The 70,130-nt window shown below is 46.7% G+C and overlaps 3 protein-coding genes across 3 annotated transcripts; all 3 read left to right on the forward strand.

The window, feature by feature from the left end:
• The first annotated feature begins 15,305 nt into the window (after positions 1-15,305).
• KRT77 (keratin 77, type II) lies at positions 15,306-28,702 on the forward strand. Its single transcript, XM_014542096.1, has 9 exons — positions 15,306-15,997; positions 20,785-20,999; positions 22,407-22,467; positions 22,979-23,074; positions 23,996-24,160; positions 25,593-25,718; positions 25,837-26,057; positions 26,616-26,650; positions 27,079-28,702. Exons 1-9 carry the CDS (start codon positions 15,383-15,385, stop codon positions 27,387-27,389), a joined length of 1,845 nt encoding a protein of 614 aa, XP_014397582.1. The 5' UTR covers positions 15,306-15,382; the 3' UTR covers positions 27,390-28,702.
• Positions 28,703-36,785: 8,083 nt separating this feature from the next.
• On the forward strand, positions 36,786-42,188 carry KRT1 (keratin 1, type II). The gene is made up of 9 exons (XM_005869214.2): positions 36,786-37,406; positions 38,500-38,714; positions 39,034-39,094; positions 39,512-39,607; positions 39,775-39,939; positions 40,074-40,199; positions 40,532-40,752; positions 41,235-41,269; positions 41,354-42,188. Exons 1-9 carry the CDS (start codon positions 36,855-36,857, stop codon positions 41,707-41,709), a joined length of 1,827 nt encoding a protein of 608 aa, XP_005869276.1. The 5' UTR covers positions 36,786-36,854; the 3' UTR covers positions 41,710-42,188.
• A 19,826-nt stretch (positions 42,189-62,014) lies between these two features.
• On the forward strand, positions 62,015-69,578 carry KRT2 (keratin 2, type II). Its single transcript, XM_005869279.2, has 9 exons — positions 62,015-62,643; positions 63,603-63,817; positions 64,186-64,246; positions 65,061-65,156; positions 65,782-65,946; positions 66,251-66,376; positions 67,251-67,471; positions 68,551-68,585; positions 68,677-69,578. The coding sequence occupies exons 1-9, from the start codon at positions 62,062-62,064 to the stop codon at positions 69,129-69,131; spliced, it is 1,956 nt and encodes a 651-aa protein (XP_005869341.1). The 5' UTR covers positions 62,015-62,061; the 3' UTR covers positions 69,132-69,578.
• Positions 69,579-70,130: the final 552 nt, after the last annotated feature.

Raw genomic sequence — 70,130 nt, forward strand, 5'->3', positions numbered from 1 at the left:
ATGTCCAAAAAAAGTCATTGTTCAGCTTGATGACTCTTCATAAACTGAACCCACCCATGTAACCAGCACCCTGAGCAAGAAACAAATATTCTCATGATCCAGGCTCCCCCACCCTGGCTCCCTTCCAACCACTCCCCAAACCCACCTCACCCCAGGAAACTGCCAATCTAACAGCAAAGGTAAGTTTTAAATGATTTTGTACTTTATATACATAAGATCATACAGTTTGTATTTGTACTATTTTTTCTTAATACAATATAGCAAGCTTCGTCCAAAACCAGTTGTGCAGGTGTACACTATTCATTCTCATTAGTCTGCTATCGTGTGACTAAGTCCCAGTTTATTTACATATTCTATTACTGATGTACAGACATGGTTGATTCCTGTTTTCAGCTATTATGAACAATGCTGCATTGAATAATCTAGCACATGTCTGGTGAACACGGGCATGCACTCATTGCTTTGTGTCTACCTAGGAATGGGATTGCTATGTCCATAGCCTTTGGGTATGTTCAGGTATAGTAGATGTTCCAAACAGTTTGCCAAGGCGGTCATCCTACAATGTAGGAATGTTCTGATTGCTTCACATTCTTGTCAACACTTGGTATTTTCTTTCTTTTGTATTTTAGCCTTTTTGGAGTGGGTACTATTATATATCTTTGTGGTTTTAATTTGCATGTTCCATAGTGGCTAATGATGTTGAGCTCCTTTCATATATTTATTGACCACTTGAATATCCTCTTTTGTGCCTGTCTTATGCCCATTTTTTTTAATTGGGTGGGTTTTCTATATTTTTCTTGCTATTTTACAGATTTAAAAAATATATTTTTATTGATTTCAGAGAGGGAGAGAGAGATAGAACATCAATGATGAGAAAGGATCATAGATCTGCTGCCTCCCACTTGCTCCTCCTCCCCCCTCCCCACCCACTGGGGATCAAGCCTGCAAACCGGGCATGTGTCCTTGACCAGAATAGAACCTGAGACCCTTCAGTCCACAGGCCAACACTCTATCCACTCAGCCAAACCAGCCAGGAGTTTATATGCGTTTTATAGATATGAGTTCTTTGTCGATATATGAATATTTTCTCCCACTCTGTGGGTTACCTTTTCACTCTTTTTTTGTTTGTTTGTTAATCCTCACCCGAAGATATTTTTTCCACTGATTTTTAGAGAGAGTGGAAAGGAGGGGGAGAGACACTCAGAGAGAAACATTGATGGGAGAGAGACAAATCGATTGGTTGCCTCCCACACACGCCCCGACCAGGGCCAGGGATTGAGCCTGCAACCAAGGTAGGTGCCCTTAACCAGAATCGAACCTGTGACCCTTCAGTCTGTGAGCTGATGCTCTATCCATTGAGTCAAACTGGCTAGGGTGCCTTTTTACTCTCTAGTGGAGCTTTTAGATAAATGGAGTTACTTAATTTTACTTAGTCAAATTAATCAGATTCTTTTTCTTTTGTTTGGTACTTTTTGTGTCTTGTACTCTGCTCTATACTTTAATGTTATGAAGACATTCTCTGATGTCTGCTAAAGGGTTTACTGTTTATCTTTCACATTTAGATCTGCAGTTGACTTATGTGTATGGTGTTTTTCCACATGGATCTCAAATTGGGGATTCTATAATACTGTGATTATTAAAAGAGAGATGGCCAGCTGGTTGCTTAACCTTGGTTGTGAGCACATAGGTGTTTGTTATGTTATTTTATATATGGATGAAATATTTTATAATGAAAAATAACATAAAAACTATTTAAGCATTGATGTTCCCTTGGGTTCCTTCTTTGATCTATTGTTCTTTTCATGCTACGCATTATTCCTGGGTGAGTTTGCCTACTTCCATTCTATTCATCCATTTATTTAAATTTCATTTAGCACTAATTTAGTCCATGTATCAATAGCCTGCTGACTACAGAGATGAATATAACATGGCTGTCCCCTTAAGGGACTTATGGTCTGGTATATATAGGGACGAATAAATATAACAAAGATCCTAGGAATAGCTATTCCAAAGAACAGCTTAGAGCTCGTATTATCTTTAATGTGAATATTCTGTCCTAGCTGTCTCCTCTTCCTGTCCTCTCCCTTTTTTTTTGCTTTCTTTTTTCCTGCCCCCTTTTAAAAATAAACCTACGTGAGGTATAATTTGCATACAATAACAATGCACCCATTTTCAGAGTACATTTCAATGAGTTCTGACAAATGTATGCACTCTTATAATTGCAACCACTTTCAAAATACAGGGTATCTTCCAGAATGCTCTCCCACACCCCTTTGCAGTCAATCACCCACCAGCCCTGAGGCCCAGGCTGGGGCTTGCTTCCTGTCACTTTTGCCTCTTGTAGAATTTCACATAGATGGAATTTCACATAGATGGAATTTCACACAGAATATATTATTTTTGTATCAAGCTTCTTTCACTCATCATGATGTTTCTGAGATCCACCAGTTACATGCATTGCAAATATTTTGCCTCTGGGACTAGATAAAACTCTACATCTGGTTTGAAGACAGGACTAGTGACTCTTATTGTTCCCCCAGTCTTTCACAAAAATGTGGAATTTTCCTCTTTAAATTAAGTTACTTACATTATAGGAATTAGTTCATCTGAATTAATTATAGGAATTCGTTCATCTGAATTAAAATGTAGCTTTAAAAAATACAGATACCTGGGCCACATTCCCTAACATTCTGATTCAGAAAGTCAGGAGTGGGGCTTGAGGATATGAAGTTTCCTCAAAAAATTAAAAATGAACTGCCTTTTGACACAGTGATCCCTCTCCTGGGAATATATCCTAAGAATCCCAACACATCAATCAGAAAGAATATATGTATCCCTATGTTCATACTGGCATTGTTTACAATAACCAAGATCTGGAAACAGCCCAAGTGCCCATTGGTAGATGAGTGGATAAAAAAGCTGTGGTGCATTTACACATGGAATACCACATGGAATGGAATATTACATGGCTGTAAAAAAAGAAAGAACTCCTATCTTTTGCAACAGCATGGATGGACCTGGAGATTATTATGCTAAGCAAAATACGCCAGTCAGAGAAAGACAAATACCATGTTATCTCACTTTTATGTGAAATCTAATGAATAAAATAAACTGATGAACAAAATAGAACCAGAGGCATGGATACATGAAACAGAGGTCAGAGGGGAGGGGGAATGGGGGACTGGATGAAAGAAGGTGAAGAGATTACCCCCAAAATATATATGCATAACTCATGGACACAGATAACAGTGTGATGAAGGCCAGAAGGAGAAGGAGCAGGGCCTGGGTGGAGGTGGATAAAGGGAAGGGAAATGGGGGATGTCTGCAAGTGTAAACAATAAAAAAGAAAATACTACAATAATTAACGAATATTAATACAAGAATTTTAAAAAGCTGCCCAGTGGTCCCGATGTGCAGCTAGCATGGAGTCCCAATTCTGCAGCATAGCACAGAGAGAACATCATAATCAGTTTCAACCTACACCTTCAGTTCCTTTCCCATCACCTGTCCTCCTCTTTCTTGCCCCCTAGTCTGCAGGCATGTGGGATCTCTCACAAACACCCACCCCCCCATCCATATTTGAAGTGTTTTCCTCTCCACCCAGTGGGCCCACTCCTACTCATCTCTCAATACCCCACTCAGAATTACTTCCTTTATGATGCTTTCAATAGCTGTTCTTCTTCTTATGACCATAGTACTTTGTTTGATCTGCTATCAAAAACACTGACTTGAATGGGATGTAAGAAGTTGTTCACATGACTAACTCCTCCCAACAACGGTGAGCTCCTCCAGACCATGGACTCTGTCTTGTGTATCATCGTGTTTCTATTGGCTAGCCCGGTGCCTGACACAAGTTGGCGCTTAACAAATGATTGCATGGATGTTTGGAGAGATGACTGAATAAATTGTGGTCCATGCTGTGTCCCTTGGGGGAATGAAGTCCTAGGAGAAACAAGGGCTGAACACTCCTGCCTGAGTTCTCTGAACATTGTGCTTGACCCTCACTCCCTGCTCTAGTTTTCATGCCTTTTGGCAAAAAGCAGAGTCATTGGTTAGGTTGGGGCAGCATCTACCTTCTGGCTGCATTAGATCTTAAACCAGTTCATGCTTAATGCTTTTGTCATTTTCATTTGCGGTCACAGGTTGTGTGAAGTATTTTGTCTATGAGTCATAAGAGGGTGTGTGTCTGTGTGTGGAGTGTTTGCCCATTTGTTTGTTGGCTTAGAAAAGTGAAAGGGTTTTAAAAAGTTGACACTCCACAAATGTCAGATATGATTAAATGTTGGCACCTATGCTTGTGAGGCTGTGGCTTGGCTTTTTTGGGGAGCCAAGAATTTCCCAAGTTTACAAGGCAGGCTGGGTGCTGGTGCATGGAGGGCTGTCCCAGGCCTGAGGCCTGCTCTCCAAGGGCTTCCACACTGGTTGAAGGGAAGAAAGACATTCCCATTTGACTAATGGGCATGGTAGGGGCAATGGGTGTCCCAGAAATTGTAGGACAGAAGAGCTCAAGGGGCCAGGATGGTCACATAAGCATCATGGTAGGGCTGGGCTGCTTGTTGGTTCCTAAATGATGGTTGGTTTGGGGTGTAAGGAAAAGGGGAGAAGGGTTTTAAGTCAGAGGACTCTTCCTGATCATTAGGACAGAGGGAGAGCCAGTCAGAGAGGTCAGTGCAATGCCCAGCACAGATTGGTGCTCAGGAAGTGGTGGCTGGGGGATGGAAAGGGGTAGGAAGGAGTAGCTTCGTAGTAGGGCCTCATTTACAGGCTGGGAGGAGGCAAAGGTCACGAGCAATGAACTGCTTAGTGTCATGGTTGTTCGTAGCGCTGTGGTTCCTCAGCTTGTAAAATCAAACCCACGACCCTGACAGGAAAGCAGTGAGATGGTGCAGCACAAACTCTCCTGTCTGCTCGAGAAATAGTGCAAAGTACTCTCCTGGGGACCATGCTTGGACAGGTGAGGGTCCTATTTGTGCCTCTTCCTCCTATTCAGCATTCTGTTTTCAACTGCCATTTCCCAAACATGATCCAATTGGAGTCAACTGTCCTGAGTCAGGGCTCTGGAGAGGAACAAGCATGGGATCCTCTGTGGGGCCACACAGGGGGCCTTTTCCAGACGCCTGAGTCTTGCATATCTGCCCCACAAGCTTGGGCTCCTGATTGGGGCAGAACTGAGCAGAGGACCTGGTCTGGCTTTTACGCGAGTACCAGGATCTGATGAATGTCAAGCTGGCCCTGGACATTGAGTTTGCCACCTACCAAACCCTACTAGAGGATGAGGGGTGCAGGTTAGTGGGAGTCCCTCTGGTTCCTAGGAGGCCCAGATACCTGATGGCTTTCCTGCCTGAGCCTGCTGTCAGACACTGTGTGTGTGCATGTGAGTGCTGCTGGAGGTGGTGGTAGCCCTTGGCAGGCCCAGCTCCTCATTTTAAGGGCTTCAAGATGCTGCTAGACATCCAGGAAAGTTGTTTTCTGTGCAATAGTGACCCCTTCAGAATCTTATCTTGGATAGATTTCCCTACCTTCATGACTTATGTTTTAGCTGTAAAACATGTCTGCAAAGAGAAGTCATAGGCATAAATATTATTCTCAGGTCACTTCTTTTTTTTTCATTGAAATAAAAAACTTTATTTGATAAAGATGATTCACCCCTACAGTAGTTGCTTCATGCTAGATAATGCCAGTCCTCTACAATACTCTGAGAATTGCATCATTAGCTGTTGTTTTCCTTCGTTGCTATTTTGAATCTTAAAGGGCAGAGAAGGAGGGTACTTAGACAAACACGAGACAAAATGCAATCCAAGGAAGCCTGACAGAGTTATTACCAATAGTTATAAATGCAGTCTGACTGAACTATCCAGCCACGTAGCCCAGGCATAGCTGCAGGTATTGCTCCAGGGTTGGTGAGAGGTTGTTTTTACAGCTCAGTGAAAGATCTACACTAGATGAGAAGTCACAGTTTTAAGGATGCATGTTTTATAAATCATTACTGCACATACATATGTAGTGTCTGCAAACACTAGAAATACACATTAGACAGAGTCCCCTCAAAAGTCGGGCACAGTTAAAACAAAAACAAAGAGGAGGTAACGTGAATCTCGAACTCCACAGGAATTTTGCCTAAAGAGTTCAAACACCTCCAAGGATTCACTTTCCTTGGGAGGCGGAAAGGTGTCTCCAGGACCCTGCGGGTTGCCCAAACTGGACTTGCTGGCTTTCCGACAGCACCTGCCTTTTCCACAGCGCAGCAGGTGACACTCTTCATCTGTCGTCATTGTCCCGGTCGGTGTGGGTCTCTAGCAGATAACAGAACTCCTGAGTAAGCCAGGCCCTTGTTTAACATGCTCTGGAGATACCAAATCTGCAGCTTCTTTGACAATGGAATTGCTGTTGTGAGAAATGCCACGTCTCAGGAACTAATAGCCCAGCTTTGAACTCCATGCTCTTGATGAAGACGCTTCCTTGTTGATCAGGATAAATGCCAGTTCTGATCATCCTATTGGTGATCAGAGCTGGCATTTATCCTGATCACCAGGCCACTTGTTTATTATTGGTTTGATTGTAGGTTTCTGAAGAGTGGGTTTCTGTAGGCTGGCACTTGAGTATAGGCTCTGGCACATGTGGGTTTAAGTAATGTTTGTTGAATGAAGAGGATCCTGACGAGTGAGGAGAGGTTGGGTTGACCCAGAAATAATCTTCTGGAAGAGTGTTAGGGGAAAAGAATAATCATGTAAGTCCAACCTTACCCAATAGAAAGAGGGATACGTGTCATGATTATTTGAACACCCATCCAGTGTATTTCTTTTTAAAAAATTATTATTATTATTTTGTTAGTCCTCACCTGAGGATATGTTTTTATTGATTTTTATCGATGTGAGAAACATCCATCTGTTGCCTCCCCTACATGCCCTGATATGGGATGGAACCTGCAACCGAGGTATGTGCCCTGACCGGAATTGAACCTACAACCTTTTGGTGTAGGAAGAAGCTCCAACCAACTGAGCCACCTGGCCAGGGCCCAGGTAAAGTAGGAAAGAGTTGGGGGACCAAGGCTTTCACTGCTGTTGACCTAATCAAGGTGATTTAGGGAAAGGGAGGACCTGGTGCAGATTGCTAACACTGAGGTCTGGTTTTCCACCAGGATGTCTGGGAAGGCCAGAGTTCTGTGAGCCTCTGTGAGTACTGGGCTCTTTCTCTGGGAAGGAGTTGCTCCTCTTGGAATAATGTGGGTCACTGTTGGTGTTAGATCAGACACCTGCAAGGTGGGAGGAGCTGTTGAGTAGTGTCCAGAGTGTAACTCAGTGGCTCTGGGTCCCAAAGGACCAACCTCCCTCCCCCTCTGGAGGCCTGCTCTATCCACCCTCTGTGGAATCTCAGTGGGCAGTGCCCAGGGATGGTAGGGAGCAGAGGGGGAGGCTCCCCGAAGTGGGTGGGGATGAGGCCTGCTGGGCAGACCTCCCACGGGTTCCCTGACCTCAAATACTCTTTGCAGAGGTGGTCCGCAACACCAAGGTGGTGGAGGCAGCGGCATCCTGGGAGGAGGAGTTGGGGACCGAGGAAGCCTGGGCAGCAGGGCCCTGGGCAGCGGGGGCCACAGTGGCCGGGTCAGGAACAGGGGCCTGGGCTCAGGTGGAAGCTCTATGTGGCGCAGTGGCTTCTCCAGTTCCGGGGCTCGTGCACTGTCAGCTGGTACAGCAGCAGCAGCAACTCGGTCAGGGTCTGGTCAGGGTCTCACAAAACTCCTCCCAGAGAGAGCGATCCCACACAAATTCTGAAAGTGGTGTCCACGGTGTCTCCAGGCCTCCAGTCCCCTTCCCCGCCTGCACATCCAGCTCTGTGCGCTATTCCACAGACCCGTGGGACCCTTTCCCAATTCTTTTGACCTGGGCCCTGAACACACCTTCACAGAAGGCTCGGCACAACCCAAAGGCTGAAATCCACCTACCCCCACACAGTCAGGAGCTTGGCCCTGTCACCACCCCAACCACATGCCCCACTGACTTATGGGAAAACCTCAGGTCTCCCTGGCTCCCACCTTTTGCTTGTGCTTTGATTTCCCACTAGCACTACTTGCCCCTTCTTGGCTTCAAGAAAAGAATTCTCTGTTCTATATCTTCAGTAAATGGCATTGTGTTTCAAACGCAATGGTAGAATTTTCATTCTGGATCCCAAGGTCATTGGGCCTGACTCCACCACTAGTCCCTGTCACACACAGCTCTGGCCTGAGGTGGGATGGCACCCGGGGGAGGAAGTTCTGAGTTCCCAGGCAGGAGGGGAAGGGCCTTTTCATCCCCTGGACATTGTGGATGGCATAGCTCAACTTCCTTGATAAGTAAGATTTTCAATTCATAAACGTTTCATTATAGTTGAAAAAAGTTGTAGGTTTTGCCCTAACCGGTTTGGCTCAGCGGATAGAGTGTCGGCCTGTGGACTCAAGGGTCCCAGGTTCGATTCCAGTCAAGGGCATGTACCTTGGTTGTGGGCATATCCCTGGTGAGGAGTGTGCTGGAGGCAGCCGATCGATGTTTCTCTCTCATTGATGTTTCTAACTCTCTATCCCTCTCCCTTCCTCTCTGTAAAAATTCAATAAAATATATTTAAAAAGAAGTTGTAGGGTTTTTTTTTTTTGCTTTTTAGTAATTCTAAATATTTCTGAAATTGTCCATTAACTGCAGTTAATCATAATAAAATGAGTTGCTGCTAGGCGAATATTTTCAAAAGAAATGATAAAAATTCAAAAATCATTTTAGAGCAAAAATGATTTTTGCAGAGGGTATATTTGAACATGTTTGATATGATGTGGGATGGTGCCTTCACATATGAAGAGTTATGAGAGCTTACAAGGAACTCAGGATGACCCATGACAGGTCACTCCCACCCCTACCCGGGGCACAGCACAGAATCAAGGCAGAGCCAGGAGGACTGGATAGAGCGTGGGTTCAGAGCAGGGCCAGGAGGCCCCTCTCAAACAAGGGACACACAGGTTGGGGAAGCAAAATAAAAGGTGGAGGAACATATGAGTACGTGCATGAGTACCTTTTTTACATATCATGGCCCTCATTAGCATCAAAGACTGACAAAGGATGTCAGATAAACAGAGAGGACACACCTGGTGATCACATAAACACATAGCTGAGAGATAGCCAAATGCTCACCCCCTAGAAAAACACGACATACAATTGCAGCTTCCACAGAGAATGTTCTAGTTCTAGAGCAGGGGTGGGGAAACTTTGTTTTTGTGGCTATTTGTGTATTCATAACATCATTCTCAGGCCATACAAAATTATTTTAAAAATTTGCCTACTGTATTTGGTCAAACATTTAATTAACTCACTCCTAATGCCTTGTGGGACCAGACCAAATGATTTCTTGGGCCTCCCGCATGCTGGATGTTCCCCACCCCTGCTCTAGAGTGAAAAGCTTACCTGAAATAGTCTAATTCAGAGAGAGGGGAGCCTGGGGCTGTACGCTGCAGCCTGTACTGCATTGGGGCTACAGCCTCGCCTGTCAGAATCAAACCCACTGTTGTGCACACATCCCCCTTGGGCAGTGGAGGGCCTTTAGCCTAGTGAGATGCTTTTGATTTGTTTCAAACTTATCAAGACATTGCCGTGTTCCTTTGAGTAGATGATTATGAAAAAGCTTTTCTGCATCTTTTGTGTGACTTACAGTATCGTACAGGGCCATGTTTTCCTGCTCACAATGACTTACTGATTTGTTAAGGGAAGTTGGGTGAAAAATACAGTTTGGTTAATGGAAACTGGCATATACTGTGCAGCAATATAATAGTCACTAAAACTGATGCTCTCTTGTGATTTGCCTGGCACTGTGCTAGCAGCTTTTTGTTCATCAGCTCTTTTAATCTTAGGTAGGCAGTGTTGTTACCTCCACTTTACAAATGAGTCACAGAGAGATCCATGACCTTTAGGGTCACAGGACTAGTAAGTGGTAGAGCCAGGATTCACACTCCAGCAGCCTCATTCCAAAGCCTCCCTAAACTGCCTCAGAAAGCAGGAAGTGACACAGTATATAAATGGCTTTGGAACTAGGCTGCCTGGGTATGATCCCGGCCTGCCACTTACAAGCTGTGCAACTGTCAGCAAACTGCTTGACAACCCCCACCTGTCTTACCCCCCCACCCCCAAATCTCATCAGTAAAATGAGGTTGTGTGAGTTGAATGATGTCAGCTGTTTAACTTCTGGCACATTGTAAGAGCTCAATAAGGGTCATTACTATTTATGGCCAACATTTCAGGAAACTACCTATTCTTTAAATGGAGGGAATAATAATAAATTGTTAATGCCTCATTTGTAAAGTGGAGGTATAGCATTTGAATCTCTCCCACCATGGGCAGGGTGAGACTTGATCTGAATATTTCTCACAGGTCTTATTTCTCCCACATCCCCCGTCCCACACAATTAATTTCCAATTCTGGTCCCCACCCCACCACATATAGCCTTGTAACCTTGAGTTTGTCCTGTCTCCCTTTTGATCCAACATAAAAGATGAGTCCTGTCCCCTGCTGGGGCCTTGCACTTTCTCTTGGAATTCAATCCAAGTCTACCTGCAGTCTTATTTTCCTTTGGATCCTTACCTGCGCAGCTGCTCCCCTTGCCTCAGAGACTAGAGTGAGCTACCTGCTCTGTAAGTGGTTGTATAAATAGTCATGACTTCCAGTATGCTGGATGGAAGAGCCTAATATGCCTGGAACAATATTACCCTGGACGTTGGCCATGAGAACATGCAGGGCTGCTCTGACACCTTGCGAGGCCTTCTCACCCAAGAGCACCTATTAGATTTAATGTCTGATCCTTAGTTTCCAGGTGGATACTAGAATTCTAGTCAAAAGGATATCCAAGGTGTGGGCCTGGCTGGTTTGGGGCCTGAGGAGGAGCTCAAAGGCTTAGTTGTTGCATCAAACACCCACCCTATCCCAGAAATGAGAAGGATTTACCAGGGTGTTCCTGTGTGCCCAGCACCTTCCTACCCTGCAGGCAGGGCATGTTAGGAATTAGAGGGGGTGCTCCCCATACACCGTCTCTCCCAAGCTGCAGGAGCACAGAGGCTCCACATTGTAAGAGCTCAGTAATGGTCATTACTATTTATGGCCAACATTTCATAGGCCCCACTCTGTTTTGGATTGGGAGGGAGGATACCTAACTAGTCCTAGCTGCTCCACCTTGGCCAAGTCCTTTCCTCTTATTTATTTCCTTTTCATAAAATGAAGGTGCCAGGCAGATGGTCTCTGTCACTTGTCCAGGTCTGACACTCTTCTGTGGGGAGAACAGTGGTCTGAAGGTGTGGGAAGCAGGGCTAGGAGCTTTCATTCAGTTCCAGGAGGCTGCTCTCCCTGATCCCTGTCACATTACTGCCTTCCTCTGATGCCCAGGGGTCCACAAGCTCCCATTTCAAGGAGCTTAAAGGCCCCCATACCTACCAGGGCTGCAGCTCTTCCCTCCTCCACAGGCAGGGGATGGTGAGTGAAATTCTTGTTCTCCTTCTTGTTCTCTGCCCAAGGGGCCCTGCCTCGGCCCCACACCCCTGCCACACTTCTGTGCTGCCCACTGATATCCTCCTCCAGACCCGGGTGATGCAGGGTGAGATGGGGAGCAGCGGCTGACCCTGCCAGTCACACCAGCAACTCCTCTCCAACCCTGCCTCCCACCACTGTGATCTGGTGGCTGATAACTGCCCTGGGCCTCACCCTCTTGGCAGCTCTGGTTTCAGGACCTGGGAGACAAGCAGGGCAAGCTGGAGCCCTCAATTGACCTCCCCTTTTCTTTTAAAGGAGAGCAAGTGGGGAGAGATGAGAGGAGAAAAGGGGCACCTCTCTCTCCATAGACCCACCTCTTCTGTAATACACGTGGGTTCTGGAGGAGGGGGTGCCTGGGCTCAGATCTCATTCCACCACTTTCATCTGTGTGTTCTTTTTTAAATAATATATTTTTATTGATTTCAGAGAGGAAGGGAGAGGGAGAGAGAGATAGAAACATCAATGATGAGAGAGAATCATTGATTGGCTGCCTCCTGCACACCACCCCCTCCCCCCCCAACCCCCCCACTAGGGATTGAGCACACAACCCCAGCATGTGCCCTGACCAGGAATTGAACCGTGACTTCCTGGTTTATAGGTCGATAATCAACCACTGAGCCATGCTGGCCGGGCATCTGTGTGTTCTTCAACAAATTACTTTATTTTTCCAAGTCTCTTTCCATCATTTGTAAGATGAGGATAATAATAAGAATGCCTTCCTTATAATTCTGGTTTTCAGATTGAATGAGACTGTTCGTGTAGACCTAGTGCAGTGCACAGCTCACTGAAAGCACTCAGAAGAGGCTAGCTTTTATTATGATGATAATTATTATTCTTTTGTCCTCAGACCCAATGGAATCTCAAAAGACCATTTCATTCATCTTTCTACCTCCTCCAGGCCACTAGTGTTCAAACTTGTCTGCCCATTAAAACCATCTGCCACCTTTCAAAAATCCCAAAGCTCAGACTATGCCCCAGACCAGTCTCTAGGGCAGTGATGGCGAACCTTTTGAGCTTGGCGTGTCAGCATTTTGAAAAACCCTAACTTAACTCTGGTGCCGTGTCACATATAGAAACTTTTTGATATTTGCAACCATAGTAAAACAAAGATATATATTTTTGATATTTATTTTATGTATTTAAATGCCATTTAACAAAGAAAAATCAACCAAAAAAATGAGTTCGCGTGTCACCTCTGACACGCGTGTCATAAGTTCGCCATCACTGGTCTAGAGTCTTCAGGGAGAGCTGCGGGAGGTGGACGGGGAAGGAACCTCACTTGTCTGACCTTTGGATGTGCTCTTTCATATTTGATCTCAGCTACTCATTCTAGTCACCACGTGAAGCTGGTATTATTATCCTTATGTTATAGGCCAGGCAACTCAGGCTCAGGGAGTTAAGCATCTGTCTAAGCCAATGGGTCAGGAAGGGGCAGAGTCAGGATTCAAACCAGGTTTCCAAAGCTGAACCAAGGATCTTTCATCACCCTCTGTTTTCTCTGCCTCTTCTCTCAACTCTGCCTGGCTCAGAATCTTTGACTTCAGGCAACTCTCTTACATGGGCCCATCCCAATCCCTAGCTCTACTTCCCTTCCCTTCCTCTCTCTTTACTGGTTTTCTCCTATTGTCTCCTGTACCTGGGAGTTTCCCTCTCCTACTAGAAGCTCCCTGAAGGGATTAGGGTCAGGACTAGGGCTGTGCAGACCTGAGGTGCCAGGACTGGGTAGCAACTGTCTTGACTTTCCTGGTTTAAGTATTGAAAATTCAGGCAAAGTGAGACAGTTGGTCATCCTACCAGGATCTGAAAGTAGCTGTATTCATGATTGTTTAGTGTTCTGTGCTTTTTCACATGGTTTATAGCATTGACTCCTTGAGAAATAGATGCTCTAATTTCTTTAACTATCTGAGGCTCTGGAGTAGGCGACTTGCCCAAGATCACATGTGGGTAGAAGTAGGGCTGGGAGTTGAAACCAGCTCTTGTGACAGTAAATTTCAGGTTCACTCTCCTGGAGATGGTCCACTAAACAGTTAATGAGCAGACAGGAAGGCGTGGAGGCTCGAGGCTGCCCACAGAGCCCCTCCCAGCCCTGGGATGCCTTCTCCTCACCGCTGCTCCCCCACACCTCTCTTGTTCTCTCTCCTCACCCATCTTTTCCCACCTCTATAGTTGTTGGCAGCTGTGATTTCAGCCCCAACTTTTGCAAAAATATTTACTTATTGCTCAATTATAAAGGCAAAGGACATTTAAAATATTAGGAAAAAATCCCTCTATAATCTTTAATAAATCAATTTACTTTCTATTCTACTTTTAAAGCCTGGCTTATCTGCATTATTAATTTTTATGAGTTCATTGTATACTTAGCTTTATTTAACATTGTATCACAAGCATTTCCAATGCTGCTATATGGTTTCCATGGTGATGATTTTATTTTATTTATGTATTTATTTTTCAATATACTTTATTTTTTCTTTTTCAGTGAATTTATTTGGGTGACATTGATTAACAAAAATTATATAGGTTTCAGGTGTACAATTTATATTGTGTGTTCACCATCCCAAGTTCCAGGATGATAATTTAAAATAATTGTATCCAAGTGAGCAAGCGATCATTTTTCTGAGTGTGGACATTTAGGCCTTCCCCCCTAGATTATTTGTTATTTATCATCATCATGATTAAGTTTCTGATGATAGTTACCATCTGTTTGAGTCCAAAGCACAAGCACACATTTTCACTGGCTGAAACGGATGATTCTTGAATGAACTTCACCCTCTGCTTGCTGTCTGGGTTAGTGCTTCCAAGAACATGGGACACACACCAGCACTGGTCCAGGGAACTTTGTTACTGGTTTGAGAGGAGATAAATACAGAATTTGAGAATAAGTATTTAGGAATTTAATATTTTTTCCTTTTTACAGCAGAATAACTTTATGTCTGTTGAATCTAAAATAAAAAATTGGGGCTTGTATTTTGTATACTTAAAAAATCTCCTTTTAAAGATAGTTTGTTTTTATTCTGCTTTACAAAAGCATTGGGAATGAAAAGAAAAAGAGATTTAGGGATAGTTTGTCTTTTGGTCTAGAAGACACTATTAGATCCTGGTAGATGTTTAGTAAATCTACAATCACAGGCGTTTAGTGCTACAGGATCTCATCTATTTGTATTTGAGGAGCCTGAGGTATAGAGAGAAGCAGTAATGCATCCAGCACAATGTGGGCAGTCCTGGACAGGGTCCCCTGGCTTTCACTTGCACTCAGTGACCACAATGCCATGTTTCCATATGATTAAAATGTGAGGTGTGCATGGTGATGATAACAATGGGGAGCAAAAGCAGGGGGTAGGGACAAAAATTTTGTCCCATCATAACTCCACCCTTGTCCTAGCTGTGGTCCCTAGGCATCTAGACAAGCCCTAGCTTTGCCTCAGATCTCCCTGGCACCCCTCCCCCACAAACAAACATCTCAATGGTGGAGTTTCTTAGGAAGACATGAACTAATAATTTGGGGGAAACTTGTAGAGGAGTTGCCAGCAACTTGATTGTGAGAGATTACTGTAGTCCGATCTCAAATGGCAAGAGATGAATGATAAATGATCAAGTTGGGGAAGTTTGTCTACAGTGAAATTTCTGCAACTCATAGGTATGAGGTTTGAAACAGATGGTGCTGGCAGGCAAACTGAACATAAATATTCTCCTCCCAGGATTTGAAAAGTGCCCCACCCAGTCCATGCCTGTGTGTATATATAGAGAGTGAGCCAGATCTCTTGCAAAGGAGTTACACTCCTTTCCACCCTGGTCTCTGCCTCCTTCCAGCTGGGCCTTTGCTCTTGCCTGCTTACCTGGATGCTCCAGCAACCATGAGCCGCCAGTTTAGCTCTCAGTCGGCATTTAGCTCAAGGAGCAAGCGGGTTTACAGCCTTGGCTCTTCTGCAGGCTCTGGTGGTGGCAGGTTGGCTGTGGGCTCTGTGTGTCAGGCCCGAGGGAGGTGTGGCGGTGGTGGTGGGCATGGAAGCCATGCAAGAGGGTTTGGTTCTCAGAGCCTCTACAATCTGGGTGGCAGTAAAAGCATCTCGGTTAACCTAGTGGAGAGAAGCTCCAGTGGTTTCCGCCAGGGTGGGGGAGTGGGCGGGGGATTTGGAGGGGCCAGGAGCTTTGGCGGTGGTGGCTCCGGAGGTGGCGCTTTTGGTGGTTTTGGGGGTCGTGGTTCTGGAGGTGGTGGCTTTGGAGGTGGTGCCTTTGGGGGTGGTGGCTTTGGAGGTGGTGGCTATGGAGGTGGTTTTGGGGGTAGCAATTTTGGGCTTGGGGGCTTTGGTGCCTCTTGTCCCCTGGGGGGCATCCAACCGGTGAGCATTAACCAGAGCCTGCTACAGCCTCTTGACCTGGAGGTGGACCCTGAAATTCATAGGGTCAAGACCCAGGAGCGGGAGCAGATCAAGGTTCTCAACAACAAGTTTGCCTCCTTCATTGACAAGGTGAGTGCCTCAGGGGCAGGCAGAGCCTCTGGGCCCCGACCATATGACTAAGAGGGCCTTGTGTCCTGCTGTCCCTCACCACATTGTGCTGTCTTGGTTTGGTGGTGACAACCACTTCCAGATGTGTATGTCTTGGGACCTTAAGAAAGCAGTTACCTCATTTAGGCCTCAGTTTGACTTAATGAGGGAATTTGTCTCTATCTTTCTTTTTGGCAGAAAAGCAGATAAGAGGTGTGAAAATTCCTAATAGACAAAATACATGGTATAGTTATCGCATTCTCATTCATGATTATTCACTTTCCATCCATCCATCCATCTATTCATCCATCCTTCCACTCATCCATCCCATAAACATTTACAAAGCATCTATTATATCCCAGACAATGTGCCACAGGGTGACTACTTGTCCTCAAGGAGCCATGACAGAGCCTAGGTGAATGCCTTGGCAGGTATCACTGGGGGCTAAAGTCAACAGGATACTAAATAGAATTCTGTCTGAGTTCCTCATTTTAGGTCATCAAGGGCCAATAATGAGCCAGATGAAGCTTTTGAAGACCTCCCCCTCCCCAGTTTCCTGATTAAACCCATGGTGAACACCTTGCTCCAGCATTTCCGTTTGTCTAGAGGTGGAGGCACGTTGGCTACTGTAGGATCCCCAGAAGGTTTTTTGCCCTTGTGGATGTAGTGGAAAGCACCTTGGAGTACAAAAGATTCTGGATTCTCAGGGTCTTTCCTTCAGTTCCCACAGGAATTCTGTGTTGAGGCCAGAGCTTGACCTGTGATCTGACAGCAGAGGTGCCATGGCCAAAGTCCAGCTTTGGGTTGCGTACCTGGCCTCTAATATCTGGGTAAATTCTGGGGGTGGGACAGAGTGTGTGAGCCAGGCGAGGTGGGGTAAGAGTGTTGAGGCCTAGAGATAGCCTCAACAGAGTGCTATCAAAGTGCTTCTGGCTACTTCTGATCACCTTGGATGGGAAATTTGGTTGAATATCATCACACCTCAGGCATAGGCAGGGACTGGAGGGCTTGACTGGAGCAAGGAGGTGACAAGTGAAGGAGACACTACTGGGAGGTCAAGGCTAGACCAAGGGAGGGGCAGGAACAAGAGCAGGTTGGGGAAGAGGGTCAGTGAAATGACCACGGGCTGCTGGCAGCTGATCTCCTGAGACTCATTTAATTGTGGTTCCTGCCACTAATAGGACATCTGTTCAGTTTTGCAGTGTGGGGCTGTGCCCACAGGCCAAGATTCAGGAAAGTATGGCTTCTTGTCCTTCCCTAAGGGCATGGCCTATGATGACCATGAAGAGAGAGTTCTCATCCAGGAAGGCTCTGACCTTGCAGGAAGGGAAAAGGCTTCTACTACAGTGACTTCTGACACTAGTTTCCTGCTTTCACCCTTAACCCTTTCCAGCCTATTCTTTTTTAAAAAAATACATTTTTATTGATTTCAGAGAGGAAGGGAGAGGGAGAAAGAGATAGAAACATGAATGATGAGAGAGAATCATTGATTGGCTGCCTCCTGCACCCTGCCCACTGGAGATTGAGCCCTCAACTCAGGCATGTGCCCTGACAGAGAATTAAATGGTGACCTCCTGGTTCATGGGTTAACACTCAACCACTGAGCCATGCCAGCCGGGCGATCCAGTCTATTCTTAGCACCACAGGAGACCTATTCTTAAAAATATCACATCACTCCTCCACTTAAACCCTCTATTGGCTTCTTGCCTCATTTAGAATAAAAGCCAAGATCATATAAGATCCTGTATAATCTGGCCCTCCAACCCACAGCTGCTGCTAACCTCTGGCTTGCATTTGTGAGAATTAGGCAACTTTGCCACCACCAAATGGAATAGCTCTCAAGCTGCAAAGTTTAGTAACAGAGCGAGGCCTGGAATTTAGCTCCCCAGGGTACAAACTCACTGTCTGCAGTGGCCCTGCACCCCTTCCCTGCCTCTTCTCCAGCTTTCCTCTTGCTTACCAGCACACTATTGCTTCTTGCAGTCTCCAGTGCCCCAAGCATGGTCCTACCTTAGGGCCTTACCCCTTGCCATTTTCTCTGCTTGCAACTCTTTCCACAAAAGAGTGGGCTGGCCTCTCCCCTCACCTCCTTCAGGTTTTAGCTCAGATGCCACTGTCTCAGTGAGGCCTTCCCCGATCTCCATATTTAAAGTAGCACCCTCATTCCAGCATCCCTATCCACCATCTCTGTAGTCCTTTGACACACTGTATATTTTGCACTTAGTTACACTTGTCTCTCTGAATAGAATATAAACTCCCCCCTATCCACCATCTCTGTAGTCCTTGTAGTCATTTGACACACTGTATATTTTGCATTTAGTTACACTTGTCTCTCTGAATAGAATATAAACTCCTGGAAAACAGGGGTTTTGTCTGTTTTGTTTATTATTGAATCTCCAGAATCCAGAATAGTGCCTGGTACATAGTAATTGCTCAATAAATCTGTGCTGAATGAAAAATTGAATCAGCCCTTCATGTGTCAGTCTTGACTATAAGAGAGTAGGAACAGAGACAAAGGTATTTTTTTGTGTGTGTGTGTTTTTTTTAGAACCAATGACTGAAAGGGGTCTCTTTGTTCAGCTGACCTTGAATCCTCTATGCCAGGCAGTTTCAAAGCCCTTAGCATTTCATTAGCAGGTGATACTTATAAACCGTCTTCTCTGTTGGGCACTGTGTGTCCATGGTCTCAGCACCTGTGTCCACTGGCGAACAAAGCAAACCTGGGCCTGCCTTCCTGGGACTCACACCTAGCAGAGTGCTAACACAACCCCAAAAGACTGCAAATCATGATAGATGTCATGGGGGAGAAACAGGCTGATGAGGGGGAAAGCAGAGAGGAGAGAGAGACCACTTTAGTTGGGATCTAAAGGGTGGATAGGAGTCAGCCAGGCAAAGAGTTGGGGAGATCTGGGCTGCTGAGGCGCCAGGAGGTCTCTGTGGCTGGGGTGCCATGAACAGGAGGGAGAGGGGCATGAGAGGTTGAGTGGGATGTGTTTTTTCCAGAAAGAAGTTTAGCTCAGCATGATGCTAAATTTTATCTGTGTTAGCTGAGCTTTCTGTCAGTATTGCTGATGGGGGACACAGCCAGGAGTGTTTTGGGGAGCCTGGGGAAAATTCACAATGGCTTTCACTGATTTTTCTAGTTAAATTCCATTAAAATTGCCTGGCACTCCCTGAAGTCAGCCTCTGCCTTTGCAGTTGTGTGGCCTAACGAGAACCATAGTTTCTTTGACCCAGGGAGACTCAGGCTAATCCCAAAGCACTCAGAGTTGTCTGACTGCACCCTCATTGGTTGATGTGGAGATTTTCTGTGGGACCACAGGATTCTTTCTTTTGGTCCCCACAATACAACATGGGGCTATGAACAAGTGTTCAGTAGATTTCTCCACCCCCTGGGAGTGCCGCCCGAGTGAAAATAGGCCAGGTGGCAGAAATTTCTCACGTGTTTTGAGCTGTGCTGACAAACCTGTGAGAGCTAGTTTGCCTTATCTCTTGCTTTCATAAGTCAAAAATAAATGAGCCACGAGAAACAGTGTTCTCTGTGTACATTTTCCGGCCTAGAGTCAGAACCCAAAGGGAGTTAACAAGGGCTGGACCCTCCGAAGGGCAGTCTCCGGGTGGGGAATGCTGGGCACCCTGCTTAGTGCAATATTGTGGGGTGGGGGTGTCTTCAGGGTTCTGACAGCACAAGCAATGGGATCCAGGAGAGAGTCTCTAATGGGCAGTCTCCGAGTGGGGAATGCTGGGCACCCTCCTTAGTGCAATATTGTGGTGGTGGGGGGGATGTCTTCGGGGTTCTGACAGCACAAGCAATGGGATCCAGGAGAGAGAGTGTGTGTGCTCCTGATCAAAGCATAGCGGCATCCATGGTCTTCACCTAAGATACGGGAGGGGAGGCTCCATCTGTGGGCAGCAGAAAGAGGTAAGGTGAGGGTTGATTATTATCATGCAAAGGATGGCCCATGTACTTGGTCTGTACAGCCAGCCAGCTCTCTGGACCCTATACCTGACCTTAGTGTCCACAGTTTTGGGAAGAGGTGCTGAGAGTATTGGACAATGTCCACTTTTGATTCTCTGTGTGAATGAAGGAAATAGCAATCTGGGTGGTTTCCAAACACTAGACAGCCTCCAAGTCCTGACTTTGGGGCTCTGGAATGCATCTCACAACATGAAAAAAAAAGAGAACATTTACTTTTACATTCTGTCTGGGTTATGAAAGCATTTCAATGAGGTGACCTTCCTGAAAACCATACCGGCAGATAGCGGAGGTGGTGGGGACACCTAGGCATGTTGGCTCAGGAATCAGGTAATATTCTAAACCAAATTTTTCCTTCCCTCTTCTTATTTCCCTTTCTCTCAGTCACTTAAAGCGTTAACCACAATGATTAATGTGCCTGGGATGTACCATTGTTTCAGGTGCCAGATCACTATTTCCTCATGTTGGTACAGATCAACTGAGTGGGGCAGTGACTGCTGTAAATGGAGGTAGTTAAAGGAAATAAGGGCTCAGTTGGAGGGATTTACCTTCAACACCAGAGTTAGCTTAGAGTTCATTTTAGGCTCATTGATTTTACAGCCATGGGCCAACCATCAGCAACCACACTGTGCTCATGTGTCCTGGTCCCAAAGAAAGGGAAGCTCTCTATCCCTGGAGGGGCCATCCTGATTCTCCGAGTTCTGGGTATGCTGTGAGACTGCCCAGCCTCCTCTCCATGGGGGTGTTTCTCACACCCACGACCTGGGGTGAACTCGGAGCTCTCTTGTTTTAGGTGCGATTCCTGGAGCAGCAGAATCAGGTGCTACAAACAAAATGGGAGCTGCTGCAGCAGTTAAACACATCGACTCAGCCCTTCAGCCTGGAGCCTGCCTTGGAGAACTACATCAGCGAGCTGCGGAGGCAGGTGGACTTCCTCAATGCAGAGCAGATGCGCCAGAACTCGGAGGTCATGAACATGCAGGATGTGGTGGAGACCTACAAGAACAAGTGAGGCGCTAGGCGGGCGGAACGCTCAGGGGGAAGCACGGCAGGGAACTGATTCATGGGGCAACACATTCTGCTTCAGTGTTACTGTGGAAGGGGTGGGAGCAGGGCCACTCTGCACAGCCACACAGGCTCTGCATTGCACAGCTGCTGGGCACTGTTTGCATATGGTAACCCTGACACTGCCAGTCAGCCCTCAATTGTATTGCGTGGGAACGGGGAAGACTAGCTCATGGATGTTGGAGCCCGATAAGCTTAGTTCTGGTGTGGGATTTGCCACTTTCTGGTTGCCTGCAAGCTCATCTATCCATACCTATAGTTTTCACATTAGTAAAGTGGGGATAGTAAGTACCCTGCTTGTTAGATTGTTGTGAGGGGTAGATCGTGGCTCTCAAACTTTAGTGTGCATCAGCTTGTTAAAATCAGATCCATCAGGTAGGTCTGGAATGGGGCTGAAGTGTTTGATTCCTAATATTTCCAAGGGATGATGATGCTGGGAGACTGGAGGCCACACTTTAAGATCCACTAGTTTGGTTGAAGTTATTCTTTTTTTTAAAAATATTTTTTATTGATTTTTTACAGAGAGGAAGGGAGAGAGATAGAGAGTTAGAAACATCGATCAGCTGCTTCCTGCACACCCCCCACTGGGGATGTCCTCGCAACCAAGGTACATGCCCTTGACCGGAATCGAACCTGGGACCTTTCAGTCCGCAGGCCGACGCTCTATCCACTGAGCCAAACCAGTTTCGGCGGTTGAAGTTATTCTTAACAAGTTCGTAGGATGTCCTTGCACCTACTGAACATGCAGTTAGCATTAGTTATTATTAATAATAATGGTAGGGGTGACAGGACTTGTCTAATTCTACATCAGCTGCTCCTGCACCCTGCAGATAACTGAGAGGCCTTACCCTCCCATGCTGTGGTGCAGGGTGCTGCTCTTAGCATCACCTTGACATGCTTACTGCATGGGGCCAATAGAGCATCAAGTGTGTGTGTGAATTGAAAAGGGAGAAATGATCCCATTCCCACTGAAGGGGGTCAGGGGTGGGGGTGGGAGTCGGAATCATAGGTGAAATCTTTTTCTCTTTAAAAATTTAGTAAAATTGGTTACTTTAAGTTCTCAATTAAAAAATGATTGAGATTGACAAGCTTACAAATAAAATGTGGACACGCTGGGAGTGTTCTCTGTGGCTCTGGGTTTTCCACCTTAGGTCATTATTTCCTTTGTTAACCTGGAGAACCAGGAGCCGGCTCCAGCTGCTTGCCAGTGAGAGTTTGCAGGCCCTGGAGGGGAAAGTCAGAGTCCAGGACAGTACAAATTTAAGGAATTCCAAACCTCTCCCTGCAAGGAGAACCCTCAAGGAGCCGTCAGCCCCTGTAGCCTGTGTGTTTTTTACCTTCCCCCCACAGATATGAAGAGGAAATCAACAGGAGGACCAACAATGAGAATGACTTTGTCATCCTAAAGAAGGTGAGGGATGGGAGTGCCCAGAGGGGGACTGAGGGCCCAGGAGCCTGAGCAGGGTGAAGAATTCCTGTGGATGCTGTATGACCGAGGGATGGACAGGGTGACGTTGGGGTTCAGCTTGTTGCCCAAATGCTGGGGCCCTTACACTGAAGGGCCAAGTCTGAAAGTGATGCTAATATGGATCTTTAGAAATCCTTGGGTTTTTAACCTCTCCAGAGTCCAGAAAGTGAAATTAAATTAACTGACAGCTTTGAGTGTTAGTTATGTATGGCCCTGGCACCTGTGGAGGGACCTAGGGTGTTGTGTGTGACTGAGTAAGATGAAGAGCTTGGTGTCACACTTCCTTCTGGACAGGAAAGCCAGAGTTTGCAGGTCCCTTATTTGAGTGGGGTGAGGACATTTGTAGGCAAGGAAATATACCCAGAGAAACTCTGCCACTTGCCCAGGCCACCCAACCAGGTGGTGGCAGGCAACATCTGGGCAAAAAGTCAGACTGTCTTTGCTTGCTGTTCAGGACGTGGATGCTGCTTATGTAAACAAAGTAGACCTACAGTCCAAGGTGGACCTTCTGGTTGCGGAGGCCAATTTCCTGAAACATATATTCGAGATGGTGAGTTCATAAGAAACCTTTGTCTTTTCTCACATCTTACAAGACGTATGGGCTGTAAAGTGGGGAGGCCTGAAACCAAACGTTGTCCACTAGGGAACAGTTACCTCAACTCCTTAAACCTAGTGCTCAGGATTCCTGGGTGGGCGCCCTGGAGATGGGAGGCAGGGAGAGTCCCGAGGAAGGAGAAGGTGAAGTTGGCACTACTTCTGTCTGGGAAATAAGGTTAACACCTGGGACGGTCAGGGGCAAAATCCACCATAATCTTTATCAGTCCTGGAAGTCAATGGGGCTGTTAAGGAACTCCATAGGAGAGGACATGTGGATCTTAAAGGGAATGAAGATGAAGACAGCAGTGGTGAGGGATAATATGCTCTCACCACCCTTGGTCCCACGGTCGCCCATGTCTAACTTGGGGGCACTGCTCTGGGCCCGATGCTGGCATATTTCCGTTATACAAATGAGACAACTGAGGCACTGAGAGAGTAAATCACCTGCTCGGTTACCCAGCTAGTCATGGTAGAGTCCAGACTCAAAAGTTAGTGTGAGTGGCTGCACAAGTGGAGTTCTTTCTACTGCCTCTGAGAGTCCCAGTGCTTTCATGGAGCAAGTCTGCCTGTCAGAGGGCCCAGCTCAAGGTGGTGGCCAAGCCAGAGTAAGGCAAAGATACAGGGCACAGGAGTGGCATGATGGGCAGGTGGGAACTGCAAGCCTCTGAGTTCAGGCTCTTTCTTCTCCCTGGTCTGGGTGCCTTTACCTTTAGTAAGGTACTTTTCAGTGCACAACAATTTAAAGAACTTCCTCCCAAATGTCCCATCTGGCCCAGGCTTCTGGCTTTCCCAGAAAGCCTTGAGGGGGCAGAAAAGGGAAAATGAGCCCCCAGGCAGACAACAGAAGGAGTCAGCCTGTGGTCCATGCCTTCAGGAGCTGTCCCAGATGCAGACCTACATCAGTGAAACCAATGTCATTGTGTCCATGGACAATAACCGCTCCCTGGATCTGGACAGCATCATCGAAGCCGTGCAGATCCAGTACGAGATGATCGCACAGAAGAGCAAGGAGGAGGCTGAGGCACTGTACCAGACCAAGGTGAGTCCTGCTGCCCCACTACTGGGCTCGGGACTAAAAACTAAACATACCTCCCGGAACCTGTATTGTCTTTCTCTTATTTCTAACATCAAACATGTTTGTTATAGAAAACTTAAAAATTACAGATAAAGATTACTCATCTCCCTCTATCACTATTAATATGTCAGTATATTTTCTACCAGTTCTTCGTAGCTAATATTTATTGAAAACTCATGTGTGCTAGACACTGCACTATGTACTTTGTATATGTTATTTCATTTACTCCTTACAACAACCCCATGAAGTGTGGGTTTTATTATCCCTATTTTACATATAATAGAATAGGAGATTTACCTAATTTCTCTAAAGTCTTGTGGCTGATAAGTGGCAGAGGGAGGACTTAATTAAACTCAGATATGCTTTATAGCAGCCCATGCTCTCAATCATTATAATATTTTATTTTTTCATAATGAGGTCTTTTAAAATATAGTTTTGTGCTTTTCTCTCTTATCACTTTGCATGCCTTTCGGTGATATTACATATTCTACATCATCTTTAATAACAGTGTGGTATCCATGTTAAGAATAGACCTTCCCTTTCAGATAAACATCTCTGTATTGAAGTCTTTGGGCACATCTTTGGTTACTTCTTTAACATAAATATTACCTGGGCCTTTCTGGAGGGTGAAGACTCTGTAGGTAAGGGTCAAAGGCTAGTCACTAAATTCTAAACAACTGGCACTTGAGATCCGCTTTGTGGATGGATTACCTGTGGCCAACTCCAATCTCACTGATCTCTGTCCCACTGTCCTGCAGGCAGATGTTCTGACTGGCATGAGTTTCAGCAACAGACTGGGGAGATAGATAGCCAACAGTGAAAACATCAGAATGTAGAGATTCTGGGAGAATGTAGAGATTGTTGACAGCCAAGCTGTCAACCCTCCTCATTGCTTCCTTCAGAGTCATGGCCTGTGGGTAGAGTTACTATTGTTGGGACCATGTAGACATGGAAAAGGAGATAGGGAGGAAAATGCAAACAAACATGGAGCATGCTGAGGGCCCCTGAGGAAATGAGGGCCTGGCTGCTAGGGAAATCATTCTGGAAAAGGGTAGGAAGAAATATGGGAGGGTAGAAAAAGTGACGTGGGTTCCAGTGTGGGTAAGGACCAGTGCAAAGGCTTAGATGTGGGGAAAAGGAGGTAAAAAGGGTATCAGGAACTATCATTGCCTGTCTGGGATGTAGGGCTGGCCCAGACACTGGTGGGAATGAGGGAGGCTTGGTGTGTGTGTGTGTGTGTGTGTGTGTGTGTGTGTGTGTGTATGTGTGAGAGAGATCTGGGAACTTTCCCAGGGAAGAGCATATTTAGGTAGGGGCTGGGAAAGCAGATCCACTCTCCCCTGGAGGGACTCATGGTAAGCAGCAGGCTGAGTGTGATGCCGCCTTTGACCCTCAGTACCAGGAGCTCCAGATGACAGCGGGAAGACATGGAGACGATCTGAAGAACAGCAGGATGGAGATTGCAGACCTTAACCGCACCATCCAGCGGTTGCAAGCTGAGATCAGCAGCCTCAAGAAGCAGGTGAGATGGGAGTTCAGGGTCGGCTGACCAGACACGCCACTTCCCATGATGCCCTGCTGATGAGGCTTCTGAAATTCAACCTTTGCTTGCTTCATCTCTGTGACCATCTCCCGAGCAGAATGATCAGATGCGCTCGCTCATTTCGGATGCAGAGGAGAAAGGAGATCAGGCCCTCCAGGACGCAGCGCAGAAGCTGCAGGGCATGGAGGAGGCCCTGCAGCAGTCCAGGGAGCATATGGCCCGGCTGCTACGTGACTACCAGGCACTGCTAGGAGCCAAGCTGTCCCTGGATGTGGAGATAGCCACCTACCGCAGGCTGCTGGAGTGCGAGGAGAGCAGGTGGGCCATCTTTTGGGGCCAAAGCATAGGTTGCACTGCTGGAGTAGTGGGACTGACATCCATTTATGATAAAATCATACTCGATTGGGAAAAAACTGAAAGCTTTTCCTCTAAGATCAGGAGCAAGATAAGGGTGCCCATTCTTACCACTGTTATTAAATATAGTACTGGAAGTCCTAGCCAGAGCAATTTCCAGCTTTTCTGGAAAGGTTGGTAGCCTGGGGTGAACAGAAACATTCAAGGCAGAAACAGGGGATGTGTGATTTGGCCGGTCATTGTCATTCTCCTGCCTCTAAGCAGAATGTTTCTGTATCCCAAGCCAAGTCACGGCAGCCAGGTGGTGACCCCGCAATGCTAAAAGCCTTCAAGAAAATGTTTAAAATCCTCCTGGCCCAATTGGCCCCCTGACCTCACTGCCCATGCGCACACCTTTCCTATAACAAGGCTTGGGACAGCTCTCTCTTCCCATGGGCCCTCTCTGCTCCTGTTGTCTCCAGGCTGCTGCATGCCTTCCTTTGGGCTTTGCAGGTCCAGCTAATGTGTGCTTTGTTTTTATAGGATGTCAGGAGAGCTGCAGAGCCACGTGAGCATCTGTAAGTAGCAGAGCCCCGGGCCTGGGCTGGTTGTTGCTAAGGGGAGGAGCGCTCAGCATGTTGCCCAGCAGGGAACTGGCAGTGGGCATTTTAGTTTCCAGTCCCACACAAATGAGCTAACAACTGCAAAGCCTGGAGAAATTCTTTGAAATAAATTATGATTTCAGCTCTTCTTTAATTTTTATGATCCCTAATCATCAGCACAGCTTAGAACTCTTCAGAGTATATCAATAGTGAGAAGGTACCCTCACCTCCCTTTATAGCATGAAGAATACTTTGAAAACAAGAATACTTTTATCCAGTGTATCTTTCTGCAAGTCAGATGCTGCCAGTGACGAAGGATGTGGGAGGCTGCCCTGGGGTGGCTGCAGGTGGGGACTCCCTGCCCAGTCCTTCTGACCCCTGTCTGGGCTGCCCTCTCCCCACAGCTGTGCAGAGCAGCCAGGTGTCTCTCAGCGGCGCAGGAGGCGGCGGTGGTCGAGGCTCTGGAGGTTACAGCAGCGGTGGAGGCGGCGGTGGCAGCAGCAGCTGGGGCTACAGCTCCCGTGGGGGTGCTGGAGGGGGCTACGGAGGGGGCTCCCAAGGGGGCAGTGGAGGTGGTTATGGGGCCAGCGGTGGAGGAAACTACGGAGGGAGCAGCAAAAGCGGCAGAAAGTTTGGGGGCAGAAGTGGCGGCTCCTCCAAACTGCAGATCATCCAAACTTCTACCAACACCTCCCACAAGCACATTGTGGAGTAGGGACGAAGGTTCGTTTCTGTGACCCTTAGCTCCTGTCCCCTCCTCACGCCCTTCTGATCCCCTCTTACTTACCTTTTCCTGATGGGTCTCAGCAGTTTTGCCAATAAAATCATCTCTAGATGGGGAAGTAGGTGGGTAACTCCAACAGCCGATCTTTCGGACACTAGCTGGCAGTCAGAACACAGACAGTGAAATTCTCAACTCAGACTCCACCTAGAGGGCCCTGTTCCTGTCCCCAGATGCCCAGGGCCTAGGTTAGCCATGGAGTAAAGAGCATGGACAAGGCTGACAGTGGAGAGTCCACCTCAGGCACACCAGGTTCCTCAGTCCCAGGTTCCCTTTCCTGCACCTGGGCTGCTCTGGGGGCAAGAATCCACCCCTCAGGGACCCACAAAATGAGGCCTTTGAATGAGTGGCTGAGGACAAGGCAAAGCTTGGTAGGGGCTCCTCTGTGCCAGGGACCAATTCCTACTTCTTGGTCTGTAGCCTCACACTACCGTATTGATGGAGAATGTGGATTGGCTGCCCGCATCAGACACCCATGCCATGTCTGGGTCTGATTCTGAATCTCTGTCTTAAGAAGCACTGTCCCCTGGACCAACAGTCCCAGGTGAGAGTATATCAGAGGGCCTGAGTTTTTGTCCACAGGGAGGACTGTAGTGAGCAATGAATGGAGGAGTTGATGGACAAGCAATCAAGTTCTGTTCTGTCCTGTCCCTCCTGACAGCTCCATTCTTTGGAAGCCTGGCCCTTTCTGAAATCTGGTCTATAGCAGCCCTCCTGAGAATTGTCCAATAGGTTGGGCACATGCAGCCCAGTTCTGCTATGTCCAGGTGCCCAGGCCTTGAGCAGTTTGAGGATACGACTTGAGTCTTGGGAAGTTCAGTCTGAATCAGGCTGCGAGCTGCCCTTTATTTGCAAGGTAGCTTAATGCTCTTTCCCAGATGGCCAAGTTCTTTCTGCCTCCTGTTCTCTGTGACTGAGCACTGTGTGAGAATTGACTCTTCATCTTGGTCCTTAACATAAGATGCTTGAGATGTGGTGAAGGGGACGAAAAAGGGAAAGTATTGACCAACTAAGGGGCCTTGAGAGAGGGAAAATGGCTTTACTTCTAAGATCTGAAGTCACCTTCACTTGCTCGCTAAGTCCTAACACAATGTCCAAGCTCATGATTCTCTTGGAGCATCTGATGTGCTCAGTGTGGATCACTTGGGGAGTGCTGTGACATCATCATTTTCTGGTTGAAGGTTGTACCTTGAAGGGTTTGACATTACTGGTGTTTCTACAATAAACTTTTCTGTGATCTCAAACTACTCTTTGGTCAAGAGATGAATTATTTCTTCTTTAATTTCTGCAGGCCTCTGAAATTATTCATATTTGGGAAGTAAAGTTTATTATTTTTATTATTTATTACTGCACGAGTAATACATCATCTTGCAAAACCTTACAGACATAAATCTTTTTAATCCTTAAAGTGATCATTCAAAAGTCAGCTACACATTTGTTCAATAGGCATTTATTTAGCTCTTACTGTGTGGCAGCCGGTGGCCTAGGCACTGAGAATGCAATGTTGAATGAACACATTTCTGAATCTGAAGGCTGCTTACAACCAGAGGAGGGGAAGGTTCAGAGGGAGGAGAAATCAGAGTATGTGTCCAGCACATATTCTGCTTAACAGCAGGAACAGTGGGACCTGCAGCAGGTGTCAATGCTGTGGAAGGGAAGTCCCAACAGGTTCCTGGAGGGCTGGAAAGTGGAATAGGGCTGGGAAACAGAGACAGGGAGGGTGTGGGCAGGAGGTCAGGGAAGGGCCCTCCAGATAGTCTGCTCAGAGACTCAAAGATCAGAGAAGGTGAATGTGTGTGAGTCAGAGGAGGCAGCCTCACAGGAGAAACTGAGCTGGGGAGACAAGAGGCTGAGCACCTTTCATTGATGCTCCTAAGGGAAGCATAGATGCAGAAATTCAAGAATGGAGCAAGTTAAGCTGTCACCTCATCCTACGTGATATTTCTGAGTCCATATAAAGAAGTCACATAAAAGATGTGACTTACTTTCTCATTCCCCGAAGGATTACAGATGGAACTTGGATATGAGATTCACTCAAATATGACTGCAACTCATATTGATAAGACATTGTGTTCTCAGACACACCTCTACATTCTCTCAGAAAAGTTTCTCCACATCTCATCTGTCTTGGTGGCAGGCCTGTGGGGGGAGAGGTTGGGAGAGGGAAAGGTGGGAAGGTGGCTGCCTAAAAGGAAGGAGAGGTCGCAGACCCATGCAATTCCTACATTTGAAGTCAAAGACCAAGGGCACGAGGACAAGGACAGGAAGACAGGGATAAACACTAGTGCGTGTAAACATGTTTTAGAGTATTCAACTGACAGTGGCAACATATGAGCCAACAGGTGTGATGGCTGTTGGGAACAGGCATGGGGACCAAGAAGAGAGCATTGTGCAGAGCCTACTTGTTCTCTTCTGTAGTCAGAACACTCTAAGAACACTGCTAAATAAGAGCCATGCAGAGAACAGTGGCCAAGACGGTGCTGATGGGGAATCAGAAGCCTGGCCACATGAGGACCATGCAAGATCCTGGAGAAGAGAAGTTTTTTGGGGGGAGATATGATGGCTAATTGCACACACAAAGATTTGAAGAGCTTCCGTAGCAAAGAGGGGCTGACCCCAGCTGATGACCCAGATGGACAAGGTGGGAACTGCAGCATATTTGGCTCAACATAAAAGCACTGTTGTATTTATCCTGAGATGGGAGAGGGAGAGGCCACATTTCAAGCACAGGTTGGTTAACCATTTGGCAGGAGGTTGAGGGAGGAGTGAAGGATGGGTGGGGATATGTGAATGGCAGTATTTCACATCTTTGCTGCCCTAAGAATTCATGTGATGAAGCCTGAGAAAAAAGGAATTCTACTTTCTAGTTTATATTTGGGAAAATTAAGATCAGATACCAGAGGAGGATCAAGTCATAGAGAGGCCAAGGGCTCGAGCCAGGATTGTAAAGTGAACCCAAGTGTTCTGGCACCACCAGAACTATTACAGGGTGTGGACTTGATTATCCCTGGATCATACTTGTGTGTATGATATTATTAGGGAATCCACATTGGCTCTGGGGTAAAACACAAGGGCAAGGCCAACCCAAGGGAACAGGCATGGCGACCTCCCCTTCCTTTTAGGCAGCCACCTTCCCACCTTTCCCTCTCCCATCCTTCTCCTTCTGTGCAGAAATTGGGTTGTTCCAGAAAACATGGACTTGTCTTTTCTCTTCAAAAGCCTTGCCCATCTTAGTCCTGGTTGAGGAGGGAACCATGTGACTGAATTCTAGGAATATTGGAATGGAGATTCCACAGAGCAGGAGCATGAGAAATGAAGGCCAAGGAAAGAACAGTTAATTGAGGAGGACCTCAGAGTCTAAATGAGAAGTCTGAATGTGATATTCTGAGCCTGAGCAATGGAATCTAGCATTAAAGACACCAGAAGAGGTTTCCTGGGATCGACATTATTCCTGTTAGACAAGAAGCAATCCCATTGGGAGCAATGAGCAATTTCCTAGCTCTTTACTATATACAAAATGCATGATCTCCTATGATTCTCCCTGGCCCTGGGAGAGGGCTGGGGAGACCACTTGTGGGGGCTCTGTGGTCCTTCTAGAAACCAGAGAGCACTCATCCCCTGTTTCTGGTCAATGCTATTCCCATGAGGCAGATACTCAGAGGGAAAAGCAAGCAGATCCATCCATTTAGCAGCAGAGGGGCAGCAGCAAAGAGCACAGCACTCAGGGCAGCAAGACTCCTAGGGGAAGTTTGCCAGCTGCTCCTCCCTCTGAGAGGCCGTGGCCGGGCGGGGCGCTCTGGGAATCTAAATTTAATTCCACCAGCTTCTCATCTACATAGATTTCAATCTGGGGACATGGTGAACAGGAGGAGCAACCACTGGCTTAATAAAATTCCAACTCTGTTTGACCTAGGACAAGGTGTGCATTTCTGGGCTGGGAAAATCCTTGGTCTAAGGAAGTCTCTCAAGAATGTTGCCTCACCCTCAATTACCGACAGGCTGGCCCAGGATGTATCTTCAAATTATGAGCCATGTGCTTTGACAGTTCCTTTTCAAGCACAGTGTAACCCCCACAGTTCTGAGGGACCTGTTGCTCTGGTTTTGTCAGCTTTCTGATCAGGACAGGAAACTGTATGCCTTTGGGTCGATCAACACTGTTACAAGGCTGAGCTGGGAACGTGAGATGTTGGGAGGTTCTTGAGCATGGAGGGTTGGTGCTGAATGTCTCAGTGCCAGGCCTGAAGGGCGGGTGGGGGGTCTCTGAGTGTGTGGCCTGGTTGCCACACCTGTCCCAATGTGCTTAACCTCAGGGATCGTCCTCACTACAGAGCAGGCATTCCACAGTGGGAGTAATTCCCAGTCTAGCCTCAGTTCCGTCCACTTCAGGTGTGCTCAGCATTCCTTCCTGTATGCGATGGACCCCTAGCCTCCCTGGTACAGAATTATGCCCCCTCCCTAAGGATTTCTCCCACAAGATGGCTTCCTTTCAAGAACCCAAACTTCCTTTCTGGGTCTTTCCACTGTTTCTAGCGAAGCAGGGGCTTGTTCTAAAGCTTTTCCTGATTGTTATGTAATCTTTTGGGTTCTCCAAATGAAAGGGTGAGAGAGAATTCCCCCTCCCCTCTCTGTCTATCATTTACCACACTTGAGTTTCCCTCTAAGTCCTTATTTTACAGATGAGGAAACTTAGGAGGCTCAGAGAGGGTAAATGATCTACCTAGAGTTGCACAGCTACAAATTTGCAGTCCAGAGTGGCACCTGGTCTGGCTGACTCCGTGCCTCAATTTAGATAACCTGCACCATCCTTTCCTACATACTCACCTGTGCCTTCCTCCTTTCAGGCCCCTACTTTGCTCCGGCACACACTGGTAGGTAACTCCTGGGGGCCTCCTTCTTTGCTCTCTGTCCTGAACAGGCTGCCCCTAGTTCTGCAGCTCTCCCTCCTGTATAAGAAGCCTCAGCCCCTCCTCTGCTGGCTGCCAGCTTTCAACATCTCACCCCGCCTCCCCATTGTTTGTGATTCTCCTTTCTGCCTCCCAGGCTTTGCTTTCCCCCTCCCCTGAAATTTCCCTCTCCCACGTTCCTGGTGGAGTCCCGCAGGGCTGGGTGGCTTGTCATTGCATGTTTCTCATCAACTCTTTTTCTCAGTCCCATCCCTCAGAAAGCTCTCAAAACATCACCACACCTGCCCCTGCCATAGCCTGTCTGTGGCATCCTCATCTCTGTGATCAGTTCTGGGGTGTGTGTGTGTCCTTGGGGTTGGAGGTGCTCTGGCACTCTGTTATCCAGAACTGATGGTGGTACCCTTCAGGTGCAGGGGACCGTGTGGGAGGCTGGGAGGAGAGGGGTGCTTGGAGGGCACCCAAAGACATAGAGGATTTAGTCTTGCTTTTATAAGGCTTATAGAACAATCAAAGGATCAGCAAACACACACGCACACATATGTATATGTGTGTGTGTTATATGTATGTGTGTGTGTTTGCTGATCCTTTGAATATATATATATGAAAATGAGCCAGTCTATATATCAATATGCACTTGAATATGGCAGCAACTGAGCTTAGATAAAGAAACCAATGGAGCAGTTGAGTGGTGTTAATCAAGGAAAACTACCTGGAGGAGCCAGCCTGTCTGCTGCCCGGTGGAGCAGAGGAGATGTAGGCATTTGTCCTCAAGGCCTGATGGACCCAACATCAATTCAGGCCCAAATGCTCATGAATAGAAACCTTAGGTACTCCAGAGATAGACTATGGTAGGACTGTGAAGGAAATTGCCAAGGCAACTGGAAGACCTTACAGAGAAGAGAAAAGTAGGCTTGGAAGATGGAGGGGAATAGAGAAAAAGGGAAGAAGAGGACTGAATAGTCTGAGCAAAGCATGGGAGTGGAAAACTCAAGTGAGTGGGTGATCAGGAAATTTGTAGGTGATGCTGGTAGTGAAACAGGCCAATGACAAGGGGAGGCTCATGGGCTGAACCTAGACATGTGCTCAGAGTTGAACAAACTTGGTTTGTGAGTTGCCACCTGGGGAAACTTGGGCAAGTATTTAAGAACCCAAGTTTTCTTTTCTTTAACATGGGGTTAATGGCTGCCACCTCATGGACTTCATATGATGTTTAACTGAGATATAGCTCCTTGCACATAGTTAGTGCTTATAGATATTAGTGCCTCTTTTCTCTTTCGTTTTGTCTTTATTTTATAAATTTGGAGTACACAAATAAGCCAGGAATGAGAGTGTGTGGTTAGATTTAATGTCCCACTTTTTTTAAAAAATATATTTTTATTGATTTCAGAGAGGAAGGGAGAGGGAGAGAGAGATAGAAACATCAAAGAGAGGGAATCATTGATTGGCTGCCTCCTGCACGACCCACACTGAGGATCGAGCCCACAACCAGGGCATGTGCCCTTGACCGGAATCGAATCTAAGACCTTTCAATCTGCAGGCCGACACTCTATCCATTGAGTCAAACCAGCTGGGGCTAATGTCCCACTTTAATATCACCACACAGCCTCCACAGTCCTGGGGACATCACAGGGATCGATGAAGTTGGTTAGCTACCAGTAGGGCAGTTTCCAGCCTTACTGGGTTGCCTCAAAAGTCAGCAGTGGAAAGAGAATAGGAGTCCAATTCAGAAATTGGAGGATGCCCAGGCACTGATTGTATGACTTGGAGCCATTTTTGACTTCTTGAGTCTGCCTTCTCACATCTTTGATAGGCAGGTTAGATGGTGGGAGGTCTTTGAGTTCCAGCAGATGGGAATACTCTGTGATTCTCTGTGCACTCATTTATGGAACCAGTTCCATTTGCCTGTCCTTGAACCTCTTCTCCAGTTTAGCAGGAAGAACACTTGAATTGAAACCAGAAAACTCAAGTGCTAGTCCCAGATGTGTCTTTTCCTAGCTGGAGTGCCTAAGCAAGTCATTTAATCTCTCTGATCCTCAGTTTTCTGTTTCGTGAAAACAGCTTGACTGCCTGGTTCTCAAGGCTCTTGTTAGAATAGTGTTTGTGTATGTTTTTGTTGAGATGAACTATGCAAATGTAAGCTGGTGGTGATTTTTATGTCTTCTTGTTCCTTCTAGTCCTTGTCTCTCTCCCTCCTCATGGTGGCAGCTAGAGTAAGTTTTTCAGCTCTGTAAATTGTACATCAATTACCTGACCATCAACCTCTAATTTCTCTCTCTGTTAGTTTCTTAATTAGTGGAATCACTGCAAAGTTCTGTTGTGGAAGCACGAATCACTGCAAAGATCTGTTGTTGGCTGCAAAGGTGAAAGGATGAATACACACATGCACATACACATGCATACAAACACATATGCACACCCCTCCAAAGTGCTAGAAGGAATCAGTTGCACAGAGTAATATGGCTCATGAGGGAGTATGCTGAACTAAAAGGATTTTGATTGCCTGTCAGAAGATTATTAGGCAACAGTCATTACCACACAAGACCATCCCAGTCTCATTGTTCCTAGTCAAGAACAAGATCTGATTACTCATTCGCTATCGAGAGGGTTGGTTTAGCAGCCCAAGGATGTTAGTGTTAAGGCAGTTTCAGACAACAGTGCCATGGAGATGGCACAGACTCCTCCTCCCCTGCATATCTTGTATTACACAGTGAGAATGCCTCCCAAGCTATCTGGTTTTACACAAAGTGCAATGGACCACTTAGAGTTGCTCAGAGCCAGGTGAGGTGAGCAGTGGCTTCTCCTCACTGAGTCTCCAATTCTGTGTTTACATGCAAGTGTGGGGAGCACTCCAGGCTTCTAAGAAGTCTGGGAATGAAAGTCTGTGTGGGGTTTGGGTCTTTCCAGATCTCAATGCCACTACTACCTATTAAGGTTGATCAAATGCTGCTCTCCAGGAAGGATCCTGGGGTTTCTTGGCCCATTGTAGTGCATGCTGGGCACCCTTGCACCTGGACAGAAGCAAAATCTCCCCATGAACTCAGTTCCTCCAATCTCCTCTTCTCAGAGTGAATTGAAGAACATTTTCCAAGCATGTGAATGTGTCGGGAGCCAAGGATTCAAAAAGATAAAATGGGCCTCCTGCTGCTGGAGCTCTCTGCAGTGAGAATGCCTCCCAAGCTATCTGGTTTTACACAAAGTGAGGAGCACAGCCCCAATTCAGTGCTGTGCTGTCATACAACATGCTGGTTAGGATCCTGCGCATGGTAGCTCAGTATCCCCTCTTCATGTTCCAGCCATGCCACTTACCATCTGGGTCAACTTGGGGCAGGCTATTCAACCTCTGTTTCCTCATTTTAAAAATGGCTAGCATAACAGCATCTATCTCAAAGTTGAGAAAATTAAGTTAATACAAATATGTAGAACAGTGCCTGGCCTGAGGTCAGTTTTCAATACATGTTAACTATTATTATTATTATTATTATTATTACTATTGCCATTACTGTTGTCCAGAAACAATTTTGGCTTCTAAGATCAGGCTTTCCAGACTCCTTTCAGATCTACATTCATCTCTCCCTATAGTCTACTGTGATACTTGAACCACCGGTCAAGTCCTACTTCCACCCCTTTGCTTTACAAAATGTATGAAATAGCTTCTATCTGCTACCTCACTGCTTTATGTGCTTTTCAATGGGCATGCACATGCCATCTGTTTGCAACTGTTTTTTGTTGCTGGTGTCTCTATCTCCTGCCCTGGCCTATGAGGAAAAGGAACAACTGGAAAACTGAGAAAGGACATGTCTTTCCCTTCTGGTCCTTCCAGATCACTTACCCTCCCTCCCCCCATCCTTTTCAATGACAGCTTCTCTTCCTCTAATATTAATGCAGTGCATTTATAAAGCCAAAATTTAATAAAAATAGCTTCTTTTGATTGCTCACTTATTCAAGTCTGGCTTGGTGTCAGGAGATAAAACTTGGTGAGCTCTGGAGTTTGGAGGGCAGATCTCAGAACCGGGCTGGAGAGCTCCTTCTGAGACCAAGAATGGGGAACTACACCTGCCATGCCCGAGAAGAGTGCCTTAGTAGCTTACAAGGGCAAGGCAAGAATGGGAACTTGCATATTTTTGTGACAGGAGGTGATGAAATCTTATCAAGAAGCACCAGGTGACAGGTGTAGGGTCCTCTTTTCACAAAGTCGCAAGCATGTGAAGAAAGATTTTGTCCGATAAAATGATTGCCACATGAGCAATCTTGCAGGCACAGCAATTTTGAGAGCCATTCTGGGAGTGAGCGGTGTAGTGTTTATTGTATTGTTGAGGCTCGTAAAAATCTTGTATGGCTGCAGGCAAGCCAAACCCTTGAGTAGCACTGCATCCCGCTGACTCGAGGACCAAGCCCAATCACTCCCCTGTATATAAGGGAAAGTTTCTGTGCTTGAAGTAGAGGAGTGTTAGCTCCTTCCTTTTCTCTACTTTGCTCCTACTCTCTTTAAGTCAACATGAGTCGCCACTTTAGTTCCAGGTCTGGGTACCGGAGTGGAGGAGGCTTCAGCTCTGGCTCTGCTGGGGTAGTCAGCTTACAACGTAGGGGCACTAGCTGCTCTGTGCGCCGTAGTGGAGGAGGTGGTGGGAGATTTTCAGGTGGAGGATGTGGTGGAGGAGGCGCTGGTGGTGGCTTTGGAAGTCGAAGTCTTGTTAACCTTGGTGGCAGTAAAAGTATCTCCATTAGTGTGGCTAGAGGAGGTGGACGTAGTGGTTTTGGTGGTGGCTATGGCAGTGGTGGCTTTGGGGGTGGTGGGTTTGGTAGTGGTGGATTTGGGGGTGGTTTCGGCAGTGGTGGTTTTGGCAGTGGAGGTGGTTTTGGTGGAGGTAGTTTTGGGGGTGGTTTTGGGCCCGTCTGCCCCCCTGGTGGCATACAGCAAGTCACCATCAATCAGAGCCTTCTGCAACCCCTCCATGTGGAGATTGACCCTGAGATCCAAAAAGTAAAGTCTCAAGAAAGGGAGCAAATCAAGACACTCAACAACCAATTTGCCTCCTTCATTGACAAGGTGAGTTTACCTGCTCTGTGCACTGGAAGAGCTGCTCCTGGTCCATTTGAGAGTGGCGCAGCCAAGACGTGTTTGGGTTTGAGCCTCAATTTTCTGTGTTCAGATGACTAAAACAGTGTTTTGTAGAATTGTTTTCTACGAGATGTGTTAGAAGTATGCCTGTGAATGATGCTAATGACTAAACTCTCTCTTGGACAAAGGGGTCTGGGGTCTACATAAATGTGGGTCAATTTGACATCACCTTCAAGTGTTTTTTAATTCAACTCCTGGGCTGAATTGGGACTCACAAATGCTGAATGAAGATAACAGAAATGGGGCTAACTCAACCTTCTAGGGTGCAAATGAGAACCCTGGAAAAGTTTTCCAAACCATAAAAAGGAAGTTGAGTGTAAACAGAGGCATTGGGCTTTATAGCAGAAGGTATGGAGTCAGTGCCAAGCATCTTTTGCTGCCAGAAGGGGCGGTCCGCCCTCTGAGAATTTTACATTGGTACCATATCCAGGTGGAGATTTTTTTGTACTTATATTTCCAAGTATCTGCTCTGAAAAAGAATGTAAACCATTTTTTAAAACATTTTGCTCATTCATCAATAATAATGTCAACACAAGTTATCCACAATAGATTTGAAATTCAATTTGGGATTTTTTCCAATATACATTTGAACTGTGTGTATGTTCAGGGAATGCAAACCAATTTTTATGGTAATTGGCTTAAAAAATTGGAAGGCAAATCTCTTAAGTGTCATGTATCTATTTCAAAGGGCAGTTGCAGTAATTTTACATGTGCTTTGCTATTTGTTTTTTTGTGTAGCTACTCTCCTAAAGTTCCAACTGAAATAGTACTATGATTGCCATTCTCAGGGAAATTAAAGCTTCACTGAATTAACAGTGAGTTGGGTTTTGTTTTGAAGATAATGCTAACTTGATCATCTTTTTTTTTTCTTTCAATTTTTCTGTTCATCATGGCCAGGAAAATAAGAATCACAGTTCTTTCCTAAGTGAGGTTTGGGCCTTGTTATGTGGTAGCCCTTGGTGCTCAGTGGCCAGAGGCCTCCACTTCTGTATCAGTGAGTAATGAGGTTTTGTGTTCTTAGGTGCGGTTCCTGGAGCAGCAGAACCAGGTGCTGCAAACAAAATGGGAGCTGCTGCAGCAGATAAATACCTCCACCAGGACCCACGACCTAACCCCCTACTTTGAGTCATACATCAACAATCTTAGAAAGAGAATGGACCAACTGAAGAGCGATCAATCTCGAATGGATTCGGAATTGAAGACCATGCAAGATCTGGTAGAAGATTACCGGAACAAGTAAGGAAACCTGGCTGGGCAATTTTTGACTTTTGCTTTAAATATTTCCAGCAAGTGGCAAGCTAAGACTCTGAAGAGAATGTAACAATGTCTTTTCTTAGGTGAGAGGTAAATCAATTTGGCATTTTCTGAAATCTTCATTTTCTTAGAATCTGGAAATTCTTTAATGGTTATATTGCTCAGAAGAAAGGGGTGGCCAGAATGTCCTAGGCTAGTAACAGAAAAGCAGTGAGAAGCAGCGCTAGTTTTAGTCTAGAAAGCGAAACTTCAGGCCTCTCTCCTTCTCTGAATCTCCTATTCACTTCTGATTTCCTTGCAGATATGAGGAAGAGATCAACAAACGGACAAATGCAGAGAATGAATTTGTGACCATCAAGAAGGTCAGCAAATTCTGTAGGGTGGACCTTACATCTAAAATAAACAATAGAACAGGGTCTCTAATTACTAAGCAGAAAGGAGCCACGATGTGGAGAAGCAGGTAGTGGGCCTGATGACTATCTGAAGTAGAGTTTTCCTTCCACATTATCATGGTCCTGGACTTACTCAGGTTCCCTGCTTCTCCAGAGCCCTCACTACTTCATGTTGCAAGTGGGGAGGCAAGTTCTCAGCAAATCAGGCAAGCTCCTTTGTGATTGTGTTCCCAGGGGTGGGGCAATTTAGGGATTCTGATCCACCTGTGATATCAAGGTGTGGAACAGACCCCAAATACCTTTTCTGCTTGGAAAATCCCCTCACAGTTAGTAAGAGGGATTTGCCCTGGAAAGACTATGACTTCTTACTGCCTATTGCTCCTCTAGGATGTAGATGCTGCTTATATGGCCAAGGTGGAACTTCAGGCCAAAGTTGACAACTTGCGCCAGGAAATTGATTTCTTCACAGCACTCTACCAAATGGTAAGCCCTCTAATTTCAACCACGTTTACCAAGTGGAGAACTTTAAGCCTGAACCCACCACTATCCAGAAGAATAGAGATATATTTTCCATCTCTTGAATGCTCCCTCTGTCTAAGTTGTTCTCTGTTTTAACACTATAAGACTCACTGAATTATTATGTCTTGCAGGAGCTGTCTCAGATGCAGACTCATATCAGTGACACCAATGTCATCCTCTCCATGGACAATAACCGCAGCCTGGACTTGGGCAGCATCATTGCTGAGGTCAAGAACCAGTATGAGGAGATTGCCCAGAGGAGCAAGGCTGAGGCTGAGGCCCTGTACCAGACGAAGGTGAATGGGCTGGATGTCTGGCCAGTTTTCCTGAAAAGTCTTGTTTTGTTATCCTGTGTTTTCTCTTAATATTTGTGTGCATGAGCCAGTGTATATGCTCTGTCACATTAATTGACTTTGCCCATCATCTTTAGTATGAAGAGCTCCAGGTCACTGCTGGCCAACATGGGGACAATTTGAAAACTTCAAAGATGGAGATTTCTGAGCTAAATCGGCTAATCCAGAGACTTAGAGCTGAAATCAACAGTGTAAAGAAGCAGGTACTTGCTTATTCTTTCTACTTAAGAGGTGGTGAGAGAAAAGGCAGCCAAGAGGTTTCAGGCTAGGCATTTAGAAGAATGCCAAGGGGCAGAGAAGCCTTGACGCAGGGCCAGGAGAGGCTGCTGCATCACCTTTAAGGGCTTTTAAGAAAAGCAACATGATGATGTGCTAGCCAGAGGCAGGGGAATGCATGAAGTGACTTAAGTTCTTGTGGTTCTGTTGGATCCAGAGTACTGGCCTCAAGGGGGTGGAGAGTGCATTTGAGATAAGAAGGACAAGGTGGGATTAGGTGTTAAGAGTGTGTGTAATGTGCTGGATTCTCCTTCCTCAGATCTCTGGGCTGCAGCAGTCCATCAGCGATGCTGAGCAGCGTGGTGAGAATGCCCTCAAGGACGCCCAGGGCAAGCTGAATGAGCTGGAGGACGCCCTGCACCAGGCCAAAGAGGACATGGCCCGGCTGCTGCGTGACTACCAGGAGCTGATGAACACCAAGCTGGCCCTGGATGTGGAGATTGCCACTTACAGGGCCCTCTTGGAGGGAGAGGAAAGCAGGTGAGAAAGGGACCCTGGGCAGTATGGCTTCTTCTGTGCTTCCGCCCTGGCAAGTTGACTGCTGTTGAAAGATGCCGCCATGTGACTGCAGCTTGTCCTGGGCATGGGGACAGGAAAGGCACACCATGTGGAAAGACTTGGTTTCACTTTGGGAGCCAGAGTTCACATTGAGGGCTATAGTGTGGCAAGAAATGCTTTGAGATGGAGCAATTTATTCTTCATCTGGGCGGGCTCAGCTGTCATCCGGCCAAAGTCAATGCCTTTAGAGTAACCGGCATTAGCTAATTAGCTCTTGTCTAACTTATACGGAGATTTCTTCCTGTTTATGAGAAAAATGAGAGTTGTGGGAAGCCAGCGAGGATTGGATTCGTTTCAGATCAAAGAGGAGCCCCAGTGGGGAGCTTTGGGTCAGCTGAGAGGGCCTGGGGAGGCGCTTGTGAAGCCGGAGGGTAATGAGGACTTGGCTTTTCTTTCTCTTCCAGGATGTCTGGAGAGTGCGCCCCGAACGTGAGCGTGTGTAAGTACAACCCAGGGGCCTGTGCAAGTTCGGCTGGGTGGGAATACGCCATGGGATTGAAGGTAACTGAGTGTCCCCTTGCAGCTGTGAGCACCAGCCACACCAGCATCAGTGGAGGTGGTGGCCGAGGAGGAGGCGGTAGCTACGGTTCCGGAGGCGGCTACGGAGGTGGTGGAGGTAGCTACGGAGGCGGCTATGGTTCTGGAGGTGGCAGCGGCGGCGGCAGCTACGGCGGCAGCTATGGCGGAGGCGGCAGCAGCGGGGGACACAGAGGCGGTTCTGGAGGGGGCGGCGGCAGCTCTGGTGGCCGGGGTTCCAGCGGTGGTGGCGGAGGCGGGAGCTCCGGAGGCCGGGGATCCAGCTCTGGGGGCACGAAGACCTCCGGCGGCAGTTCCAGCGTGAAGTTTATTTCTACCAGCTATTCCCCAGGGACCCGATAAAGCGGTGTTCTCTGTCCTGTTAGCTCTCCCTCTCCATCACTACCAAATATGCTTGCAAGACCAAGGGCCAGCCTTACCGAAGAAAAACACCACCGATTACCTTGGTTCAGCTTATCTCCCCAGCTCTTTCCTTTCTGCTCTGCTTCCCAAAGAAGTTTTAGAATCAGTGATAAGCTCAGTTCCTGCTATGACCTTTTGTGCTTTATCTCAGAAACAGTTCAGCCGTCACCACTGCACACATTACATTTCAATGCACCTCCTAAGTCAGCCAGAGGTGGGCAGGCTGGTTAGACCCAGGGCTTCTCCGTCATGCAATGAATGCACATGCTCTGGACAGCTCATTTCTATCCTCTCTCTTGCAGCAAGCTCTGTGCTGCTTTGGTTTTTTATGTACGGTGTCAGCCAGTTGATTGACTTTTGTGGAGAGGTCTGAAACGCCCGTTTCCTTGTGTTGCTGCAATAAACTGAATTTGAAATTCTCTGAGTCTCCAACTCCTTTGTTCCTGGCACTGACTATCCTGGATGGGTACTTTGTGGGAGGGAAAGAAGGCCCTAGATCCACACGGCATATGGGGAAGTTGGGACACACGAGGGGAGGCTGGTGAGGCAACATGCGACTTTAAACATTTAACATTTTACTGGACAAGCTCTTTTCCAGAGGGTAGACATGTCATGGAGAAACAGAGACTGGGGTAGCAAGTTTCGTTCATCTGAGAAGGTTTTCTTAAAAAGGGCACTGAACAAGCAGGTTGGGAAGGAGGGGTTTGGCACTGAGAAGAGGGGAAAGTACTGCATGGAAAAGTAATTGTTCATGTGGAACAGTCAGTGATAAGAAGGGAGTGGGTCACGCAGGGTCAAGAGCTACTACAGGCAGAATACATACAGATTTTGGCCTGGGGAGTGCAGGAACCAAGAGTGGTAGTGGAGAGGTGGATATCTATTCTCCTTCTCTTTCAGGCCACTACCACTATCCAAAGCTCTGCTTAATCTAAGATCATTTGTGGACACATACACGGTACTTATGAAGTAGTATAATGGGATAGCATGGTGGTCAGAAGCATGGACATTGGGATTCACATATGTGTGGGTTTGGGTCTTATCATCATTTACTAGGTCAGTGGAAATGTACAAGTTATAGACCTGTTTGCATCTCAGTTTTATTATCTCTAAAATGGGATAATAAGCCTCCTTTGTGGGAATTATTGTGCGAATTGATTACGATGATTAGCACATAGTAAGCACTCAGTGAGTCACAATTTCAACCGTAATGGTGATGATGATGATGATGATGATCTGTCAATTATAAAATTGCTGTTTGGTCTCCAGGCCATTCAGTAGATGTTGCTCTAAGGGAAAAATGAACATCAGCTTCCCAGTACTTTTATGACCATGCAAGAGTCAGCTTCTTGAGGATCAGTTTTCTTGTTTCCAATTAGAAAAAATATTCTTAACTTCAGTGTCAACTCAAGGGGAAAAGAGGATATAGATCAACAAGAGTATTATGTAAGTACAACTTGGTGAGCTCTCTCCCTCTCCAGCCACTCCTTCATCAGAGCTGCTTCCTGTCTGGGCTGACGTGAGAGTCTGGACAGCATGATGGTGGATAGAAAGATGGTGGACAGCAAGATGGTGGATTGATTCGAAGTTTCATTTACTGTGGTATTTAAGGGGCAGGCAAAAGAAAATAACACACAGCTTAAGGATGTGTGGATCCTTGGACAAGTCACTTGACCATTTTGAGCTCGGCTTTCTTGTAGGTTAAATGGGGAACAGAATATTTGCCTCTAGACATCAAGAGGATAAAATACATAATGTGAAAAGGTTTTGTGAACTCTGAATGTGTTATATAGAAGTAGTTAAGTAAAATTTAAAAGGAGTGATAAAGAAGTGAAAGGCAGTGGTTGGCTGTCAGGGACCACCAAGAAGGAAAGGAACTTGATCTGGTCACTGTGGCCCAGTGACAGCTCCATAGGGACATGAAATTAATTTTCTTTTTTAAAAAGTAAAAGCATAGCATTTCTTTAAAAAATGTTTTTATTGATTTTTAGATAGGAAGGGAGGGAGGGAGATGGTTTACCTTTTTCATAGGAGAGTAAACCTCTAGGGCCACCAGATACAGCACCTGGGACACTGTTGAATGAACAGTGATGCATTCTAGTACTCTGCCATACACATTTTCTAAATTCTTTCTAAGGTCACAACTTTCTTTAGTCACATTTCAGTATTGGGAATATCCCTGCTCTTCTTGTTTGGACTTGGGTTTTCTTTTCTTTTTTCTTCTTTCTGTTAACCTTCATCTGAGGATATTTTTCCATTGATCTTTTAGAGGGAGGGGGGAGAGAGAGAGAGAGAGAGAGAGAGAGAGAGAGAGAGAGAGAGAGAAACATCGATGTGAGAGAGACACAGTGATTGGTTGCCTCCTGCACATGCCTTGAGCAGGGCCAGGGATCGAGCCTGCAACCGAGGTACATGCCCTTGACCGAATTGAACCCAGGACCCTTCAGTCCATAGGCCAACACTCTATCCACTGAGCCAAACCAGCTTGAGTGGACTTGGATTTTCTTGATAAGGTCAGACATGAAACAGAGATCACTATAATTTACAGTGAAACTTATCAAAACTTATAAGGTCACTAGGATCAAATGAAAACCCTGTATAAGTCAGTATATAATGTAAAACTAAATTAAGATCAAATGACCAAATACATTATTAGAAATATAGTAAAGGAAAAATATTTATTCAATTCAGTTCAACACATGGTTCCTGCACACATACAATGTGTCAGGGATAAGGCTGAACATTGGGTACTATGATGAGTGTGACATGGTCTTGTTCTAAAAGAGCTTAGAAACTTGGGTGATGGAGACTATGTAAACATGTTATTATAATGCACATGACCCATGCAATGACAGAAACATACACAAGGCATAGAAATGGTACATATTGACATGAGGGTGATTAAAAGTGATGCCCGGCAGGGTTTTAAAGAATAAATAGGAGTTTGTCAGGCAGACAAGGACATTTAAGGCAGAGAAGGACATTTCACACAGCAAGAATAATATGTGTAAAGACATGAAAGAACAAAACTACATAAAGTATTTGTCATCTGAAGGAACCTGAGTAAATCAAGAAATGAGGGTGAAGACTCAGATCCAATTAAAAAGTCCTTGTAGGCATTCATTGTAGTCTGGACTATAGTGTGCGGGTCAGAAGTTCTCAGATGGGGTTTTAGGACTTACTAGCTTATTACAACCTATATATACTGGATCAATGAGAAGGAAGGGGGTTGCTTCACTCATAGTGGAATAAGAATTGAGCATGAACCACAGTTTGGCTTGTACTGGAGTATTCCCGAAGAAATTTGGCCTGCCTATGGGAGATCTGCCCAGGGAAATTTCATTTTTTCAGGCATTTTTATGGCTGAAACAGCTGTGATAGGTGAGGAAGAGCCAGTAAAGGAATTTAATAGAAGAGTGACTTGGTCAGATTTGTGTTTTAGGGGGATCATTCAGGTCAGATTGGAGGAGTCCATATTGGAGGTAAAAGACTTCTTAGGAGATTATTGCAAAGGTGCAGGCAAAAGGTGATCAAAATTTGCACTTCTGTTCAAGTCCTTAGAGGTGGTAGAGTGGCCAGAAATGAGAATGAGGATATACATTCTAGAGATAGTTAAGAGTCAAATCATTAGGTTTGGTGATGGATTGAATGCTGGGTGGGTGGGGTGAGGCAAAGGGAAGAGTCTAAGGTGGTTTCATGTTCCTGGCATGAGTAATAACAGAGAATATAGCAAGAGGGCTTGTGGGGATAAATGATGAGTTAGTTCTTTTGAGGTGTCTCTTCTCTATTCATATAATTATTGGGGTTAGACATGTACACTGAAGAATCACCAAAAATTGAAATTTAGAGTAAACCATCAGATAACTCAGGAAAAAGGGGTAGGGGGAGAATTGGAGAGAACTCAAGTAAGAAATCCAGAAATATATGGGAGAAACTTGATCAAGTGGAAAACATTTAAAGGACATGAGACCAATGATAATTCTTCTGGGGCTAACCAGCCAAGATACAGTACTGAGGTCCCTCAGATTTGGTGATGACTTCTCAAAATCTTAAACTCCAATATGTCATCCTTGGCTTCCCAGTATAGATTTGAAGCTTGGTGCTTATCCAACTAATAATATTCTGAAGTAGGGAAATCCACAAGCAAAAGTATGATAAAATTTTCCTATCCCCCAACACCGAGTTCCATTTCTCTGTGACAACCATAGTTTCTTGGGTACCCTTCCAAAGGTATCTATATACATGCAAGCAAAAATGTACACATGTATTTATTATCCTTTTTCAGTTGTCCTTCCACCCTGGCCTTCCCACCCCAGCCGACATGACTGTCTCCACTTCATTGGGATTTGAATTGCACATTCTTCAGCAGATAAGCCTTTGGAATCTGACTGTAGCTTCTGCCAGCACGGCACAGCCTATGACCCAACCTCAGCATTTTGCCCTAACTTTAAGATATCTGCACACATCTCTTCTCCTTGGGTCTAGATCTAGGTGTCTCTCTCCTAAAGTCTCAGCTACAAGGATAGAATTCGTGCCTCCACCCATTGGCCTTGGGGCTCCCTCTGGGCTGCTCTTCTCCCTTGAATGGCCACATGCTGCAGCCATCAGTTTGGTGGCCAGTCTTCCTTCTATATCTTGCCAAAGTTTCTTTCCATAACGGAGAGATCTTGGATCCATCTCACTTTAGAGAAGAACAAAATTTCCACCTCCTTACACACTAACTGTCTCCTCTCCCCAAATTCCAGGCCCAAGACAACCATCTAGTGACCCTAGGAAAACAGTAGAACAATTGTTCTGCAACTCCTCTTGCAACCCTTGCTTCTCAGATCCTAGGTCAGTTTAGCTCAATTCCACCATCCCACTCTTTCCCTTGGGAGAGGGTCTTCTCTAGGCTTAAGGGCTGTTCACTAGCTCATTGGAGAGAGAATTCCAGGAGATGATCTTGAACCAGAACCTATGGGTTCATATGGAATTTTAGGAACCAAATCCACAGGACAGATGCCACTGGAATGGGAAACTTCTATTGGTCCCTTGGAGGAACTATGAGGAAGTCTCATATGATTGCCCAATTCTATAAAAAACATGTATGAAAATTTTAACAGGGACTTTAATGAATGGTTCTTTTAGAAAAGAATATTCTTTCTTTAGGTCTTGGTTCTTACATGTATGAAAATTTTAACAGGGACTTTAGAAAAGAATATTCTTTCTTTAGGTCTTGGTTCTTTAGGTCTAAGTCAGTAATTCTAAAGATATCAGTTTCATTGACCTGTTTTATGACAAAAATTAAAGTAACACCCTTTTACTGACAAGAAAAGAAAAACATAGATAGTATACCTTACAATCACATATAATTTAAAAATACCAACACAGTGCCATAACTGCAATATAAAGGAGGCACAAAAGGAAAAAATAGTGGTAATAATATTATATATATTTCATGTTGTAAGTTCTTAGGCAGGACTGTATTAGAAAACACAATGAAGCATCAGATGTTTGCACTGACAGGTACAATTACCATGCGTTCAATTAGCTACTAATGCAGGCTGATGCAGATATGCTGTATTGGCAACTTAAATACAATGAACAACTTAGTCACTTCTGACATAATTTTCCAAAAAGGTAAAAATCCTGTAAACTTTCTAATGAAAATAAAAAACACTCTTCTCTTGATGTACACAGTCGTTGCATTTCTCAGCAACTCAGCATATATGAAAACTGAAAAAAATACTTTGCATGTATATGTGGTATGGAGTTGGGTTCTGCACTGAACCTTATAAGTGGTGGGGCTTTCAGAAGTTGTGCAGGGGGTCAAGAATAATCTGGATCCAGCTCAACAAATGTCAGTAACAGTCACTACCATCCCCATATCACAGAGACAAGCAAGAAAGTCTCCATAGAATCCAAAATTCCCTTTGGAAATACTGCTGTTTTGCCACATTTTGTGGCTAGGGCCATTTTTAGAACATTGAGGTGAGACTATGAAGCACATATTTTCAATTATACACTTTTCTTTCTCTTTTTCTATGTGTGGGGGGTGTTGAGGGAGAGAAGTTAGTTGTGGAAAGGCCATATCTCAGATAGTATATTATGTGGACCCCTGAATTGTATAATTATTTTCATTAGTCTCTGTTTCATTTGCCATTAAAGAAACTTGAGAGAGAGAGAGAGAGAGAGAGAGAGAGGAACCAGGAACAGAATCCCAAGACCACTCTGCCTAGGACAAGACAATGACAGAGAAATCAGTAAAGAGTGTAGAGGAGATTTATGGAGGATGGAAGTAGAAAACATGGTGCCATGGAAACCAAAAAGGAAGCACATTTCAAAAGCAGCCATGTAAAGAAGTCAAATGTGAGTGGAAGTTCCCTGCAGGAGCTACACTTTGAGAAGAGTCTAGAAATATGGTCAGGATTCAGGCAGGTGGAAGGGATGAAGTGGGCACTACAGGCTTCTTTCCTTGTGAACAGGGCATGGCAAACAGACCAACTACAGTTGTATGCCAGAGATATCCTATATAATAAAGAGATAGTATGCAAATTGACCCTCACCCCATCACACCATCACAAGATGGCTGCTCCCACAGCGGAGGCAGGGTTCCCGTAATGAGCCATAATGAGCAATCAGTAGGGACCTGAGGCTGTGTGGCACTGGGCCAGGGCAGGGAGCTCAGCTGCATCCCCTGCCCGGTGGGGATGGACAGGGGACCTTAGGCCATGCCCCCTGCCCCAGTGCCAGGCCGGGGGACCTCAGGATGTGCCCCCTGCCCCGGTGCCAGGGGACCTCAGGCCGCACCCCTCACCCTGGTGCCAGGCCGGGGGACCTGAGGCCATGCCCCTGGCCTAACAGGGCTTGATGGGGGACCTCAGGACGTGCCCCCTGCCCTGGTGCTGGGCCAGGGGACCTGAGGGTGTGCCGGGAGATCTGAGGCTGCGCCCCCTGCCCAGTAGGGCTTGACGGGGGTGGGGCTGGCCGGGTCTGGATCTTGCCCAATGGGGGTGGGGCTGGCCGGGTCTGAATCTCGCGTGATTTCAAGGTGCACATGGGTGGGCAGGGACTTGACTCTGGGTCCCGCGGTGTGGCCCAGACTCTGACAGGAGGAAGATTTTCATATACATTTTACTAATTTTCTTTCATCTCTGACACTTCTATTATAGAGAAAGGGCAAATAGCAATATTAAAATAGTTCCTCTAATTAATTCCCTTTTAATGTGCACGAATTTCGTGCACTGGGCCCTAGTAGTCTATAAAGTTGCTTCCTGGAGCTGTAGTTGGATGGCATCTTGTGCCACAGGAAAGGGAGGGTAGAGATGCCCAGGAGACATTTGGGTGGTGCCAGCAAATTTTGGTTGTTTGTTGGAAGTATGGATATCCAAGATGTATTGGGATGCTCTGTGTCACTATGCTTGCCCCTCCCATATCTGCTGGAAGGAATGTGGCATTACTTGCTAATCCATTATCAGAAAAATGGCGCAGTCTTAGTCAACTTGTGACCTTCCCAGGTTCACATAGGGTTATTCCCACCCCTCCCTGGTGCCCACGCCCAGTTTCCAATCTGTCAATGGGCCCAGTTAGTTCTGTCTAGACAGGATGGAGTGTCCTCTGCTGGTACAAAGGCTCCTTTACACATAACATTGGGACTGATATTGGTCATGGCAAGGCAGCAGCAGCTCCCAGGGACAGTGAGAGTGAAGAAGGTTACTTCTGAAAACATTTTGGGAATAATTTTTTAAAATTGATTTTTAGCAAGAGAGGGAGAAAGAGAGAGAGAGAGAGATATCAATGTGAGAGTGGAACACCCTCCTGCACACCCCCTACCAGGGATCAAGTGGCAACCTGAGCCGGGCCTGTGCCCTTACCAGGAATCAAACCTGCAACCTTTTGGTGCAGGGGATGATGCACAACCAGCCGAGCAACACTATCCAGGGCAGGAATAATTAAAAGGAAAAAGACTTTAATTTGTTTCTGTTCCTAAAGACATAAGGAAGCAGCTAACTCCCTCTTGGTACAGAGAGTCTCTTGGTACAGGGGAAGTTCTCTCCCCTGGGTGTTGAACTCACTCCTGAGCATTTGAAAAGTTCCGAGTGACCCATTGAAAAGCTAGTGTGAGCTCAAGGGCAAGAACTGGGGCAGAGAGAGGACTTGGAAGGAGATAAAAAAATGATTGAGGGTGGGTGTAACAGTCACGTTTACTGAAGATGGACCATACCATTGTTGTACAAAAGAGGATGAGGACCGTTTTTACTTGGAAGTGACAGGGGTCACCCTAAAGAAGAGCTTCCACCCAGGTCTAGTGTCTGGTAGAGGCTGCTCTGTGAGATAATGAGTGAGTTTCCACTGGAGACACACAAGTAGACTGGCTTTTTCCAGGAAGGGGTGCTTCAGAAGTGAGTCAAACCCTGGATGAAACCACTTCCAACTAGCAATCCCATGATCGCCTTTTCCCCCCATAATCTTCCCAAATACTCCATAATCTTCTCTTTTTCTGCCCCAAGTCTCAGATTCAACTTCCAGAATATTTTGACAATTATTTAAAAAGTATAAATTTTGGTCTTGGTTTGAGCTGATCTGATAGGTTATTTGTAGAATAGTTTTGTTTGTTCAGTTAAGAAAATGCCAGAACTTAGTCCTTGAGCTTGGGTTGTTCATGAGATGAAGACTGAGGCGAGGCCATCATGCCCCTCCTCCAGCTCCAGGTCCTTAATTAATCACAATTATTTGGAAGATGGAAGGGGTGTGTGGAGGGGCAGGTCCCTGACTTAGCTTTCTGGATCCAACAACCCAGATATTCCTACTCTTCACATTCCTACTCTGTCCATAATGGGGTAGTTTATTTGTCCCTTTTGTTATCAACCTTAAGTTTCTCCTGTTGTCAGCACAGTTGATTTCCTTTTGTTCTACACCTGGTGGAGCTGGAAGAACATTCTGAGCAAGTGGAGAGCATAATGCAATATCTCTGTGTCCCTGAAGGGAGCATTAGATGGTACTTCAATTTAAACCATCCCTTATCAACATTCACAGGTTAACATTTGAGATATATGGGGAGTGCCTTGTTTTTGGCTGCCTTCTCTTCAGTGATTTTCTCTCTTGTTTTGATAATATATAAACAAGGTTTCCATAGTGAGGACATCAGGCTATGAGGCAAGGTGGTATGGCAGGAGTCTCCTGCCACCTCATTGGCACTTGTGACCTGCCACGTGTCACCATGAAGAGGTGTGCACTTGGCATGACCAGGAGAAGAAATGCAGTCCATCTAATGGCAAGACAAACATCAACATGTGGCTAGTAAGAGTCTGATGGAGCAAGGGTTGGATTATCTTGATTCTGGACCCAACCTATTAGGTTCTTCCTTGACTACCCACAAGCATGTGAATAGAAAGGAGCAGTCTGTTTGACACCTAACATCCTAGGAGGATTGTTGCAATGAAAGATTTAGAAGACTGGGAAGGACACAACTCCTGCTTACTTCCTATCTTCCATCATCATTGTGGGTAATTGGATGTTGACTGTGGTATTTATTAAGCCCCTGCTGTTAGCCTATCTGAGGCCTTTTCTGGCTCTGAAATTCTATCCTGTCTGGTGGTGTGGTTTGGTGGCAGAGCTGCTGGGCTGTGTTCCTACTCTGCCACCCTTTAGTCACAAGACCTTGACAAGTCACTGAATTCAGTCCCTTTATCTTAAAAATGAAGGTATCAATCAGAGTGGTTTCTGATATGTTTCTGAGCTATTAGTATAGATTCCAGATTGGGGTGGAGAGCCTTTCAGAGGGGCAGATCACACTCATGGAATCTCTGTGTTGAGAGCAGGGATTGGCAGACAAGAGTGGAGTGGATATAAATGGGGCTCACGGAAGAATGTGAATCCAGAGAACGTTGCTCCTAGGTCTGCCATGTACTCATCTGTTGATCTCAAACAGGTCTCTTCATTCTATTAGAGGCTCAGTTTGCTCATGTGTAAAATGGGCATAATAATATTTGCCCAACTTATTTCAGAAGGAGATTGTCAAAATGAGATGACACCTGTGAGAGTGGTCTGAAGTGTTACAGAAAGACAGCTATTGTTACCACTGTTGTTCTTCCTTGAGAACATACTGGAATGTGGGGTGGGGCCAATGAGCAGAGGCACAGCTGGGGTACCCAGGAAAGGCCGCTTCCTTGAGGACCAAGGTGGAGTCCTTTTCTTCATTCTTTCCTATGACTTCATTCTTGTGGGTCTTGAAGCATTCAAGAATCCTCCTTTTAAAAGAAATAGTCATTCATGCGGGAAAGGCTCATATCCTAGAACCATTACCATGAGCTTTGTAATGAGTGGCTGGTTAATACCTGTGCAGGGCTGAGCTGACTGCCCACTGGGACCTGGGACGAGGAAGGGACCAGAGCTCAGGTGCATGGTCAGGTGGCATGATGCAGCCCAGGAGCTCCAGGAGCTGATGTTGTTTTTATGTTATTGCCACAATGTTGGAATTTCTAGACATTTTCTGCAACTGAGATAATGGGAAAGTAGAAAATTTTGCTATCTCCTGGAAGTTGTGCTACATGTATGATTTCACTTATTTTTCTACTAACTCTCTGAAGTGAATACTATTATTCTGCCCACTTTACAGATATGGAAGTAGAGGCTACAAAGAGTAAGCTAATAAGTGGTGAGCCCAAGATTCAATCCAAGTGTGTGATACAAATCCATGCCCTTAACCAGCACACAGCATGGCCTTTGATTACTGCAAGGGTAATTTGTCATTATAGTGTTTCTCCCCCTCAACAGAGAATCCTGCAGAATCTTTCTGTTGGGATACTTAGTCACTTTTTACACTGGGATAGAGGGCAAGGACAAGACCGAAGGGACAGGAAGAATCCCAAAGGCCTAATGTTTTAGTCTGTGGTTTTTGTAACTCAGGCACAGCAGGGTGACTCAGCCTCAGACTCTGGCCTCAGAAGGCTTCCTTCTCACTTCTTTTCTCCACCAGGATCCTCTCAGAGGAGGATGAGGACCCATGTTGTCTCAGTCCTTGAAAGTGGCCCTGTCTGCCCTGGCACAGGGGAGGCCGCTGTCCCCAATGCAAGGCAGAGAGCCGAGTGTGGCTGCTAAGATGCCATGAGGAAACCTGGCGTGCCATCCTCCTTGTAAGGATAACCTAAATCCCACCCCCCACCCCCCGCCCCTCACTGATGGCATTGCTCCTTCCCCAGCTCTGGGGGAAGCAGGTGGAGACTGCTCACCTCTTGGCAGATGGTTGTCCAAGTTTTAGGGCAAAGGAAAAGGGTGCTTTTCCAAGACCACGTAAGCTGCCAACCTGCTCAGGTATGATGTTCCCAATTTTGTTGTCTGGGAAGCAGTTGTCCCTAGAAGGGCCAGGACACCAGCCTCCCACCAGGGTCCAGGAGGGGGCTGGGAGGGTAGGACCTTCTGCAGGAACATGGATTGGGAAGAGGCAGTGTGATCCTGGGGATCCAGCAGAGCTCAACCTCCCAGCTGCTAATCGAGATGTAAAATAACAGGAGGATGGTGGCTGGTGAGTAATAGATGAAACCTTAAGGGTGTGGGAGCCGTGAAAATACTGTGCAGACAGCCTGGCGCTTCTTTCAACATCACTGAGATTATCAGCAGCACGGGCTCCTCACTCTCCCTGCTTCCTCTCCACTCTGCCAGTCCTCCCAGGGGCATTCAGCCTAGTGTCTGCCCCTGGATAGCCCTCCAGCCCCCAGGACACTCTAGCTCCCAGCCTTCCCACAACTGCGGAGGCCCCCCTCCCCGAGGGAGGTTGGTGATTCCTGTACAGTGTGGATGGCTACTGCCCAACTGGCATCCTTGATTTACCCCTCACTTCCCACTGCCCATGGAGCAGGGCTTCCAGCACGGGGCAGGGTGGGTGCCTCTCTCGCTACTCTTCTTGTCACGGCACACCTGGGCTCAGTCCAAGCACTGCTGTGCCAGCACCTCTGTGCCCAGAGAGAGCCGGAGGAGGGCCTCGGAAACTGGTTCTTACCCAGGCCCCTGGAAACTCCCTGCTGTCTCCCGCAATGCCGTACCACAGGGCCTGCCGGTGAATTCACACTTTGCATGGAGGGGGAGGATGCCAAGATTCATCCCATCTTTTCTAGTTGGTGACATACAGATATCCTGGGACACGGGAGAGGGAGGGGACTACCTCTCTTTCTCACACTCAATCTGATAATCTATCATATTTTTTCTCCTCCCAGCCCTCCTGGACCCACACCCACAGCAACTTCCCTGCCCACCATCTCCACCCTCTTGGGTGTGAGCAGAAACCCAGAGCATCCTAATACTGTAAAGGCTCTTCCTGTGGCTGCCATGTGTGGCCAAAGCAGTGGCCAAAAAGTCAGAGTCAGTCAGCAAATTTGTGGCAATGAGGCAAGCGTTTGGGTAGTCAGGACCTAGGCCAGGTGGCAAGAAACACCAGGAAGTGAGATCAATTCAGGACAGTGCTGTGGAAACCTATTTGGGTCATGGGCCCCAGGGAGGATCTGTAAGAACTTTACTACCTCTCCCCAGAGAAATGGCACACTCCCGAATAAGCTCCCCACTCTGCAAGAATTGCCCAGGGTCCAGCCAGCGACTCTCCCTGGACTCTTCATCGACTCCCGTGGGAGTGTGTGAGCCAACACCCACAAACATGGCTCTCCCACCTGAGAAAGTGGAGTAATAAATCGGCTAAATAAGGGGAAACGAAGGCACGGGTGTGATAATCTAAGGAGCATAGAGTTAAGGGGGAACAGGCACCCCGTGTGATTGATCTAGAAAAGGGGGATTCTGAGCAGGAGAGGCTTGAAGAGATGAAAAAGAGGGAGGGTGTATGGAGAGGAGCTGGAGAGGGTGGTGGTTCCAAACCATCGGCCCTCTGGTGTCTGGAGAGACATTGTGAATCCCTGTGACCAAAAAAACAGCAGGTTTCCTGGGCACAAGCCCTGTGTCATTATAGCAAACCCTTTGATGACTCTGTTTCCCACCTGTAATAATTTTCACCTCATGGGATTGTCAGCAGATTAAAAATGAGAGCGAGGATGTAAAACAAACACTTAGTGAAGGACAAAGGCTGTGCAAATGGGAAATATTTAAAAAATATTTTTATTGATTTTTAGAGAGAGAGGAAGCAAGAAGGAGAGAGAAACATCGATGTGAAAGTGGAACATTGATTGGCTGCTTCCTGCATGCCAATTATTGGGGATCAAATCCACAAACCTGGCATGTGCCCTGACTGGGAATCAAACCAGTGCACAGGACAAGGCCTGATCAATGGAGCCACACTGGCAGGGCATAAGTGGCAGATATCTGAGGTTCTGCCAAGGAGACCAAACTAGTGAACTGCCCCTTCCCAGCATCAGTAACTCCAGATGCTGTGTCCATTGTCCAAGTGGGAGGGGGCTCCTAAGAGTGACCTACTTGGTCAAACTCGACACTCCTCTCTGCTGGCTATGGAGGATAGTGCTTGGTCAGTGTCTGCATAGAGCAGGGCAACAGAAAATGTCAGCCACGATTGGGTGTCATGGACCTGCCTTCACAACCCTACACCCACCCCGCTGCCATAAAAGTGTCTCATTATCACCCCTTTCTTATGAGGAAGCATTATCCCTGCTTGATAGTGAATGTCGTGGAGTTAAACCCGCAGAGAAGTGCAGGCACCATCCTCGCCCTCTGGGGACTTCGAAAGTATGGATACAACTCAGCTGCATGGATGTAGTGATGGGTCTCTAGAGGACTGGCCTTGATCAGATGGTGTGGCTGTGTGGAGTCTGACCTGAAGTATGGGGGCACGGGAAGCCCTAAGTATATGTGTTCTCGTGTTTAAGTGCCAGCTGGAGTGCTGATTTGGGGGGCCAGTAGGGAAGATAGGGTCCGCACAGACTCTGCTCCTCCACCTCTGCCCTAGGATCTTGCTTGAGAGGCTCCACGACATTCCCATCTTAGGATGTGCTTCTGGGGTTCAGACATGTGCCAGACACAGCCAAAGTGCTTCTGCCCGAGGGAGGGGAGAGAGCCTGGAGATGTGACATCCCAGAGACCCCAAAACTCAGACAGACAAAGTTTTGTTCGATTTTTTTCTCAAAGGCTAATGTGGAGCCCAAGAAGAAGAGGTGAAGTTCTCTGCCTGCTCCCAGGTCTGCTGGTGAACTCTGATGCCAAGAAAAAAGGAAGAATAAAAGGAGAAGCAACAGACCCAGGTCCTCCGTCTGCCTTGCTGCTGCCATTTCTTCCTTTGTCCTTCAGTGAGAAAATAAATGAAAGCAGAATCTGGGTTTGATCGGTAGTTCAATGCCTCCATTTTGCAGATGAGAAAAACCAAGGCTCAGGAAGTCTTGAGGGCTGAAGTCAGTTGGGCACAGGGCTGACCCTCATCTAATGTTGCTCCTATTCCTGTTGGTTTGTAAACCCCTCAGTCCACAGGTAAGGAAAGGTAGGCTCAGCAAGAGGGGTGACATGCCACGGTCACATGGTAGGTGTCTGACTGAGGGACTTGACCTTTACAACTAGACATGTTCTTCCCAGTCTATCATGCAACGTCCCTTATAAAACAATGTACTGCTAACTAGAGACAAATACACTGCTTTGAATACCTGATGGGCTATGAAGTGTGCCTACAGTTCATAAAAATATAATTGAGTGTCATAAATTTGGCATTTCCCAAATAAATGACTATTAAACATTCACTGCTTAATTAACATTTATTTCACTTGCTTTTTTTTTTTTAGAATTTAAAAGGCTTTTAAAGAAGAGTTTGATCCTGGCCAGTGTGGGTCAGTGGTTGATCATTGACTCATGAACCAGGAGGTCATGGTTCAATTCCTGGTCAAGGCACATGCCTGGGTTTCGAGCTCAATCCCCAGTAGAGGGCTTGTAGGAGGCAGCTGATTAATGATGTTTTTCTCTCATCGATGTTTCTATCTTTCTATCCCTCTCCCTCTAAAAATCAATAAAAATGTATTTTTAAAAAGAGTTTGGAAGACCCATGATTTTTGATGTAAAAATAAACTGTTCAGAGAGTTTTCAACACTTTTCTCCTCCTCTTCCTCCTTCTGCTTGGAGGCAGGTGGATAAACATTCCTGTAGCAAACAGATCATTCAGAATCAAGCCCTTTAGCCATTCCTTCCAAAACAAGGCATTTTTGGTATCACAGGTCCAAAGGCATCTTGAAGAGCTTTGTTGCTAGACTGTGGAACATGAGACTCTTGAAATAAGAGACTATTTAATATTTTAAAATTTCATTTGTTTTCAGTCTTTTCTCTCTCTCGTTATTTTTTGTGGGGGTAATATTTCTCCATCTGCCTCTTCCTACCATTATCCTCAGCCAACCCAATGCAGGAAGCCTTGAAAGCAATAAAGGAGGTCACGTGGGGGCAGCTGTAAGTGATAGGGCAAGGTGAGGTGGGGGCTGAAGGTGGGAAGAAAAGTGTGAACTGAAGCATCTGATGGGACTTCCGGTGGGCACCTGGCATGGGGACACAGCTGGAGAGATGGCAGGTGTCCTGATGGAGGCACGGACTGACTTATAGCTGTGAATGTCGCAGCTCAATGTAGAATTAGCAAGAAGGCTCCCCAAGAGTGAGAGGCTGGGTAAGAAGTCTGGGAAAACCTGGAGGAATCTCTAACTGTGAGGAAGGCATAAGTGATATAACTATGATGACCTCATTTCCCTGAAATCACCAGGATGGGATAGCATATTCGATAGCTGTCTTGTCTTTCTATGTTGGGGTGACTATATGGTAACGGGCGAGAGTGAGAATATTGGTGCCTGGAACAAGGGTTGGGTCTGGGAGTGGCAAGAACTTTTCATGGGAGACCCCTTTGTGGTTCTGTCTGTGTGAATGCAGACATATGGGCGAAAACACCCATGCACATATGTCAGAGTGGTTTCAGTAGCTAGATAGCATGTTAGCAAACAAGGCACGTGCCCCAGTGTGTGTCTGTAGCCATGACGGGTATGGAATTCATTCAGCTGTGGATTGAACCCTTGCAGAACCAAGCTAGGATGTGTAACTTCCCACTGCCTGGGTCAGAGGTGTTGGGGCCCCATTAGAAAATTAGAACTACATATGGCTTTTTGGCCACGGCAGTGAGAAAGAAAGTGACTTGTGTGGAGCCACTATGTGCCACGTATGATGCTGGAGGCTTCCTTTGTTGGTTGCTTGATTGCTTCATTAGTTCAACCAACAAGTGAGGACCCCCTATTGTGTCCTGGCAATGTCCCTGCCCTCCTCCCTTCTCTGTTTTTGCCTTGTTTCTGAGTAGTGGGCTTTCCTGATGAGTCCGGGATCTCTGCATTCAGAAATGAACTTCTGCACAGTGGGGTGTTGGGCACTTCATACGGTGGGTGGGCCAGACTGCCCACAAGCCTGACTTCTCAGTTAAAACCAGTTTGTCCAGGGCACTGTAAAAGCAGTAGCCATGGGTTTGGTGGTAAGAAAAGGGACTGATTGGAAAAAAACATACACACAAAACACAACTAAAAAGAACATGTTTGGTAAGAAAGGAAGAGAGGCCCAGGGCTGCGATGGAGAACTGGGTCAGGGGCTGGGACTGAAGATGAGTGAGCAGTTTTAACATACTACTTATAAAGAAATGTCCCGGAGGAGATATTGAGCAAGCGATTCCTGTTGGGAGCCTGGAAGTCTCCTGTCCCACCTTCCCTGAGAGCCGCTGGAGCAGTTCTGAGGGAATGCACCGGGCTCAGCAGGCAGCGCGGGGACTGCGTACGGTTGCCTGGGGAGGTTTCTGCTGCAGGCCAGCCTGTGGACAGCTTGTTTCCAGCCTGCTGCTGGCCATCCTCTCTGCTTTCTGAACTGCTTTCTTGGTGTTATTGGACGTATGGGTGTCGGTCCTGTGAGCAGCCTGATCTCAGCAGCAGAAGCAGGAGGAGCAGGGTTTGTTGCTTGCTTTGTTTTGTATTTGAAATCTAAAGATTGATTTCCATTCTGTGGCTGTGTGAACAGATAGCCCGAGGGCTCAGCAGCTCTGTTCCGCTGATGCTTTGAGTCTTCAGAAAGGACTCACCTCAGTGGCCTATGGAGGGAAGCCCGGATTTGGGGTGGGGGGAGGTGGGACAGAAACCTGAGACAACGCCAGGTACAAGGCAGACTGTGGAGACTCAAGCATTGCTCACATCACATTGCCATGTCAGGGAAAAGCTGCAATTCCAACCCCTAAACCCTAGAAATGATGTTTAAATCATAGGCTTATTCCCCAAGTGGCTGCTCTGCTCTAAGGGAACAGAGGTCTAGGGTTAAGATAAACATGACCTGGGCTCTGACCAGCAGAAATCCAGGGATGTGACTCATTGTAATACTACAAGGAGGACTGTGATGAGGTCGTCAGGGAGGTACACACACTGCTGAGGGAGTAGAGGGAGGGGGAAACTAATTCCTGCTGGAGAATCCGGTGTTAGCATCCACATTTATTTCCCACGGCTGAAACACTTCACCCCCTCTCTGCTTAACACTGCGAGCTTACTTTTCTGCTTCTCTGGCCAAGGGAGTTATCTGGCCAGGGCCAAGGGAAAACCTATGAGGAAAAGCATTCAGGGCCTGGACTTGCTGGCAGCTGGTTGAAAGGATTTTGTCCTATAGGATTGCTGTTCTGCTCTCAGGGATAGCAAAGCTAAAAACCTGTTACACCCACAGGTCAATATCCTTGTGGGACAGTGGAGATTTAGGATAATGTTCCCATTTTATAGATGAAGAAATTGAGGACCATTGTGGTCCAAGGGCCCCAAATTACAGCTGGAACCAAGGGTCTTAACTCCCATTTCACTCCTTTAAAGAATATTGAACTTGTTATCTAGACAAGCACATTGACATTATGTAAAAGGTAAAGATGAAAAGAAAAAGGAAGTAAAATGTTATATAACATTCACATTGCATTCTTCCACCCTCCATGTCTTGAGAGAAGAGGAGGACTCTCCCTCTTCAATTTGACTTTCAAAAACTGGCAATGGGTCTAGAAAGGGGAGGTACCCAGCAGAGACACTGGAAAGGGAGATGCTGTGTGAAGAGCAGAGTTACAGAGCACTAAAACATGCCGATTGTGGGCCTGGCACAAGTCTGGCGCACAGTAGATGCTCAATAAATGTTCATCCCTTTCAGTCACAGAGGGGTTAAGACCCCTCCTCCCCCGAAGCTGGCGTGGCCTCAGCACAGTCATGATGGAGTAATGGACAATTAGGGCGTAGTTCAGATATTCATAGATAATGACATTTGACTTTGAATTGAGATTCTCTCCAAAGATTTTAGCTTTATAATTTATTTGCATACTTAGGATTATATAAGTTCAATTGAGGAAAGAAATAAAGGAGACACACGGATTTGCTTCCTTCAGCATTCTCTTATTGCAAAGCAAACCTCTTGAATAACTAGCTCCCTGTACTTTACCCTCATTGCCTCCTCACCACATAGTTAAGACAGGATTGGAGACGTGAAGGAGGTGGTGCAAGAAGGTAAATCACACTGAGTTTCTGCTATTAACTAGGAACTGTGCTTAGCACATGTTTTTATTATCTGGTTCTGTTTTTACAAAGTCTTAGTCTTCTTACTATTCACTTTCCATAGATGAGGAACTGAAGCTCAAAGAGGACTGTGAATTATCCAAGGTCATTTAACTAAAATACAATGAAACTGGGACTTAAACTTGAAGCTTATGTGTTTTACATGATTGTATGCTAACTCTGTCCTTGGATCTGAGAAATCCTGGTTCTGTAACTTAGGTGACCATGTGAAGTTCATGGTCACAGCACATGAAAAGAAAAGGAGATCTCTTTGCTTCACCCAAAATAACAACAGCTAACATTTGTATTGTGCATCATGGTCTTCAAAACTTCAGATGAATTTCCCACTTTATAGCTAAGAATACAGGGCGGAGTTTAATTCAATGTCACAGAGACAGTAAAAGGCAAAACTGGGACTCAAACAGATTTTCTGACTTTGAATTTAACTCTGGTTCTCCATAGTGCCTCTCCCATGTATTTGGCCACATGGATAAAGGAAGGACTGGGCTAAGTTTAGGTGTGGGTGCTCTGTGCACTTGGTGACTTCTGATATTCATCCAACCCTGGGTATCATTGAAGAGCCCGACTTTCTAATTGCTTAGCATACTCACCAACTGACAAAATCAAGGTATACTTGGATCTTGGAGCTGTGGAAAGTCTTTGATTGCGCCCTAACTGGTTTGGCTCAGTGGAGAGAGCGTCAGCCTGTGGACTCAAGGGTCCCAGGTTCGATTCCGGTCAAGGGCATGTACCTTGGTTGCAGGCACATCCCCAGTCGGGAGTGTGCAGGAGGCAGCTGATCAATGTTTCTCTCTCATCGATGTTTCTAACTCTCTATCCCTTTCCCTTCCTCTCTTCCCCAGTCGGTGTGCAGGAGGCAGCTGATCAATGTTTCTCTCTCATTGATGTTTCTAACGCTCTATCCCTCTCCCTTCCTCTCTGTAAAAAAATCAATAAAATATATATTAAAAAAAAGAAAGTCTTTGATTGCAACCTCTTATTGGGTGCCCAGAGTGAGACAGACACAGACGAGGAACTTTCCTTAAGCCCCTCATCTTCTGGTTTTCAAGTAGAAAAATGAGAGTTGATGGTTATAAAAACTTCTGGTTACAGGAAAGAAAACTCTCTCATCAATGCCTGGCTATTGTGCATCCCTGCTGTGTGCAGGAAGGAAAGAGGCAAGCTAGTTTGAAGAACAACAACTATTTTGCAGAATCCTAGGTCAGCTTCTTTCTGCAAGAGGATGCCTATTTCCCCACATCACCTGCAAAAGCACTTGCTAAAACTCTTGCTGGGGCAGAGGGAAAAGTAAGGAGAACGCTAATGCTGGTATTGAGGGGCTCCCACAGTCTCTAAACCTGCTATCTCCCTGATTAGTTGAACTGGGTGGCGAGCCTGCACAGGCCCGAGTGGTAGCTGGCCTCCCTTGGGTTGATCCAGGGCAGGGAGCAGCATTCTGCAGAAGGTCCCTTTTCAGATTGAGAAACCCACATTCTGATCTCTCTTTTGATGATTTTACAAAAATCAAATTGCATGACAGATGCCTAGATAAACCAGAGAAGTCTGCAATCAAAGCAAGTTCTGGGATGGGGCTGATTGTAGATTTTTAATGGCTATTAGCTTGATAATCACACACCAGGAATAGCTTCCAGGTAGACCAAACCCTTGCATAAGTGGGCCCACACCCATACACACCAACACCCAGTAGCAGAATAAAAGGGGACCCTGACAGTCTCCCAATAGCAGACTTGTGTCTCCAGCTTTAAGTCTTCTCAGGAACCTTCAACTTCCCTTGCTGGGCAAAGGCATCATGAGTTGTCAGATCACGTGCAAATCTCGAAGATCAGGAGGTGGAGGAGGCTTTCGGGGCTTCAGCAGTGGCTCAGCTGTGGTCTCTGGTGGGAGCCGGAGATCAGGCACCAGCTTCTCCTGCTTGAGCCGTCATGGCGGTGGCGGAGGTGGCTTGGGCGGAGGCGGCTTTGGCAGTCGGAGTCTTGTTGGCCTTGGAGGGACCAAGAGCATCTCCATTAGTGTGGCCAGAGGAGGTGGCAGCTTTGGCTCCGGTGGTGGATTTGGTGGCAGAGGAGGTGGCTTCGGAGGTGGCTTCGGAGGTGGCTTCGGAGGCGGCAGTGGCTTCGGAGGTGGAGGTTTTGGAGGAGGCGGCTTTGGTGGAGGCCGCTTGGGAGGTGGCGGTGGCTTTGGAGGTTTTGGGGGTCCTGGAGGTTTTGGGGGCCCTGGAGGATACCCTGGAGGCATCCATGAAGTCTCCATCAACCAGAGCCTCCTGCAACCTCTCAATGTGAAAGTTGACCCGGAGATCCAGAATGTGAAGTCACAGGAGCGGGAGCAGATCAAAACTCTCAACAACAAATTTGCTACCTTCATCGACAAGGTGAGTCATGGGACGCTGGCTCCTTCTGATGCTTAGGATGCCCTGCTTCCAGTGCTACCTGAAAAGCAAACCACAGAGATTTGTTTCTGTCAGGGACCATCAGTGTGATCTGACAAGCCTGAGTTATTAGCAATATCCTAATGGGAAAGGTGCTGGCTTCGTGGGCTACCCATCGTGCACAACAGTCTGCAGTGAGGAGTTATTTGTGCCCAGGGCTCTATTGTTTTTGCCTAAATAAATAAGATTTATGGAAAATGCTGAAAATCACCGAAAATGTGATATAGATAAGTAACGAACTGACGGGTGCAGGCCGTGGGACAGCAGGTTCTGGAAGGGATTGGTAAGACATCTTCTGAGATCGTCTTTCCTTCCCTAGAAGTTATTACTCTACTGAATTCTGGGAAGCTGAGTCTGAAATATCTGCTTGGGGATGAATGAAATTCCTGCCTTGAAGAGAAACATTCTCAGTTTTGTGACCCATAAAGTCTTTATTGGTGTCACATTGGAGTGTTATAGGGTTTTCTTCTATCTCAAGGCAGTTGAACCTAAGGGATTTACAAGGCTCTTAAACACCAGACTGAGGAGCCCTGCCTTCCTGTGCTCTCACATTCGTCACCCCTAGGAGCAGTGCCAGTGGATGCCTGCTTTTGGGTTTTCCCCAGAATATATGGGACCTTTGCCTGGAATTAAACTAGAATGGGAGGGAAATGACCTAGAGTCTTGGGAACAGTGGTAAACAAACCGGTGGATGGTGAAGTAGGAAAAGAGTTCTGTGCATAGAGAATGCTCAGTGTACTATTAGGCGTCTGTAGAGCTTTCCCGGTGTGGAGGCAGGGACCGTGTAAGCTCTGTCTGGCATGACCCGGCCTCCAGCTCAGGAGGGTGATGCTGTGTAGGCTTCTCTAGGTCCCGAAGGAAGGCAATCCAGAGCTCATGTCCTCTCCTTCTGGCCATGGCAGGTGCGGTTCCTGGAGCAACAGAACCAGGTGTTGCAGACCAAATGGGAGTTGCTGCAGCAAATTAACGTCAGCACCCGTTCCACCAACCTGGACCCCATCTTCCAGGCGTACATTGGCCAACTGAAGAAATATGTGGATTCGCTCTCTGCAGAAAGGACATCACAAAATTCAGAGCTGAACAATATGCAGGATCTCGTTGAGGATTATAAGAAGAGGTAGGTGGCAGAGTAAACACTGCGTGGAGATAAATAATGATCTGAGCTACCTGATCATTCCCCTAGCAAGCTATTCATCTCCCAGTTGCATTTGTGGTGATAAAGGGGAGAGGCATCAGGATCTTTGTCATTTTTTTGTGTGAGAAAAATATTTAGGGCTTTAGAAATCATCTTTTTTACATGTTTGAGAGTTCATTTGTAGGAAAGCATCCTCATTTAGGATATCATAGTTTCAATTTAGACAATTAAAGAGTGCTTAATATTCCAAGAAAATCTTGTATTTTTTTGGTGAATCCACTAGAAAAAGGAAAAGAAAAAAGTAAACGATATAGAATAGTCTAACAGCTATGTTCTTTGGGTCTCAACAGGTATGAGGATGAAATCAATAAGCGCACAGCTGCTGAGAATGATTTTGTGACACTCAAAAAGGTGAGTTAGAGAATGTCATGGCTGGGGTGGGAATGAGGGTGCTTTAGAAGCCTGTGCTCCAAACAGACAGGCTGGAAAACAATTCTGCTTGAAAAGAGAGTGGCCGGGGAAATGGGTGGGCATGTCTATCCCTGGTTCTCTTGGAAACAAAAGTGCTTCTGTAGTTCAAGCTTCTGGAGACAATTTTCAAAGATGTGCAATTTGCTAGAGCCTTTCCCATCAGTAACTTACTTAAAACCCATATTGGATCATGAAAGATGCAAGCACAGAGAACACTTAATTCTCTAAAGAGCTGAGGAAGGAATGGGACTTCCCTGCTGAAAGAAGCTGCAGGTGGTGCCGACAAAGGTTAGAAGGCGAAAGTGTGAGTTTTCAGCCTGGTTCCTACAGAGGCTTTGGTATACAGTCCAGAGAAATTCAGGAGAGATTGGAATAGACAGACAGGATGGGAGAGTTGGGAACTATTAAAAACCACAAAGGTCATTATGTCCCATAGTGTATCAAGCAAGAGAGAGAGAATGGTTGACAAAGCTTGGTCCTATCAGAGCTCTGATGGTCTCTGGGTGTATGTGTGTGTGTGAGCAGTGACCATAGGCATGGAGCCCCTAGGAGAGGCACACAGTGGACTCCATGCCCAAGAGGTCCCATGGGGACATGGCTCATCTGGAGGTACCTGGGATATTGGAGAGCAGCTAACAGGGACTGGGTGGAGTGAAGTGTTGAGAGAGGGTGGGGCCCATACCCAGAAAGCTACAAGGTTAGTAAGTGAGTGGGGGGCATGAGTTTCACCAGAACCCCCTTACCTTTCTTACAGGACGTGGACAATACCTACATGGCCAAGGTGGAGCTGCAGTCCAAAGTAGACGTGCTGAGTCAGGAAATTGAGTTCATGAAAGCCCTCTTTGATGCGGTAAGGAGGCTGCTCCTGGATAGAACCTTACTTCCCCCTCTTCCCACCAAAGGAAAGTCATTCCCAATGGTTGAAAAGGTGGTATAGGTGGGGTCTATAAACTGGCTGACTTCAACTTGCCATCACTCCTTGGCACCAGGAGGCTTCTATAGTGTAGGTCTTGGAGGAGAGAAATTTTCTCTGATGTTACAGGAAATAAGGCTCAGGAAACACTAGGACAACTTCCCCTTACTCCATTCCCCAGCGCTCATCTCCCTTTAGGAAGAGACCTGTCCTGTCCCTATCCTGGTGTCTAGTATACTTCGAAGGTCAAATGTAACATATCTCTCTGCTCCCTGCCCAAGTGAACATACATGACTTCTGAAACATGAATTAAAATATAAGGCATTTGCCATCAACCAGCTTCTTTCTGGAGGCACTAAGCAAAACTGCATAACTGGTGAAGGCTGTTAACTAGGAGGCTCAGAAATACAGACCCCTCTCCTACCATTCTCAGGACAACTTTGGCAGGGGCCGAGGAACGGTGGTTATAGCACTTTAACTCCCATGCAGAGTCTGAATACTGGGGAGGGGGTGCTGCCTTACTGGGCAGAGAAGCCATGGCCAGACTTCCCTTGTGTTGCAGGAGCTGAGCCAGACGCACCAGACTATCACCGACACCAATGTCGTTCTATCCATGGACAACAACCGCAACCTGGACCTGCAGAGCATCATTGCCGAGGTCCAGAGCCAGTATGAGGAGATTGCCTTCAAGAGCAAGGCTGAGGCTGAGGCCCTGTATCAGAGCAAGGCAAGTACTAGGTGCTGAGGGAGAGCCACAGCTTCTTCTACCAGCCAGATACTGTATAAGATGGTCAGTGTTTTTATCTAATGGAAATTAGGCATCATTCCCCAGAAAAAGTGTCCACAGCACCCCAAATGCCCCCAATTGAGGTTGGCATGGAGCCCTTCTGGGGGTGTGAGATGGTCACCAACCTCCCACAAATGCAGCCATGACTTCTGGCTTGGTTGACCCTCCCTGGACCAGTATCAGACTTTCCCTGGCTCAAGCCAACCTTCCCCTCAGGTGCAACTGTCTTCCTCTTCCCATACAGTATGAGGAGCTCCAGGTCACTGCTGGGAAACACGGAGACAGCATGAAAGAGATCAAGATGGAGATCAACGAGCTGAACCGCATGATCCAGAGACTGAAAGGGGAGATTGAACATGTGAAGAAGCAGGTGGGGACTGGCCCTGAGGACTGGTGCAGCTCCACTGGTTGAGTGGGGCTTGGGGAGGGAGGGTGTGTATGTGTGTGCAAGTGTGTGTGTGTGTGTGTGTGTGTGAGAGAGAGAGAGAGAGAGAGAGAGAGAGAGAGAGAGAGAGAGAGTGTGTGTGTGTGTGTGGTGTGAGAGAGAGAGAGAGAGAGAGAGAGAGAGAGAGAGAGAGAGAAAGAGAAAGAGAGTGAGAGAATCTGAGATGTTCTAATCTAGCATATGCTGATCCCAAATGCCTTGAGTTTAACATAACTTAAAACTTATAAGAATTTTTTAGAGTGGCCTAGGAGACATTTAGAGCAAGGAGTAGTGCAGGGAAATAATTGTGCCCACTTTTTGATTGCTTACACCAGTGAAAGGGAATAATAACAAATAAAGCAAGAGGTTGTCGGACTTGTGTGGATTGTAGCCACAGCTTCCCACTGCGGCACAGCCCTGAGCATAGCCGGCTGCGTGGTGAAGGGCAGGGAAGCAGGGAGTCGGCATAGGGCGGGACATTAGCTTTGGAAGGGATGACGTGGGGCACAGAATTTGCTCCGTAAATAACAGGATTGGCGAAGCAGTCCACATCAGATGTTTCCATAACAATTTTGGCCCCATGTTGTGAGGATCAAAGGCCTTCATGGGGAATTCATAAGAGTACAGTCAAAGGTGACTTGGGAAGATGATGCTCCCGAGACAGCAGCAAGTCTTAGCACAGTTGTTTGTAGCCTGCGTTAACTCTGGGGCAAGTTCACACTGCCTGAGCCAGCGATTCTGGCTTCCCACACCCTGAATACCTCTGTTCCCTCTCTGCAGACTCCACTCTCTAGAGAAACCTTTTCTCCTTCTCTCCTAGTGTAAGAATGTGCAAGACGCCATTGCAGATGCTGAGCAGAGGGGAGAGCATGCCACCAAAGATGCCAAGAACAAGCTTCTTGACCTGGAGGAGGCCCTGCAGCATGCCCGGGAAGAGCTGACCCGGCTGCTGCGTGACTACCAGGAGCTCATGAACACCAAGCTGGCCCTGGATGTGGAGATTGCCACCTATAGGAAGCTGCTGGAGGGCGAGGAGTGCAGGTGAAAGGCACTGGGAGGGCTGAAGGGACCCTGGCTACCCTTCCCTTCTCTCTTAGAGCCAGGGCTGGAGGCCAAGGCAGGGAAAGCAAGGATGGACCAGGGCCTTCTGATGGCTGAGAGCTGACATCACGATGATCCCAAGCAGAGATTCAGGGCATAACGCATTATTATACAGTGGTAGATTTATTGATATGGAATGACTAATAAGGCAGAGTAAGCTACTTTAAGCAATAAGTTAATTGTAGTCTTTTCTGAAAGAGAAAGCAAAATGCTGTGAAACCAGGTTAGTCCTAGACATTTTGAAACCTTGCTTTCTGGGTCTGCGGAGTGCATTGTGATCTGGAATAGGGTTGGGACATGCGGACTGGCTGGGGCATGCTCACCCAGAGCAGGTGCCAAACCTAATTCTTTGCAAGTTTCTGGAGGCATAAACAGAACCATTTGCTAACCTCCCTAAAGAGAACCTTTCTCTCCAATGAGTTTGGAAAAGTTTGTTAGTGCTATTAGCATCCCCAGTGATTTCATCTGGCTATAAGCAACTGGAGGGGGAAAGCTGCCTGGGCCCCCAGCGAGCCAGTATGACAGAGAGGGAGCTGCTGTCTCGGGCTGTTGCTCTGTGCCTGTCTGTGAGGCCAGGCCTCCTACCCGCAGCTCCCAGAGGCAATGGGAAAGATTCCAGATGCAGCGGAGGGGGGTGGGGCAGAGAGTGGGACTGGGAGTTGCAGCTCTTTCTGAACTGAATATTCACACAGTGCAGCCTCCTTTCAAAATTTCTGGCATGGCTTGGATTTTGAATATCAGACTCCCTAAAATGGATTTTTAAAAATGGGGTGCAAAATTTGCCTTTTGATTATTTTTATTAGAGCAGAAAACTTAGATGGATTGGGATGCCAGGCAGTGTGAAACGTGGGGCTGGTCCCATCTCTGTGATCTGGCAGCACAGAAGAGGGTGGGCTCTCTAAGGCTCTGGGGGCTGATGTTAGAGGCTCCCTGCACATTTGTAGGTGGCACTTGGGAAGCAACATGTATGCAGAACCTAAGTGCTCTGTCCTGAGTTCTTTTCTCTCTCTCCCTATCAGGATGTCTGGAGACCTCAGCAGCAACGTGACTGTGTGTAAGTGGGTCCTGTCCTGTGGGTGGTGTGTTGGGTGGAGGCAGGCTGAGGCAGTCAGAACTTTTTGTGGTAACACCGTCTTTCTCTGCAGCTGTGACAAGCAGCACTGTGTCTTCCAACGTGGCAGCCAAAGCCGGCTATGGAGGCGCTGGTTCTGGAGGTAGAGGATATGGCTCTGGAGGAGGAGGAGGAGGAGGATACAGCTCTGGAAGCGGCAGAGGTGGCGGTGGAGGGGGCTACGGCTCTGGCTCCGGAGGAGGATACGGTTCTGGAGGAGGCTCCAGGGGAGGCTCTGGAGGAGGATATGGCTCTGGAGGAGGCTCCAGAGGAGGCTCTGGAGGAGGTTACAGCTCTGGAGGAGGTTACAGCTCCGGAGGAGGCTCCAGAGGAGGCTCTGGAGGAGGTTATGGCTCTGGAGGAGGCTCTAGAGGAGGCTCAGGAGGGGGATATGGCTCTGGAGGTGGCTCTAAAAAGGGAGGGGGAGGTTCTCAGAAGCTTGGCTCCGGTGAAGGTTATGGTTCCAACGTGAGCTTCTCTTTTACATAAAGATGGAGCCCTACTCTTGATTCTCCCACTCCAGAATGTAGAAGCTTGTCTCTGTACATCTAATTGACAGCAAACCAAACCTTGTCATCCACCTCTGATAGCATTTTGGGGGAAAGGGATGCCCACATAGAATTTTTGAAATATCTCCTCTCCAAATAAATTAGTTGAAGCCAGTGACACCCTCTGTCCCCTGGGGAAGAATCTGCATTGCCTAGGTTTGTGCTTCCAGCCATCCTCCCACTCCCGGGCCCCCCTTGCATTGCCCATTTGGTGGTCCTCCCCCTCCTCCCACAAGTATTCTGTTGAGGACCCATTTCAAAGCCTGCACCTTTCCCCTGGCAGTGCCCCCAGGGAAATATGTTTCTGTGTATATAGCCTGTTTTGCTGGCTCTGCATCTAAAGTACTGTGGTCTTGGTGTCTGCACAATAAACTTCATTTGCAACTCATAGCATGTGATGTGTGTTTCATGTCAAGCCTTGGCAGAAGCGGGTAGCCGGGAGCTATTACTCATTGCTGTCTGACTTAAGACACCAGAAAATGGAGAGATTTGGAAAGGGTAAGGAAGAGGCATCTGGGGAGGAACGTGATGCCCTGAGGCAGCGTGGCTGGAAGAGGCCAGAAGAGTTTTCCTTCTGGAAGTCTTCAAGGACAGTGATGAAGAAGGCTAGCCCTGGGGTCAGGGGGTGAGTGTGATGTTCTCAAAAAGTATTTTTCAGACTTGGGCACTGTCATATTTCCAGGAAGTCGATAGGGGGATTTGTGGAAAATTCTCTTTTCCAGAAAAAGCCATTCTTCTTAAGCATTTCCCACAGACTGCCCCCCCCCCCTTTCTGAGGCCCCTTCTCCTCAGGGCAAACCAGCTGAGCTCCCAAGGCTCCCATCCAGGCTGTCTGCAGCTCTGGGCTTCCAGGGCAGAGTTTCCTCAGCCCTCCTAGGTCACAGGCTCTCTATGTGCCTGCAGTCCTATGTCTCTGTGGGGGGCTCTCAATGAGGCTGAA

This window comes from Myotis brandtii, unplaced genomic scaffold (assembly GCF_000412655.1).
Source record: "Myotis brandtii unplaced genomic scaffold, ASM41265v1 scaffold29, whole genome shotgun sequence".
NCBI classification, from domain to species: Eukaryota; Metazoa; Chordata; class Mammalia; order Chiroptera; family Vespertilionidae; genus Myotis; species Myotis brandtii.

Bases quoted from the DNA above. Each gene is read 5' to 3' on its own strand.
- KRT77 (XM_014542096.1), top strand. From the start codon at position 15,383: ATGAGCCGCCAGTTTAGCTCTCAGTCGGCATTTAGCTCAAGGAGCAAG. The intron at 23,075-23,995 runs GTGAGTTCATAA...CCATGCCTTCAG, and splicing joins TGAAACATATATTCGAGATG to GAGCTGTCCCAGATGCAGAC. The intron at 24,161-25,592 runs GTGAGTCCTGCT...TTTGACCCTCAG, and splicing joins AGGCACTGTACCAGACCAAG to TACCAGGAGCTCCAGATGAC.
- KRT2 (XM_005869279.2), top strand. From the start codon at position 62,062: ATGAGTTGTCAGATCACGTGCAAATCTCGAAGATCAGGAGGTGGAGGA. The intron at 67,472-68,550 runs GTGAAAGGCACT...TCTCCCTATCAG, and splicing joins CTGGAGGGCGAGGAGTGCAG to GATGTCTGGAGACCTCAGCA. The intron at 68,586-68,676 runs GTAAGTGGGTCC...CTTTCTCTGCAG, and splicing joins CAGCAGCAACGTGACTGTGT to CTGTGACAAGCAGCACTGTG.
- KRT1 (XM_005869214.2), top strand. From the start codon at position 36,855: ATGAGTCGCCACTTTAGTTCCAGGTCTGGGTACCGGAGTGGAGGAGGC. The intron at 38,715-39,033 runs GTAAGGAAACCT...ATTTCCTTGCAG, and splicing joins GTAGAAGATTACCGGAACAA to ATATGAGGAAGAGATCAACA. The intron at 40,753-41,234 runs GTGAGAAAGGGA...TTTCTCTTCCAG, and splicing joins TTGGAGGGAGAGGAAAGCAG to GATGTCTGGAGAGTGCGCCC.